Genomic DNA, 62,924 nt, shown 5'->3' with positions numbered 1-62,924 from the left:
CTATGATGCACATTGTTTACAGTACAAAATACATACAATCTGTTGCTCCTGCTCCTAGACATATTCCACGAACAGTGTTTCAGTGGCTGCAGTCTCTTCTACCTCATCTTGGATGATGTATTTTTGTCCCTTTTTTTTCCCTTTCAGAGATATCCTTTGGGCTATGGACTGCTAGTCACCTGCTTCTCTTCTGAACTATATAATTAAAATTCCTGTTTCCTTCTTTTGCAGAGCAGATGTCATCGCAAAATATAATATCACATAATATTTTGCAAAAACTTTTGTCACCATATTTGCTCTGCTTTTAATGGAAAATTAAAAGTGGGCACTTTGAGCCTTAGCCGGTTGCTCAGTGGGTAGAGCATCAACCTGTGGACTTAAGGGTCCCAGGTTCAATTCCAGTCAAAGGCACATGCTTGGGTAGCAGGCTGGATCCCCAGTAGTGGGTGTGCAGAAGGCAGCCAATCAGTGATTCTCTCTCATTGATGTTTCCATCTCTCCCTCGCCCTTCCTCTCTGAAATCAATAAAAAATATATTTAAAAAAAAAAAAAGTGGGCTCTTTGAATAAGTGAGTGAGTGTGAATTTCCATAGGCAAGATGTATGCTGATGACCCTGGGCTGTGTAACAGGCTCTGTATCACTATTAAATGCCAAATCAAAAGTGAAGGTTATCCCAACTATAATCTACACTCATGAAAAATGCCACTGTGAAAATCATATAACAACATTACGGGAAGGAAAAAAGGAATTTCCAAATTTTAGCCTGTTACTTTGTCTCCCTAAAAATGATGTTTCTGTATCACATAATTCTGATTAAAGTTTTTGTTAAAAAAAAACAAAAACCAACACTGCTCTTTAATAATCAATTTTATCCTTTGCAAAATCTTAAAGGGTCATCCCTCCAAGTTGTAGGCTGATTTTGTGTGTTTAATTATTTGGATTAGTCTCTTTAACTTACACCAATGTTCTGTTACCTCATGTATTATATACACACAGTATTGTGCTGGTGTTTTTTTGACACCTGTATGTACATGGAGATTTTCCTTTTCTGAACTAGGATACTGTATCTCCTATGACTTACTGAGCATGAATATTATACTTCAAGTGTCATTTTGCTTTCTTTGAGTAAGTGTAACTCTAATCCTCTTGTCCAGATTGATGCTAAAGGCAAGAAGGCATGAGCAGGTAAGCACTATGGTAGAAGTGAAGGCTGAGTACAGAGGGCAAATGGAAAGGAAAAGGAAGCACACGGATCTCGGGGAGCCTACTACTAGACCAGTGGTCACCAACCTTTCGGACCTCACGGACCACCAGTGGTCCGCAGACCATATCATTCTAGCTAAGTAGGTTTTCCTCCAACTTAACATTTATGTTAGAATCTAAGCCAACATGAATAAATGTACAATTGCACCCAAGAAAGGGTGGACTATATATTTATTTTTAATATATACTGTAAGGTTGATTATACATTATTACTCAGGACTTGCCCTTTCTCTTACCATTCACTGTCCGGTGGGGAGTCTCCTGATTCCCTAAAATTTGGAAGAGGTGATGCTGACCTTGCTTTTTTTTTTTTTTTCTTAAGCTCTGGCTCCAGGAATTTTGAAGTCTTTTTCCTCAAAAGATCTCTGGTTAAAGTATTAAAACAGCATCTCCTATTGCTTTTGTGTAACTCTATGTACAACATTCCACCTTTCCTTAGATCTGTTGATTTGGGGAGAGGAGAAGAAACACAGTATGGATGTCACTCATGATACTGCTGGCTTGAGTCACCCTCTGGGCTCCACAGAGGGCCCAAGTCAACTTTTGTGGCTTGGGTACCAGCAGTAGTACAGTCTTCTATTTCCTTCTTTAGTTGAATTTGAGTAGATTGTTTGCTGTTGAAAAGTCAGCTCATCATCTATAGCAGTGGTTCTCAACCTTCCTAATGCCACGACCCTTTAATACAGTTCCTCATGTTGTGGTGACCCCCAGCCATAAAATTATTTTTGCTACTTCATAACTGTAATTTTGCTACTGTTATGAATCATAATGTAAATATTTGATATGCAGGATGTATTTTCATTGTTACAAATTGAACATAATTAAGCATAGTCATTAATCACAAAAACAACATGTAATTATATATGTGTTTTCCGATGGTCTTAGGCAACCCCTGTGAAAGGGTCGTTCAACCCCCAAAGGGGTCACGACCCACAGGTTGGTGACCCACAGGTTGAGAACCGCTGATCTATACTTATAAACTTTAGAAGTGTTTCTGAACCAGTGTCATCCTATCTAATAATAGACAAACATGGTAATTAACTATACCTCCGCTACACTTCCCATTGGCTAATCAGAGCTATATGCAAATTAACTGCCAACCAAGATGGCGGCTGGCAGCCACGCAGCTGAAGCAAACATGAGGCTTGCTTGCTCCAGTGATGGAAGAAGCCAAGGTTCCCCGCCTGCCACAGCTGGGCTCTGAGCTCCAGTCTAAGCAATGTTGCAATTATAGAAGCTGAACAAATCCCAGATACCTGCTTTCAGCCAGCCGGCCTCGGAGCTGGAGCTGCAAGAAAGTTTTAATTGCAGAAGGTAAATAAATCCCAGAATAAAAAGAAAAAAAAGAGACTTGGAACTTCAGTTGCAGGTTTGGCCCGCCTGAAAAGAGCCCTCAGCCCCTCATCCAGGCTGGCCAGGCACCCCAGTGGGGACCCCCACCCTAAAGGGGGTGCAAGCAGCCTGAAAAATACCATCAGCCCCTCACCCAGGCTGGCCAGACACCCAAGCGGGACCCCCACCCTGATCCAGGACACCATTCAGGGCAAACCAGCCAGCCTCCACCCGTGCACCAGGCCTCTATCCTATATAGTAAAAGGGTAATACACAAACTGACCCTAACTGCAGAAAGACTGGGAATGACTGATCACTATGACACACACTGACCACCATGGGGCAGACGTTCAATGCAGGAGCTGCACTCTGGTGGTCAGTGTGCTCCCACATGGGGGAGCTCTGCTCAGCCACAAGCCAGGCTGAAGGCTGCCAGTACAGCGGTGGTGGTGGGAGCCTCTCCTGCCTCCTCAGCAGCGCTAAGGATGTCTGACTGCAGCTTAGGTCTGCTCCCCGCTGACAAGTGGACATCCCTCGAGGGCTGCCAGGCTGCCAGAGGGATGTCTGATTGCCAGCTTAGGCCCAATCCCCCGGGGAGCAGGCCTAAGCCAGCAGGTGGTCATCCTCCGAAGGGTCCCAGACTGCGAGAGGGCACAGGCCGGGCTGAGGGACCCCCTCCCACACCCACCCCCCTCCGAGTGCACAAATTTTTGTGCACCAGGCCTCTAGTCCTATCTAATAAAGAGGGAATATGCTAATTGGCCCTCACGCTGTTGCAAGATGGCAGCACCCACAGCCAATAAGGATGGGAATATGCTAATTGCCACACTGTAAAGGTGGTGGTGCCTAGTCCCCTCAGCCCCCCAGGGCTGGCCCGAGGTGCAGGCAAGCCTTGGATGTCAGCTGCCCAGCCACCCAGGGCCGGCCGAAGGGACAACCAAATGACTGAACAAGCAGACTGCGTGGGGTGACCAGGCCAGCAGGGGGGTGAGGGATGACCAAACAACTGAACAAGCAGGCTCCGTGAGGGATGACCAGGCTGGCGGGGGGGGGGGGGGGGGGCAGTTGGAGGCAACCAGGCCAGCAGGAGGGGCTTCTGGGGTCAACCAGGCTGGCAGGGGTGCAAACAGGCCGGGGGGGGGGGGGTCAGTTGGGGGCGGCCAGGCCTGCAGGGGGGGGAGTACAGTTAGGGGCAATTAGGCTGGCAGGGGGGGCAGTGAGGGGCGATCAGGCCGCCAGGAGGGGCGGGGGGGGTGGGGACAGGGATGACCAGGCAGGCAGGTAGGTGAGCGATTAAGAGCCAGCAGTCCAGGATTGTAAGAGGGATGTCCTGGATTGGAGAGGGTGCAGGCTGGGCTGAGGGGACCCCTCCACCCCCATGCACGAATTTCATGCACTGAGCCTCTAGTTTTAAATAAAGACTGGTGTTGACAAGATATATCCTATTGGCCAACAGGGAAAGTAGTGGACTTAATTTGATGTTTGGAGCCACATTAATGTTCACCAGTACTTTTAAATACTCCTTTTCAGAACATAGAGCCCAAATTCCCATAGTACCTGGCTTTGCATTTCCTTATCTCGGACTACACACCATACTTCTATTTCAACCAAGAAGTAGTCTAAAAATATGTACTTGATTCAGAATCCTGTTGCTCAAAACATATAGGCTTTAATATCATGTTACCTCTTTGCATCCCACTCATCCAAATTCAGACATATTTCAAGATTTCTCTTGATTTGGCCATTACTTATACTAAAAACCACTACAGTGCCCATCTGTAAAATCAGGAAGATACCACTCTGCGTGTATTATAAGCCAGTTGGGATTATAAAATCACATGGAAAAATCCATTTCTTGAGAATACAATATAGTGATTTAAAGTCCCTGTGGCCAGGAATTTTCAGATTTTAGAGAGGAAATGTATTTTTAAAAACATCCACAGCAGGGTCTAGAACCTATGGGGAAAGCACTTCATGTCCACAATGAGCTGTATTAGTACTCATACAAATTTCAAGGCAGATATTGCTTCCAGATGACTTTGGCAACAAACTCAGGAAAGAACTTGTTTTTCAGAGCACTGCGGATTTCAGAATTACAAACTTGTAGTAGCCCTCACAGTTTTGCCAGCACTTACTTGGCAGCTGATTGCATTTTCTTTTGTTTTGTTATGTATCTGGCAAGGAGGCATGTAAAAAGGAAGCCAAAAGTAAACTAGCAGGGAGCTTGAATATAGACAGTACCCTGCACGCTGGACCTTCAGGGCCCACAAGCAGCCTGGAAATGAAGCGACTGGGTGAGAGGAGCCCTCCAACACCCAAAGGTGGAGCTTCCTACTCCCCATTTTATAGAAGGGAGAACCTAAGGCACCACGTCGAAAAGTGACTGCCCAGAGTTCAACAACCTTAGACGGAGCTTCTCAGACAAGGTCTGATCCCTCTGTCCTTTTCTCTCATGGCATTTAATAGTTTATGTATTCGTGGCAAAGGCCATGGCCTCAACCCTTGGCCTATGGGTCCCCATCGCCAAGGAATCGTCCTATTGGCCGCCCTGTAGCAGATGGCTCACTGTGGCTGGCAGGTGGTTCGCATAAAGCAGCAGCTCCTTTTGTATGGGTTTGGCTAGAACAGTTGGGGAAGAGACATTCTCTGCAAGGGAGCCTGTGCCAGTCACAGGAGTCATGAGGCAGGTAAGCCCACTGCAGACAAACATGTGCCACCCCTGACCGTTGTCACATGCACGGGGCTAAGTACTCATTACAAACCAATCCTCACAACTTTCTTTCTCCCAGCTCACAGATGGGGAAACAGCCACCTGGGATGGTGAAAGGCTTACCCTTCCCAATGATCAGGGTTTTCTTCACCCATTTTCCTAAGTTAAATCTTGGCATTCAGGGATGATGTGTATTGAAGGTTGGAAGCAGCTAGCCTTTTCCCCACAGGTCTGAATTCTGGAAAGGAGAAAGCCCCCTAAATTGGGGGACGGGTAGGGGAAGTCAATAGGTTCTGGGAACAGCTGGAATGGGAATCTCCTCTAGGAAGACATCAGAGGAAAGCCTACATGGGCTGTAAGAGAGGCCAGACTCCAGGCACTGGAACTCACGGTAGTAGAAACCGTCACCCTGCCAAAGCTGATGTTTGGCTGTGACCATGAAGGGAAACACAAGAAGGTCACTCTTCTGTTTTCCAGGGAACAGGCAGTTCCCTTGAGTCTTGTGTGACTGTAGGGAAGGACAGGGATTGAATTTCCTGTGAGGTGATGGGATGGAGCACACTCTAATTTGACTTAAAAGGATAAGTAATTTGACATTATTTCCATACCCAAACATTACACAGTACTGCCCACTTTAGGCAACTCCACGAACTCAGAGCAAAAGGTAGCCCTTACAGGAAGGCAGATTTATAGTCTGTAAAGCAAACACTTCCCCACAGGTACCACTGTCCAACAATGGAGCTTTCCTGTGTGTTTCCTCCGCTCTAAAATAAGGTAATAACAGGGCTGATTGTAAAGGACTGTTTAGAGCAGCGGTCACCAAACTTTCAGACCTCACAGACCACTCGTGGTCCGCAGACCACTGGTTGGCGACCGCTGCTCCAAAGGTTTCCTTAAACCAGCGGTCACCAACCTTTTGGACCTCATGGACCACTTGTGGTCCATAGACCACAGGTTGGTGACTGCTGGTTTAGAGGGTTAATCACCTATAATAATAAAAGCGTAATATGCTAATTAGACCAGATGTCCTCCTGGACAAAGCCAGGACTGTGAGGGAGGCCCGGGTCCCAGGTGCCTGCCCGCAGCCAGAGGGAAGCCAGTGCTGGCAGCTGGGGGAAGGAAGGCCTACTTTTGCACGAATTTTGTGCATCGGGCCTCTAGTGTATCAATATGTAAGGAGCTAAGAAGTGCCTACCTAGCATGTAGCAGATGCTCAGTAAATTTACTTTTACTGTGTCAGAGCAGGTACTCTCTTCCCTTGCTACACTTCAAATACTCCCTTTCTGGAAAACACTTGGAAGCCTGGTTAAATACCTTAAAAATGTTCACGTTTGGTTTCCTGAAGTTCAAATGGTCTCCTGAAGACAGACGAGTTATAAAGAAAAATTCATCACAGCTTTCCTCATAAGTGAAAAATAGAAACAGATTTTATCACCTATTAATTTTATCTCCTTAAACAACTCATCTTGTTTCTCCTGTGCTTTCACAATTACACTTTAGGACCCCATCATTGCTCATCAGGGTGTAACCAGCCTCCTCCAGCGGATGAACTTACTTGGACAGTCCTGCCCTTTGACCCCCACCCGACAGCAATCTGAATGGCATCCTCAGTGATCTTGCTAGAGTGCAAATGTGATCTATAGTAGTTCCTGGGTTTAGGCTCACGGGAGCCAGTGGGCCAAATCTAGCTGGCAGACTTTGTTTAGTCCTAATGTTCCTTTAAGCAGGTAGGGACCACATGCCCTACCACTTACTACTGTATCTAGTGATTGCATTCATTCAGATTCACACTTTCTACCTGCCTGGCCCCTGTAAGATCTGAATCTGACCTACAGTATACAACTCAAATCAGGCAGCTGGGACGATCTAAAACGAAGACGAGGCCACGCTTTTGCCTTGCTGGGCTCAAAAAAGCTGTAGCTATTTCATTGGTGCACTTTATTCATTCAGGAACTACTTACTGTGTGCCTACAATGTGCTCAGCACTGTTCTAGATGCCAGGGACACTACAGTGAACAAAACAGACCAATGTCGCTGCCTTCATAAAGCTTACATTTGTTAGAGGAGACCAGTCCTGTGGAGATAAAGCAGAGTATGGTGGGGGCCACTTCAGACAAGTGGCTCCGGGAAGGTCCACGGAGAGGAAGGCATGTGCTATAAGATATCAAGGGGGAGGGTGGGTAGTGGGAAGAGATCAACCAAAGAACTTGCATATGCTTAACCCATGGACACAGGCAATAGAGTGGTAAAGGCCTGGGGCAAGGCAGGGCAGGGATGGGCTAGAAGAGGACAATTAAGGGTTAAAAGGGGACATATGCAATACTTTCAACAATAAAGATTTTTTTAAATGACATCAAGGGGGAATGAATTCCAGACAGAAGCCCTGGGATGCTAGAGGGCTGTCCCCTCCAATATCTTAGTTGAATCCTAGTGGTCCTTGAATCAGCTCAAATGCCATGTTTTCCAAGAAAATGTTTCCACTATCTTTCCCAGGCAGAATGATATTCTTCCTCCCGTTCTTATATATATATATATATCTCAGATAGTTTCATGAATCTGTCATCATTTATACATGTTGTCCTCAAAACTATTCATTTAAAAACATTACCTTAAGAAGAATCAGATGTGAGGAGGCACTCTTGATCATCTCCGACCTCATTCTCATAATTACAGGGGCGTGATCGGAATTCTTTGGAAAGGAAGGTTTGGGAATCAAAGTGCAGGTTTAAGTCTATTAGCTGGGGCAAGTTGGACAAACCCCTTCGCCTTGCTTAAGCCACCACTTGTGCAGTGGTGAAGTACTGCAATGGGAAAAGCATGACAAAGGCCCAGCTCCACGAAAGCACAAAGTAGGCCCTCAGTAGGCAACAGCGCTCTTCTTTCTTGGAAAGCAAGCTGCTTTCTTTCATTTACCGCCCATGGCAGCTGCTACCACAGGAGGGCACTATCTGCACGGCTGGGAAAGCACGGCTCCTTGGCTCATTCCATCAGCTACCGGCTCACACCTAAGCTTGCAATCACGGTGTGTGGACTTTGAATGCAGAATGGCCCTGGACAGGCCTATAGTGGTGATGGCCTTAAAACCACCGAGTCTGTTATGAGCAGAGCAGGAGAAACAAGGACCTGGTGTGGTGGTGAAGAGCAAAGGTCTTTTGAGTCAGACTGATGAGGGTTTGAATATAGGTTCCCCGACCACATTGGACAGCTGCCTCTTACTGAGCTTCCTCTGTGAGATGTGGTTGTGCCAGGCCTCCATCAGGCGGGGTGCTGGCCGCAGGGAGCTCAGTCTGGCTGGCAGCTGGATGAGCGAATACAGGTGATGAGAGCGCAGGGAAGAAGTCTGGGAGGTACCTGGCAGCTGCTCACCTGCTGGATGCACAAACCAGCTCTCTGCTCTGCTCCTCTCCCTGGAGCGTCTTCTGTGGAGTCCCCAGGACTCACGGCCCTGAGTGCCAAAGCCAAGCGAGACAAGAAACCAGCAAAAAGCTAAGTGAAAGAGCAGATTTATCACCCATTAGAAAGAAAGTTAAACTGTAAGAGCACTTTTAAAAGTTGTTTAAAACACATTCTTTACCCTCGCTGGTTTGGCTCAGTGGATAGAGCGTCGGCCTGAGGACTGAAGGGTCCTGGGTTCAATTCCAGTCCAGGGCCATACCTCAGTTGCAGGCTCGATCCCCAGCCCTGGTTGGGGCACATGCAGGAGGCAACCAGTCAATGTGTCTCTCACATCGATGTTTCTCTCTCTTGGTCTCTCCTCTCCCTTCCACTCTCTCTCTAAAAAATAAATAAATAAAATTAATGGAAAAATATCCTTGGGTTAGGATTAGCAAAAACAAAAACATGCTTTGACAGCCTCTTCAACAAAGTGTCAAGAAAACTGGATATATTCACATGCACATGAATGGAGGTGGACCCTTAACTTATACCAGGGGTCCTCAAACTGCGGCCCGCGGGCCACATGCGGCCCGCCGAAAACATTTATCCGGCCCGCCAGGTGTTTTTGCCGCCGCTGTGTGCATAGGAATTTGTTCATAGTTTGTTTTTAAACTATAGTCTGGCCCTCCAACGGTCTGAGGGACAGTGAACTAGCCCCCTGTTTAAAAAGTTTGAGGACCCCTGCCTTATACCATATACAAAAACTAACTAAAAATGGACCCACAACTTAAATGTAAGACCTAAAATTATAAAACTCTTCATAGAAAAAATAGGGGGAAAGCTTCATAACAATGGATTTGGCAATTAACTCTTGGATATGACACCAAAAGCATAGTCAATAAAAGTAAAACAGCACAATATCAAAATATATAATTGTATATCAAAGGACACAATCGACAAGAGTGATGAAAAGGCAACCTACAGAATAGGAGAAAATATTTGCAAATTATCTCATAAGGGGCTAGAACTCAATCTATAAAGAACTCTTACAACTCAACAAAAAAATCCAATTAAAAAAAAATGTACTCAAATAGACATTTCTCCAAAGAAAGCGTATAAATGGACAATGAGCATAAGAAAAGATGCTCAACACCACTAATCAAAAGGAAAATCAAAACCACAGTGAGATGTCACCTCACACCCACTGCGATGGCTACTATCAATAGGACGAGTGGTGGCAAGGACGTCGGGAAATTGAAACACTGTGCACTACTCGTGGGAATGTAAATAGCACAGCCACATGGAAAGCAGTGTGGCAGTTCCTCAAAATGTCGAAAATAGAATTACCATAGGACCCAGCGATTCCAAAATAACTGAAAGCGTATTTGAGTAGCCATTACTATGGATTTTGTGTCCCCTCCAAATTCTTATGCTAAAATCCCTAATCTTGTCCTGGCTGGGTAGCTCAGTTGGGTATAGTGTCATCCAGATATGCCAAGGTTGCAGGCTCAATCCCCAGTCAGGGCACATACGAGAATCAACCAATGAATGCATAAATAAGTGGAACAACAAATCTGTTTCTCTCTCTCAAAAAAAAAAAAATTAATAAAACAATTCTTTATATAAAAATAACCCTAATCCTCAAGGTGATGGTATTTGGAGATGGGGCCTTTGGGAGGTAATTAGGTAATGAGAGTGGAGCCCTCCTGATAGGATTAGTGCCCTAAGAAGAGGCAAAATACAGCTTGCTACCTCTCTCTGCTCTCCACCATGTGAGGCTATGAGAAGACGGACATCTCCAAATCCAGAAGTGGGCTCTCACCAGACCCTGGATCTGCCAGCACCTTAACCCTGCACATCTCTCTAAAACTGTGAGAAATAAATGCTTGTTGGTTAAGCTCCCAGCCTGTGGTCATTTGTTACAGCAGTCCTAACTTGTTACCGGACTGAAGGGGTTCATTCGCCTGCATGTGTCAAAGCCCAATAGACAGGAACAGGAGTTTGCAGCCAAGAAAGTAAGGATTTCTTGTGGAGATGGCGCCAGGCCTGGAGACACAGGTAGCTCATACTCAAATACTTGGCTCCCTGATAGCTGCCGGCGGGGGTGGGAGGGGGGTGCAGGTGGGGGGATTATACAGGGGAGAAGTCATTAACCATGGTGACTAAAAGAGTTAGGGTTGTGGTCTCTACTGTTTGGTTGGTGCCAGGATATGGGTAATTGATCACTGCGTTCAGTCCTCATGTCAGCCATGGAGTTGCTCTATCCAACTTCACAAGGATTTGTTCTGTGGGGTCATTCCACTTTCCTGTTCCAGAGCTATAACTGAGGCAGAGATATTAGGATTTGTTGGATTGAAAACACTGTCTCAATAGTCAGTAGACCCAGGGGCTTGTTCCTAAGATTACTGGATGCTGACCAGAACCTCACTGTCCTGAGGGCTTAATGATTAAGCAAGGGAGAAGGAGGTGCGTGAGCCAGGGCAGGGCGCTAGATGAGGCCAGTTTGAGTCAAAGGGAAAGAATCAAAATAAAAGGCCAGCTAAAAGGAAATAAGGTTTCTGCATGGTTACAAACTGACTAAGACACTCACGTTCAGCAGCAGCATTCACAACAGCCAAAAGGTAGAAGCAACCCAAGCGTCTATCAATGGGTGAATAGATAAACAAAATGTTGCAGATACATGTGTTCAGAAAAAAAGTATTTATTTGACAACTTTACAAAAATATTTAGGCACATAATTTTCATGTTTATGTCACCTGGTTTACATATCTCAATTCTCAGTACCTCTTAAAAACACTAAAATGGTCATTTGGTAAATAGAATCTACACTGAAAAAATACTATAATAGGCCAACATTTGTAGACAAAAATCAGTTGTTTCATCAGCATGAGAAAGCAACATTTATGAACAACATAATCTCTAAAAACATTTCTGTGAGACAATAAATCTAACCAGTAGATTTACTTTAAAATTATTTTCAAAAAAGAAAGCTTAAAAAAAAAAAAAACAACACACCCTACCATAGAGTATCTCCTCAAACCATGATGAAGCAGGAGCCTAACACAAGTCCTAGAAACAGGTTTAGTGACGGTGCCAGAGGTTCACAAACACCAACAACTGAGATGAACCCAGACGCAGATGCAGTCAAAGCGCGTTGTCCGGGCGTCTATTTCGGAGAAGGGAAGAAGGAATGACGGGCATGCAAACAGCCACCTTAAAGAGACAAACTGGAAACGTTTTAACTGAATCACCATTCTGAAGTGTAATTACCTTCCTCTAAGACAGCGGTTCTCAACCTGTGGGTCGCGACCCCTTTGGCGGTCGAACGACCCTTTCACAGGGGTCGGCGAAGACCATCCTGCATATCAGATATTTACATTACGATTCATAACAGTAGCAACATTACAGTTATGAAGTAGCAACGAAAATAATTTTATGGTTGGGTCACAACATGAGGAGCTGTATTTAAAGGGCCAGGAGGTTCAGAACCACTGCTCTAAGAGGTAACATAATGTTTGTTTCTTGAAATTTACTGTAAAAATATAAATAATTTCATCATTTTTAAAAAACAACATGGAATCACCTGCATCACACAATGGCCACAATTATGGTATATCCGGTAGGAATTTTAAAAGATCTTGAAAAGACACTGTTATTTAAGCATTCCGGAAGCAAACGAAGTACAGGTCACATATTTCAAGAAATACACGCATTGCCTAGGCCTCTAGCATTTAAAGAACACAACTTAAGAAACTTTTGCCTAAAGTCTCACCATAAAATGACATTAACAAAATCTGCCAAGTGCCTAATATATACTAGGCATTGTGCTGAGTAGTTTTGCATCCAATACCTCATTTCTTTTGAATATTAGTATTGGGAGGAACTAATAATACAAAGTTATGGGGAAGCAAGAATAAACGCAGTAAAGGGAAGAGGGACTCAGGGTAGTCATGGAATTCTAATAGCCTGGCACATCTCAGAGCTAAAAGACTAGTATAAATTATGAAAGTCCTCTGAGAGTTTAAAAAAAAAAAAAAGCTTCAGCTTTATGGGTGGGTCACCCCTAATCACTGATACTGATAAATCACCGACTCCTTCAACTACTTTCAGTTAGGGTCTTGCTAAAGAATACAAGCAAGAAACATGTCCTATTCATCTCATTTTCCCGAGCTTAGTATTGTATATTGGCTTGATATGATTTCAAATTTACTTGTTTATGACAAAAATAAAGTTGTTTTAAGAATAAAGCTGCTTTGCCCTAGTTGGTTTGGCTCAATGGATAGAGCGTCAGCCTGTAGACTGAAGGGTCCTGGGTTCGATTCCAGGCAAGGGCACATGCCTGGTTGCAGGCTTGAACCCTAGTAGGGGGAATGCAGGAGGCAGCCCATCAGTGATTCTCTCTCATCACTGATGTTTCTCTGTCTCTCTCCCTCTTCCTTCCTTTCTGAAATCAATAAAAATATGTATTTTTTTAAAAAAGAGTAAAGCTGTTTTGATATAAAAGTGAAGTAAGATGTGTCATGATGACATCATCTCAGCTGTTGAGGAGCGTCCCTGGGGGCCCATCAATAAAAAACATCCCAAGAGGAAGCAACTGTGGCGAGGGCCTATTTAGACTATAAATAGTCTGCATGTTTGTGAAGAGAGTTTATGAGGTCTATTTGAAATTCTCTCTGGGCAAGGAGACCCTTTGCTGATCTAAACAGCTCTCCCAAGACCTTTGGGCACCAGCTCCCCACAGTAATGGTGACTCCTACCAGCAGTGACAAGAGCCTGCAGCAGCCTCTCAGAGGACATCTTGCCGGCCAGCTAGGGCCATCATTCCCCAGCAATCTGCTCTAGCACAAGCGATCTGGTTTGTTCTGGCAGCTGGAAGGCAACTCTGTTGATTAAGCTGTCTCTCCCAAGAACCAACCTTATAGAAAAGGTACACCTCAACTAGACTTGGGCTTTATTTCATTCACCTCCCCTCGCCTGCAACAGTAGTGTAACTAATCTATCATTGCTTTGGAGTATGTTATTTTGTTATGGGCTTAGGAAATGTTTAGAATTCCCACAATGAACATGTGTTAAATAAAATACTGGCAAACCAATCTTAGTCTCTGAGCATAATTTTGCCACCCAAAACAAAACACTGAGCACAACGACTGGCATCAAATAGATGCTCAGTAAATCTGTGCTCACTGACTAAGGCCATGATAACAAAGGAAAGGCAAGCTTAAATTCCTAGGTACCAATCCCAACCAGTCAAATGTGTGAAATTCTATTACTCTTTCCATGAAGATCACATATCAGCTTTACTGACCTGAACTTTCCATGGATTTCTGATACAACAGGACTACTGAAAACTTCCCACCTACATTCAAGATGGATCCTACAAATGACTGACTCATAAAGTCGACAGCCATATGAGGTAATTAAAAATCACTGGACATGTTATGTTGGCAATGTGTAGCCCCATCAACCTGGGTGATTTGAATCAATCTGGCACTGACTGAAAGCAAACTGAACAAAAAGGACTCTACTGTCATTAACTCAAAGAGAAGCTATTAGTCAGAATTTTGCTTTAAAAGAATTCTCTCCACAGCTCATCTGTCTCACAGAGCAAATTACAGACTGAACTCGACACTGCCGCTTTTTCCTCCCAGGAGGTAGTTAACAGGTCAGAGAATGTTTGACCTTGTAAGACATCAACCTCAGGGTACACTCCAGACAGCCTGGGTGATGCTATAGCACTCGGTACATCTCTAGCGTCCTGCTGTAACCGAGCTGCACATAATGGAAGCAAACTCCAAAAACGGTTGGCCAGTGCTGTCCTTGCTCAGACAGAACTCTCAAATAGACCCCAACTCCCCCAGGCTGCTTCCTCTTATCCTGCAATGTGGATGGCAGTTGAAGGGGGCATCCAGGAATCACAGCACGTACAGGACAGGAGCTATCAGTTGTCCTATTGTGTCTGGTCAGTCAGTTCGGCATAGGGTATGGGCCCTGAGATCATGTGCATTTAGCGAAGCTGTACCTTATACATGATTTTCTCAGATAAACCTGGAGAGATGGCGAATCTTCAAGGGAACCTGACCCCAAGAGAAAATTCAACTCCTGGTGGGGTTCTAGTTCAACACCTTGAAACACATCCAAAGGCCTTTCATGAAGATAAATTCTACAACACAAACTATTTCTAATGGCCAAGTTCTTTCTTCCATGTGGCTAGTAGAAAAAGGAACAGAACTGCTGAAATTAGGTCTCACAATGCCTTTCCACTGTGCCCAGGCGAGCCCAGGCAGTGACAGGCAACAGTCACAGTCAGAAGTGCGTATCAGCTGCGGCCAGCCTGGGAGTTAGATGAGAGCGCTGGCATATAGTGTGATCCGTCATTCTCCCTGATTTGCAAAGCCTATTCCTCTCTGACTAAAATTCAATCAACTGCTTGCCACAAGCTAATCCAGCTAGCACCCCATTTCCTTACTCCTTCTTATAGGACAGTTAATTTATGGCAGCATGGTACAATGGAAAAAACACACATTTTGATTAATTAGCAAATCACCTACTTTCTTTGAGTCTTGTTTTTTCATTGGTAAAACAGGGACAGTAAGAACCATCTTACACAAGGTAATGTCCTATGCTCTCACCAGAATGTCCTCCGATCAGCTGATATGGGGGGGGGGGGGGAGTGAGCCTTAGGAACTCTTACATGGAGCTTATAACTTGGAAGTTGGCTGTGAGGCTAATTCTGGGGACCCAGCACCACTGGCCAGGCTTTTATAAAGACAAAGCAAAATAAGGGAAAAGCATAAATATGACCTCCATCAAAAATATAAACACATCAGAATCTTCCAGGTGCCATATTGAGACACCAAATTATTCATTGTTTAGATCAAAGGAGCCCAGTGGATTCCACACCCAATGAACTAATAAAAGTAGTGTGTGCACCAGGCACCCAGCCTCCTGCATACTCACTGCACAACTGGCTGAGCAAACACTCCTCCCTAAAGTCAGCAGATGTGTCTGAACCAAGTCACAGGACTGTGTTGAATTTAACAGCCTGGCCCCCCCAAAGAGGCAATTCAATGTCCATTCACAGCTGTTCTCCCAGAATGCAGCATTGGGCTTGAGAGAAGCTGGTGTCCTCAGTAAGGCAGTGAAAGGACAAAGACGCAGAATGTAGGTGGGAGTGGCCACAGGAGAGAGGTGTGCTCATGCCGTCCAGAGAAAGGTGACAGCTCTAACACCAACCAGACCCCAACAATACACAAACATCTAACCAGCCTTTCCCCTCAAGCCAATGCATTCAGGAATGTAAGACCCAGTCATGTTGGTTTAAAGAGGGGAAAAAGAGTAGCAGCTAAACCCGGAGAAGGGATGCACGGGGAAATACACGGGGTCACCTTGCCTGCCTGCCTACCATTCTCACTCAGGGAAGGGGCGGGCTGCATGGTTCACAAAATGCACCTCTTCACATGCCTCTGATCTCACACCTCAGCGTTTGGTTTCACACCGCTGTGGGTGAGGTGGGGCAGGTGCACCACATATAGATTGCAGTGTCTAAGAACTGGATAAAGTTCTAGGACTTGTTCCTAGTCACATCTGCTGAGTGGATGGATCAAGCCGAGTTCTCTGTCTTACCTCACTCAGTCACTTCGGCCGAAGTGAGCGCATTCAATGACTTCCAGAAAACCTCTCTGTATCCCCAGCACTTAGGATCAGGCCTGGCACATGTTACATACTCACTACGTTTTAGGTGAATGAATGAATCAGAGAGATAGATAAGTGCTTCCTCCAGCACTTCATTATCTCCATCCCACACAACCAAGAGGGAACAGCAAATTTCCAAGGAATGCACTCTGCTCATCCCAGGAGTTCTCAGGAAAGCCAACATGCAAAGCGATACACCTCAAAGCCCCGCCTATTTTTTTAGAGCCAAAGTTGTAGTCTTTGGCAAATGCAATGATGATATCCTTATGAAGAAAATGCAATCGTTAAGAAATGTAATTCAAAGAAGAGACACTGCCGATACTCCACTGCATTTCCAGCAGAAGGAAGGCTAGACCTGCCTCCAGACGCAGCAATGACTTGAACGAGGAGGCTCCAGTTGGAGCACTTTATAGATGCAGCTCTCAGGGACACCTGGATATCAAAGCATGGAATACAACAGTTTCCAAACACCGATGGTTCACTGTCGGCACAGAAGAAAAATAAATTAAAAAGCCTGGTGCATTTTCCAGTCTGATATAAATTAATTCAAATGGCATAATTAAAATAGAGTCAATTATAAGTTTCTCTCATAAAATGTTAAAAGGCAGCAATCAATCCTAAGATTGTATAAGTGCAAAGGAATGGTATTTTCTCCATAATCAAGACACCTCAGTATCTGTGTAAGAATTGCCAGTGCTCCACGCTGATCAAAGTCTTCGGCCTACGTCGCTGAAGCAATCCTCTGGTCATACTGCTCCTTTCCCCTTAATGTCCAGCTTGTTACTGGCCTCCGACTGTTTGCTCAGCTGCTCTTCAGAGAAAATGATGTAGGAATACACCAGGCTCCCAGCAATACTGCAAAATAGAAAACATCATCAGGGAGTAAGGAAGGGATGGCAAATGCAAGGGAGACTGGTGTGAGGGTGGAGTCACCTGTATAAATCAACGGCCCATAAAATTAAAACAGATGCAGCATTTTCATCTACCAAATGAGAGATCCTCCCCTACCCTGGTATTATCTACTGCGGTTGACGCTCTGGGAAGGTGAATGTTCGCACAGACTTGTCAACAGGACTGCCAATTTTATGGAAGGTTTTTGGAAGACAATTTGTTGAAATAAAATAAACCTTAGAATTCTGCGTATCCTTTGACCTAGCCATCTATTTCACTGATGAATTGTGCACATCTCCTTAGACTTATCAACAGTGTTTATCACATCATTTATAATAGCAGAAAATTAAAGGGTAAATGTCCCACAGTGAGGAATTACATAAATTCATACAATAGAATAACACGCATCCATTAAAATGATGTAAAATAAAAACAGGCAGTGACAGCTTAAACGAAATAAATCTCACAAATCTTTAACTATTATCTAATCCCATTTTATTTAAATAAACAAGAATATGTATACTGATATGCACCAGAATCAAGTCTGGAAGGAACACAAGAATATTAACAATGGTTACATCTGGATGGTGAGGTTATAGGTGATTTTGTTTTTATTCGTATTTTCTGCATTTCTGAAGATAACCATTCAAGGCAAATGTTATTTTTAATAAAAATAAAAATCATCGCAATGAATAAGCAAGCATGCGGATGCTGGGAGATTCAGAGCCGGTTCTTCTCTGACTAGAATCACGTCCGCAGTGGAAAACCCATTGTCTGAGCTCTCAGCTTCGGAGTGGGTTGCTGGCGCCCTTCACTTGTCCACCACCCCTACCACTGGGGGGTTCACTCTTTAGGGACAGTGATTACTCTTATCTGTTCTCTGTGGGGACCTCAACCGCACCTGCGACGCACAGCTTCCTGCCTGAATCACTGAACTGAAAGTCATTGGAGGAGCTCAGAGATGGCCCTGACCTGCTCTTCCGCTGAGCCTGCCCCCGTGGCTCCCTTGGGTCTCCAGCTGGCAGCCTGGCCTGGGCTCTGCTTTCAGATGTCCCTGCCCTAGGTTTGGCCCCAACCTTCTGCTTGACCACTTGGCTCATAAACGTGCTGCTTATTTGAAATCAGTTCCTTTTTCCTCCGGGCTTTGGTGAGAGGGTGCCTCGCTCCCGCAAGTAAGGATGCTCAGGCACTTCACAGCACTTAATAATCAAATGGTGGCCATTTATCCAACTCTATTACATGTCATGTTACCGTACATACATCTGCTGTTGCAATATTCCTGCGAGGTACACTATCTCTGCAGATGAGAAAAACTGAGCCCCAGAGGCAAAGGATAACTTGCTCAGGGTCTCAAAGCATCCGAATGATGGGCCAGAACAGAGCCCCGTCAGTCCAGTTTTCCTACTGAAATGGCTTCCTCCCTCTGGCCCCTGTTCCACTGGATGTTGCAGGTGCCTGTCCTTATCTTGTTCCCATCGGCCTATAAATTTCCCAGGGCTTTACTCTCAGCTTGACAGAGTCCCTTGCACAGGCCTGGCACTTTGTAGCAGCACAGTAAATAATTGCTGAACAAAATCCGTTACGGCCCAGGGCACAGAAAGGAACCTCATGACCCAATCCTTGTGCCAGTGTTCACAGAGCTCGTCTGCTCATCTTCTTCATCTGGTAACTTTATTCCACTTCCTTATCTTTCTTTTTTTTTAAATTTTATCTCTCTTCTGGAAGCTTTTTTAATTTTCTAGTGCACCAAGTAGATAATGTTTCCTGTCCACTGGGCTAGGACCTAAGGAGATGGTTTACTGTGTAACCTTTGGACTGAGGCTAAATATTCTTGAGGTTCACTGTTCATCTACATGGGGGTCAATTTCCACCAATCCCACTCCATGCCCCAACACAGTGGAAGGACTGCTCCTTCTTTCTGTCATCCTAGTCTCCTCCAGATTCCCACTCACATGACAACCTATTTTCCTGTCAAGTTGATCTTTGATGCTCCTGTTAGGCCAGTTTCACCTGGATAGGAATAATGGAGCAACGCAGGCCAGAAGACAAGGACCTTACTCCAGGCTTAGTCCTTATGGAGACCCGGGACCCTATGCTGTTAGTGCAGTTGGTGTAATGAAAAATCAGTGACTGTGGAGTTAGGCCTCTGTTCAACCTTGAATATACTGCTAGCTCTGTGTCCCTGGGAAAATTTGTTAATTTATCTGAGATTCTATTTTCTGTGTTAATAAAAGAAGAATAATACTACCATCCAGCCGGCATGTCTCAGTGGTTGAGCATCGACCTATGAAGCAGGAGATCAAGGTTCAATTCCTGGTCAGGGCACATGCCTGGGTTGTGGGCTCAATCCTCAGTGTGAGGCATGCAGGAGGCAGCCAACCAATGATTCTCTCTCATCATTGATGTTTCTATCTCTCTCTCCCTCTCTGAAATCAATAAAAATATATTTTTTAAAAAAGAATACTATCTATCTAGGCTTATTTGAGGATTAAGTGAGACAGCATGTATAAAGAACCAGGCCTTAATCCTGGCACACAGTTAAGCAATCAGGAAATATTTATTCCCTCCTCTGTCAGCTCTGATATTCACCAGCCAGAGGCAAAATGCAATGTTAATAAAGGGATGGTGGTATAATCAGAGTTACCCTGATGCAAGAGGGCACCTGCTGCCACATAACCGGCGCCAAACCACATACAGAGACTACTGAGCTCCGGAGAATGAAGAGCACAGACTGTTCAGTCTCACAAGTCCCAACAAGAGGCAGTACAAGATTCTTCATCTCATCTTTATTCCTGACTTGATCATTATCAGGTATATAAGTTCTCAGAAATGACCTTTCCTGAATCGCCTGAAGAGAACTGGCTATTCATCAACAAGAATACCACGTGCCAAGCAGTCATGAGTTAATGCTTTGGAAGGGAATATCATACAGTTGCCCCGTAAACAACATGGGGGCTAAGGGTGCCAAAAATCCACATATAACTTTGGATGCCCCAAAAACTTTACTAATAGCCTGCTGTTGACTGGAACCCTTACAGAAAATATAGGCAGTTGATGAACACATATTTGGTATGTTGTCAGTATTATATACGACTAGAGGCGCGGGGTCCCTCGGCCGGGTCAGCGATCAGGGCCAATTGGGGCCGGCCGGCCAGGGGAAGGGACCGTAGGAGGTTGGCCGGCCACAGGAGGTTGGCTGAAGGAGCGCACTGACCACCAGGAAGCAGCTCCTGTGTTGAGCATCTGTCCCCTGGCGGTCAGTGCATCGTCATAGCGACTGGTCGACCGGTCGTAACGGTTGCTTGGGCTTTTATATTTATAGATAATCTTACAATAAAGTAAAGCTAGAGGAGAAAGGATAGTTCTCGCACTGTACATAGTCACTGAAAAATCCATCTACCAGTGGACCCACACAGTTCAGACCTGTGCTACTCATGGGTAAACTTTAAAACTGCTTCCTGGTAACTTTGGGAATGCAGGGAAACTGGGAGGAGGGGAAGAAGATGGAAAAGAAAAAGGGAAAAGCCTAGATTTTGGGCGGAGTGGGGAGACCTATATCTGAATTTTCATACATCACCACCATGATTGTGCACCAGGATCTTCTACTACTTCAAAAAAAGAGAACAACTTCTCATTAATCTGGCTCCACAAACATTCACATGAAATTTGATAACTTCTGATACTTTGCAATTGGTGTTTATATATTCGACCATTCTAAATATTCATTTTTTAAATCTCAAGCAATGCTCCAGCTGCCTAATATTCACATCACATGGTACGACCAAATTCACTGAGACTGTGGCAGACACAGCCAGGAGATAAACAGAAGAGAAAGGCAAAGCTACCGTGCCCTGCAGACAGGGGTCTAGCTAGAATAATGCAGGAAAGACTGGAAAGTGCTGAGCTGTGCGCCCCTCCTCGGCTCTGATCCACTTCTGATCTCCCAAAGCCATGCAAACACAACCTGCCTCTCCTAGACCGAGAGCCATGCACACATTTTCCAGCCACAGAGAAGCAGACAGCCATTCACAAATGCAAACTAAAATGCTTCAGTAGAGCCACTTCGGGGCCAGGCACAGAGTGCTGACGTCCAGCTGCCCCATCTCTCCTTGTAGTCCATAATGTGCTCCTCCACCCCACCTCACTCACTCACTCCACTCCACCACACTGGCCTCCTTACTGTTTCTTGAACACACCAGGCATACTCCCACTTCGGGGCCTTTTTCTTTTTTTAATGTTTTTTTATTGATTTCAGAGAGAGGAAGGGAGGGGGAGAGAGGGATAGAAACATCAATGATGAGAGTCTCTTTGCTTGGCTATCTCTTGCCTGCCCCCTACCAGGGACTGAGCCCGCAACCTGGACATGTGCCCTGACTGGGAATCGAACCATGACCTCCTGGATCATGGGTTGATACTCAACCACTGACCCACACCGGCCAGGCCCACTTCAGGGCCTTTTCACTTGCTCTTCCCTCCAGAAATCAATGTGGCTCATTCCCTCCATTTTTTAGGTCTTTACATAACATATAACCTTTCAGCAGGTGCCCCCACCCCTGAAATACTCCCTATCCCCCCTGCACTGCTTTATTTTTCTGCAATACTATCTATCAGAGCTAACATTTATCACCAGCACATAGTTCACTCATTTATCTCTTCCTTCATTTTCTGTCTCCTCTACTATGAGGAAAACTCCATGAAGGGAAAGGGTTTTGATCAGTTTGATAGCAGCTCTATCTCCACTGCCAACAACAATGTTTGGTACCTGGTAGGTACCTATTATACATTTGTTTATAAATAAATCTTCCCAGCTAGATTACAAATTCCCTGAAAATAAAAATTAGCCTATGGCTTTGCATGCACTAAGTAGTTACTTCCTTTAATATATGTACAGAAAGGGCTCAACAATTCTGATTCTTTCCCTGTCTGCAAAGGGAAATAAGAGAATAAAAGACAAATCAGGCAGGAAGTAAGCAAGGAGACTCTGGAAATGTTCAAAACAAGAAGGGCCATTTTAACCTCTAACCCCATGTGTCCTCACATGGTTGAATTACAGGGCATCTTTTAAAAGTTGGATCAGGGTTAGAATCTCAGCTCTGATTCTTACTATGGTAATAGCTGTGTGACTTTGGGCAAATTATTTCACCTCTCCAACCTTGATTTCATTATTACGTGAGATGATTAAATGAGATGACACTATAAAGGTGACCATCATCTACAAGTACTCAACAAACATTAACTTCCTAACTGTTGCCTTCCCAGGGATCTATTTATGTCCTTGCTATACTAAGATAAGTGTTGGTCTGTGCACATACTTTAAAAATAGAAGTACCTTAGTCATACAATTCTGGCAGGATGTGAACCAATCTATCTGCCTAGGAGTTTTAGGATAACCTAAATGTTACAGACACTTTCAAAGAATAGTTTAGGAATTTCTTATAAACATACTCTTAACTACACAACCCAGAAAGTCTATTCCTAGGTATTTATCCCAAGTAAAATGGAAACGATGTTCACACACCAACTTCTAAGCAAATGTTTTAGCAGCTAATACAAAACACTTAAAAACTGGAAACTTGTCTTTCAGTTGGTGAATGGATAAACTGTGACATATCCAGTTTATTCATTCACCAATTGAAAGAATAGAATTCTACTCAGCAATAAAAAGGTACGAACTACGAATATATGCAACAACACAAAATCTCAAATGCAAGATGGACTATGTTAGATGAAAGAAGTCAGACCAAAAGCTACATAATATTATGTATCATTATATGGCATTCTGGACAGAAAACAGATTGGGGCAAAGGTTCAATGAGAAGGGACATAGGGAGATTTTTTTTAGGTGTGGGGGGTGTGATACAAATGTTTCATATCTTGAATGTGGTGCAGTTGTCAAAACTCATAAGCTGTACATTAAAAAGGTTTAATTTTACTGTAATTAAATGTATAATTTTTTTAATGGAAGCAAAAAAAAAAGTGGGGGGGGGGGGAATACAGCTAAGATGAGTTCCAGAGATTCTAAGAATTCCAGCCTGGGCAGTTATGAGGATGATGGTGTCATTACCTGGAAAGGCTACATGACTCAAGTAGAAGCCGCAGACAGAGTGCAGTCACCGGGAGAAGTGCAGCAGCACGCGCTGTCACCACCCATCTCTACTCCTTCCCACCTGCTCTGTAGCTGTCTCAGGCTTGGACCAGCACCCTCGTAACTGGCCACTGGAAAAAGGCATTTAGGGGATTTGGAGAGAGCCAGACTCGCCACAGAGCCCTATTTCTGTCAGCCTAACATGTATCAAATCCAACATCTTGAAACAGAAATTCTACTGGAAGAATTTTCCAGATGTTAGATTTCATACATGTTAGACTGACATAAGTTGTAACATTCCAATACTCGGGAGCTTAGTTATTTTAAGTGGCTTCCAATGTGAAAAAAAGATATCTAACCTTTCTTATAAGATTATTTTATAAGAGAGTTGAACTATAGAGATCTAAACATGCAAATAGAAGCTTCTACTTCATTGTGGCTCTCGGGTTAATTATTTTAAGGGGACAAAAAGAAAATTAAGGCATCTCTGACTCAGGTCTATACATTGTCATAATGACTTTTAATCCAGACTTTTAGAAATGAGTGAAAATCAGGCCACGTCCAAGGTCAGAACTGGTTCACCATTTTGCTCCTTATATCCTGGCCCTTCCACACAAATTTTATCGAAAGAGACATTTACTAAGCACAGATGTCAAGCAGTGAGTTAGGTACTCTACACTCATTAGATTACTTCATTCTAACAACTCTAAAATGATAGGTATTTTCATCCTTAGCACATTAAAAACACTGAAGCTCAGGAAAGATAAGCAACTAACTCAGTCACACAGATGGCTAATTTCGGAATGGCAACTCCAACCAGGTCTGAGACCCGACTACTCATCTTCCCTTTATAATGTGCAATTCTCATGTCGACATGTATACCCACCGACCCCCCAACTCCGAATCCCACAAATCACAAACGGTTTTTCCTCTGAAAGGCCAACGACAATAGTGGCAAACGATGTCAGGGAAGGGGCAACGATGAATTATGAACCTATTAATGTTTGTGTTAGAGTCTCACATTGATCCATACGAGGTAGAATAGGTATTATCATTTGTTTACATGTGAAGAGATTAAAGCTCAGAGAGGTTACGTAATTTGCTGCGAAGGAGAAAGTCGATACTACCATATTCTAGGCGAGAGCTTCATAGCTCTCAAAGTGCTTTTTCACCAATCCAGATAGAATTCAAAGAGCAAATACTTACTAAGCAACAACCAGGATTCATTCCAGGAGCCTGAGAAACTTGAGTGAAAAATATAGGCAGAGAGCCCTACCCTCATGGAAGTTACATTCTAGCAGGGAAGACAGAATACAGGCAATAAATATAAGTAAGCCAATTATACGGTATATCAGAAAGTGATTAAGTGCTCTGAAAAAAGTAATCAAAAAAGCAGAATAAGATGATTCGGAAGAATCAAAAGGGGAAGAGTAGACTGCAATTTTTAAAATTAATTAATTAATTATATATTTTTTGTTTTTATTGAATGTATTGGGGTGGCACTGTTTTAATAAAATTATATAGGTTTCAGGCTTACAATTCTGTAACACATCACCTGTATATTGTATTGTGTGCTCACCACCCCGAGTCAAGTCTCCTTCCATCACCATTTATCCACCCTATAGCCTCTTCTCCCTCTTCCCATACCCCCATAGGTTACAGTGTTAAATAAGGTGGTCAGGGTAGACTTCCTTGAGAAGGTAACCTCTGAGAAAACTTTATAGGTGTAAAGAAGTTAGCCATGCAAGTATCTGGCAGTACAATGTTCCGGGCAGAGGAAATAGCTTGTACTAAGGCCCTAAAGTGGGAGCATGTCCAGTGTTCTAAAGCAGTGGTCGCCAACCGGTGGTCCGCAGACCACTAGTGGTCCATGAGGTCGGAAAGGTTGGCAGCCACTGTTCTAAAGGAACAGGAAGGACCCCAATGTGGATGAAGTGGAGTGACGGAGAAGAAGAGAAGCAGGAGCTGACACTGGAGAGGTAAAGAGGAGGTAGGTCCTGTAGGGCCTTGTCAGCACTTTGGAACATGAAGAGCCTGGGGCGGGGGTAAAATAAGGAGTGACATGTTTGACTTACTTGTTACAAGGAATACACTATCTATTCTGTGAAGGAATGCAGGGTGGGATTGAGGGATAGCGTGGACAAGAAAGGAGTCAAACCAGGGACAAATGTAGAAACTAGGTAGTAATTTAGACCAGGATATTGGTGGCTTAGAAGATGAACAATGCAGATAGTGAGAAGTAGTCCTTTTCCGAATATATTCTGAAGGTAGAGCCAACAGAATTTGCTAACACAGTAGATACTGGGTATAAGATGGAAGAGTCAAACATGACTTCAAGGTTTTAAAACTGAAAGCCTAGAAGGATGGAGTCTCCATCAGCTGAGATGCAGAGGCTTTGGGTGGAAGAGACTTTGGAAAAACCAAGAGGAGGTCAGTACTGGACATGTCAGCTGGAGATGTCAAGTGGGCTGTTAAATACAGAGCATGAGTTCAGGACAGGGGTCTGGCCCAAATACAAATGTAAGAATTTTTAAGCATATAAATAGATTAAAAACCATGAGATTCAAAATTCTTGAGCTGAAAAAGATCTTTCATACAAGTCACGCTCATCATTAATGAAGATAAATAAAGTCTAAAGAAATGCAGTGATATGGCCAAAGTCTGACACATATAATGCATTTCTAACGGAGCTGGTATTCTTTAGCCCTGCATTTTCTTGAGAATAGTGTACTGCCATCTGGCATACTAAGTAAAGGTCTGTTCTTCGAAGAGCTAAGGAAAAGGAATTCAACTTCCAGAAAGATTCCCCAACTATTATGCATAAAGTATGGAACCACTTTCTCTCCCTTTCTTAAAAAGCACTACCTAAAGATGTTAAATATATAATACACTGGAAGCACTCCATATAGGTTTAATAAATGAACAAATTTGACATTAAATAGCCCAATCTTATTGTGACACTATTTGTCAAAATGGTTATATTTAAATATTTTACTTACCTGATATTTAAGCCAATGAAGTTTGTCCACGTGAAAATATAATCTCCACCAAAGACCATTCCAATATAAGTTATTAATATATTCTAAAAAAAAAAGCAATGCACTGTTACATAGGTTTAAATGAACTTTTAAAATATTCATATAAACTCCTCCATGCTATGACCCAAATACCCATTCTTAAAATACAAAAAACAAATAAATGGGTAATAACAAAATTCTACCAAGCCTAAAATGAGTGTAGTATGAGCAAGAACACTAACAAGGAAACAATGACATTAGCCTCTGCCCAATTTTTTCTCTACAGACGCTAACTGCTTTCACCAATACTAAAAAATACTAACAAGGTTATCAAACTTTCTCTGCTCTGTGGTATGGGCTGACATTACAAATCTAAATAGAGAAAGACTGCTGTTTGTAAGGATAGAAAACACTAATGCATACTCAGCAATCAGAAAAGTACGCTCTTCCTCTCACTGAGATAACTGTTGACTTGTGAGGGGACAGTGAAGAAGAAAAGCCTGGTGACATCAAGAATCTTCCCCTCTTTTTTGAAAAGGATAAAGGGGATGGTGGGAGTTTACCAACATGAAGAAAGTTTTTAGAGGAGCCTTCTTACTATTTTCAAAACACACCTGGGAAGTCATCTCAAAGTAGCAATACCTAAAATCACGTCTCCTGACTCACTCAAACTCCCAGGCATAAACATCTTCTGCTTATCTGTAGTCCCCTTTAATTAAACTCGGACCACAAAGGTGAAATAAAATTTTCCAAATTTATTCAGTTCTTCCCTAACCTCCATTCTTTCACATTCCTAAGTCACTTACCTCCCCCCCCCCCCTCTGCCTTTACAACTGCCATAAACGGTAAATGTCACAAAACATTTTTAGTAGCTGGGTTCTCCTAGATTAGGACTCTGAAGCACAAAGTGCTATACTTTAAAACAAACTTCAAAATTATTTTTATAATGGAGTGCCCTTTGAGCATTCAAAATTATGTCTACCTCTTCTAAGTCTAAGGATAGAGAGAGCAAGTTACCTTAAAGCAGATCTTTTTAATTATTTCAGGGGGGTGTGAAATGCCGCGTAACAGTAGGCAACTGGGGAAAATGTGTAACAGGACCTCTCTTCCAATACAGAGATCCAGAGACCCAGGGAGAAGGTAGGTTAATCTGTATAATTGCTCAAGGAACTTTAGAAAGGAAAAGACAGAGAACCCAATCCTTACTGCGCAAGACCAATCAGCAGAAGGTAGAAAAACTGTACGTACACACTAGGGCAGCCTAACAAAGGTTTGCTATCAGGAAAAGACCCCAATGCCCACAAAGCAGAACTAACCAGGAAGCACAGACGAGTCTAGTAGTTCAAAACTAATTCTCAAGTTTTAGTAATACCTGAGAATCATCTGGAAACTGTTAAAGATGATAATTTCCAGGCTCTACTTCAGAGATTCTGACTCAGTACAGCCGAGGTGGGCCTTGGAACTTCCATGTTTAACTAGCTATCCTAAGTAATTTTCCCACCACACTTAAAAGAAACAAGGGATGCTGACCCAAGGGTTTATGGGGCTGGGACCCTCAAGCACAGAGGACAGCTTAAAGCCGCTGGGGAACAATGACTGCGCTAAAGGGTATGAACTGAGAGACCAATGAAAGAAGCTCCACTGTCCTCATGAGCGTGACACAGCAAGGGCTTCAGGGGACTCTCATCTGCCAGAAGGTTCAGACATCCTTCAACAGCGATACCACGCGGCAGACAGAAGCAACAGCAATTGCACACGACCAGTGCACAGACAATCCAATTCTCTCCCTCCCTCTGGAGTTTGGAAGTAAAACTGATCCCTTTGGACTAAGTTCATAGGGTTCTATGCAGAGAAGGAACTAGCAAAAGTAACGTACTGGACTTCATGTTCACGAGAGCATGACTATATCTGTGCCCCATGCTGATAATGATAAAGTGCACTAAGAAATTCTAAGCAAATAGGTTTAGTTATTAAAATTAAATATAGGCTCTCCTGTACCATCCTTCTTCTTGGCCAAAAACATGTTTACCAGCTGCCCTGCTCTTGCTGTTCTTATTCTGAAGATGCAAGCCATCCACTTTGCTTTTAAAGCATTTACTTTACAAAACGGAAACAGAGCTGAGAGCTCATTTGGGCCGGGGGGCGGGGGGGAGGGGGGGGGGAGGGGGGCGCTAAAGCCATGTCAGCCAGTTAGACCTTTGAGAGTAGATTAACTGTCTAGATTTCAATGGAATTCAAAGAACTGATTATTATAGTTCAATCTACAATTCTATTCACACCGAACACTCCAATTCCATGAAGTTTTGACCTAAATCTAATTTCTAAAATAAGGTCATGCGGACACCACTCCACTGGGGGTGCAAAGGGTAACACAGAGCAGTAAAAACTTTTCTCTGCAGCCACTTCCCTCACTTTTTGACAAAAGGGGCATCATAAGGGAAGTCCCAAAGGCAACTAACGTCAGCTCAATATTTAAGTCAATCTGGCTCTCCTGGCTGAAGACAAATGAGCCTGACTCAAATAAAATGGTCAGGAGGAAATGACATCACTGGAAAAGCAGACGCAGCTTTTAAAAGTGGGCCATTAGGTTTGGCTGACACACAGGAAACCTCCCTTGATTAGTTCTGGCAGGCACCCTTTCCCCACAAAACAGCCAGCACTCGGCGGTGGGGCAGAGAACAGAGCAGCTCTCATCAGGGGTTAACGACAGGCCTCTCCCTACTGAGCTCGGCAGCCCATCAGAAACAGGCCCAATTCTTCTTCCTCTTCTCTAAGATAAAGGGCTCTCCTTTTCTCACGCTCCTCGGAGCTAAACTGCCTGAAAGTAGAGATGATGTCCTCCCTGAGTTCTTAAACACTGTTTCAGAGACCAGCATCACAATTTGTCAGACTATTAAAAAAAAAAAAATGTGAAGAAATAAGGAAAAAATATGACTTAAGGCAACTTATCTGAGAGGAGTAATTTTCAAATAAAGCAGGTCCCCAAAAGATAACAGTATTTTTTCAACTCACCTTAATACAGCCAACTATTGTAGTTGTAAGAGCAGAATTATACTGAGTGCAGAGTACTGTGGCGTACATCAAGATAAATCTGGAATAAAGAAGGAAGAGGTATCTTAAGAATAAGATCCAGGTGCTTACTTTACAACAAGCATGTCAAATTCGCAGCCCGCAGGCCACATGCGGCCCACAACGAATATTTTTGTGGCCTAGCCAATATAATGGTAAGTAAGAAACGTTTTAATAAAAATTTCATAACTTAATTTTTACAATATGCTGTTATACATAATTATTAATAATGAACTACAATGTTTGCTAGTGACTGATTACTATAATCGTATTGCGTTCATTTCCCTTAATGCCTTACACGTAAGCGCACCATTTCTCTCCACTAATACTAGCAGTGACTATTTTAGCAGCCGATTGCCACGTCATTAGTCTTGGACTGACTTGTTTGGTGTGCACAAGAAATATTTTGCTTTCGGAGAACAAGAAAAATAGGTTTATTTGTATTACGCTTATTAATTTGTGCAGTAATTCAGTGTCTGATAAATTAATGTTCAAGAAAAAATATTAATTTTTATTTAAATGTTCTATTATTTTATGTTAACAATTACTCATTTATTTCAGCCCTTTGTATTCAGCATGTCTCTATCGAAATAAACCTACGCTTCTATGAAAATTGAAGCTTTTGGTTTTTTTTGCAGCCCACGTAAACTTAAAACTTGCTTATTTGGCCTTTGAGTTTGACATGCTTGCTTTACAACGATCACTAATTGTGCAAATTCAGGCAACCTACCTGAGTTCTGAGCCTGCTTTCTCATGGTTAAAGGGACAACAACATCTCCCAAATGGTCAATTTAGAAAAAATATTAAGGAACTATATGGTGAAAAATAATGTTGAGAAATAATGGTGCTTATTACCCACTATGTAATTGGGTAAATATTAGTTGTTCTCCAGTCTCCTAAGCATGACTTTGGGATCAGTTTAGCTGCCCTGAGGGCACATTCCCAAGGGCTGTGAAACCACCTGAATGCGGAAGCTTAATTATCGGAGGCGGATATATAATCAAGGGACAGAACAGGATACTGAGGAATGAGGCAAAGGGACCCTCCAACACATTTCTCCAGGAAAACTACTTGATAACAAGACAGCAAAAGCTTACCCCATCACACAAGAGAGGGTGAACTGCAGAAGAAAGAGGGTGTCAGCCCAGCCTTCAAAATCCATTGCCTGTAATATATGGCAAAGCATTCAGTTTTAGAACAAAATTAGCTGTCCCATTTGTTAATCTAAATCCTGTACTTGCTCCCCCCACACACTTCCTTGCATCCCTCCAAGGATAGATGATGTTTAAGAATTTCATATAGATGGAGTTGAACCAATAAGCAGTTTCAAAAGGTTTTCTCCTTTTCAAAATGCAATGCGAGGGAGATTTTGTACTTCTCCCAATTGGTACAAAGAAACTGGCATTTGCTTGAAGGCACAAGCCACATGGGGCAAATCTCAGTAGTTCTCCCAGATGGCGAGTAAGAAAGGCTTTCTCAAACATTGAAACATGCTTCCTCCTTGTAACATGTGAAGCTCAAGTACAGCTTTAGCTACACAAATTCGGCTGAGGTCTGTTCACAGAGAACTACTATTTAAAAATAGTTATAGTTCAAGCGAGGTTTTTGTTGTTTTGTTTTTAAGCCAAAAGCAATGAAACAGAGAGACATGAATGGGCGCATTGATCATCTCATCTCTCATCCAAGAGGGAGGGTTTCTCTCTCAAGTACATAATTTCTCTTGCAATATGAATTTGATAAGCAAATTTGAGAAACATTTCATCTTTTTTTTAATATATTTTATTGATTTTTTTACAGAGAAGAAGGGAGAGGGACAGAGAGTTAGAAACATCGATAAGAGAGATCGATCAGCTGCCTCCTGCAACACCCCCCACTGGGGACGTGCCTGCAACCAAGGTACATGCCCTTGACCGGAATCGAACCTGGGACCCTTGAGTCCGCAGGCCGACGCTCTATCCACTGAGCCAAACCGGTTCGGCAAACATTTCATCTTTTACCTCTCTGCCAACCTGCCCAGCTTCTACTCTTGCCACTGACATAAATCTCACAGCTCCAGCAATTCGGGCTCCTTGTGGTTTATAAAACGTCACCGTGCAGTTTCACACTCACAGGCCTTTGCCTGGAATGCCCTTTCCCTCAACACTCACCTGGCTTCTGCCCACCCACCACACTAAAGGTCAAGCGCCTCCTTGGTGGGACTTTCCCTAGTCAAGAATGCCTTCTGTTGTGCCTCAGCAGATGTACTCCGCCATCGGGCTCTTCTCTCTCTGACCTGTGAGTTTCTACACCAGCTCTACAGGCTGTGAGCTGCCTGGAGAGAGGACCCACATCGCATCTATGTAATCATATTCCTAACACAGCACTTGACAGACGGTAGACATTCAGTTTGTTTCTCGTTCTTCCTTTGTTGGGGCATAACATACCAGAAATAAAATTAACCAATTATAAGTGTATAATTCAATGAGTCTTGACAAATATAGTCATGTAATCACCATGACAATCATGATAAAGAACTCCACGAAGAAAATATAAGAAAAAAAGGTCCATGACACTGGTCTTGATAACAATTTTTTGGATATGACACCGAAAGCACAAACAAAAGCAAAAAATAAAAAATATATCAAACTAAACAGCTGCTGCACAGTAAAAGAAACCATCCACAAAATGAGAAGGCAACCTACTTAGTGGGGAAAAATAGTTTGAAGTCACATATCTGTTAAGAGTTTAATATCCAAAATCTGTAAGGAACTCATACACTTGACAGCAAAATAACTAACTAAATAAATAAATAACCCAATTAGAAAATGGACAGAGGAACTAAATAGACATTTTTTCCAAGGAGGACAGATAAAAAGGTAAACATCACTAATCATCAGGGAAATGCAAATCAAAAATACAATGAGATATCACCTCACACCTGTTAGGATGGCCATTCCTACACTGTTGGTAGGAATGTAAATTGTTACAGCCTCAATGGAAAACAGTATGGAGGTTCCTCAATAAATTAAAACCAGAACTACCATATGACCCAGCAATTCCACTTCTATATTTATATAAGGAAATGAAATCAGGATCTCAAAGAGATAAAATATGGAAAAACCTAAGTGTCCATCTATGGGTGAATGGATAAATCAGATGTTATAAACACACAAACATACACACACACACACACACACACACACACGCACGACAATGAAATATTATTTAACCATGAGAAATAAAGGAAATCCTGCCATTTGCAATAACAAGACTGGAACCTGAGGACATTATGCAAAGTGAGATAAGTTAGACAGAGAAAGACAAGTACTGTTATGATCTCATTTATATGTGGAATCTAAAAAGCCAAACTCAGAGAAACAGAGAGAATTACCAGGGACTGGGGGGTAGGGAGATGTTGGTCATAGGGCACAAACTTCCAGTTATAAGTTCTGAGGATCTAATGTACAGCATGGTATTACAGTTTACAACACTGTATCATGTACTTGAAAATTAATTAATTAAATAGGGGGTGTTCTAATTCTAACTCTGCCATTAACTTTCTGCAAGGCCACCATAAAATCACTGTAACCTCTTTAAGTCTCTACCTATATTACAAATATAGAAAGCAGTCTGCTCCAGCTGCTCTTACGAGAATGAAATCAGAGAATGAAATGCAGACATTTCAAATGCATACAAGTTTACATACAGAAGATATTATTGACTTAAACTTCCACCACTATTAGCTCTCAGTAGTAGATCTGCAAGTGAATTTTTCTTCTCCCTAAGACAGAAGTCACAGTAAACCTGTACATTATTAATGAGGGAGGAAAAAAAAACATTTAAAACAAAACTTCTGCCTCTAGAGAAGACAGAAGAAATGGCCCGCTTGTTCATGCTGTGTGACACAGAACTAGATGGGCTCCCTGCCACAAGGCCTGCAATCTTCAACACTGGCTGAGAGGTGGCTGTGATTACAGACTGGATATAAAAGATGCTTTCCTAGGCTTCGCTTCTGTTTTGGATGAACTCTCCGGTTCTAGGTGCTGGTGGTGTAACCTAATACCACAGGCCAATTCTCACCACAGGCGTGAAAAGAATGTAGTGTAACCAATGGGCAAATGATCTGTATAAAGGACTCCCTAAAACTAGGCATCTGTGTGAATGGGACTTTTATTTAAATAAAAATATTTAGAAAACACATGTAATGAAAAAAAAACAACACCTTTTTGAGTTGCTTCGATTAAGCAAATTAAGAGAGAAAGGGAGTATCTAATATGATTAGGCACTAAATACTACATAATCAATAATACAATAAATAAAATCAAGTCCAGGGAAACAATCAGATTTGTCTGATATATCAGCTCTAATAGACGGATTCTGGCTGTCTGGACCACTGTCTGGTAAACAGTAGGAGGCTGTCCAGACTTAGCAAAAAGCGCTATGACTACGCGGCAATATCTGCAAGGAGGATAGGATAACAGCACCAATTCACCACCCCTAACCTAGTGAAAAGCATGAAATAATCTCAACGTGCACTTCAGTCTAAGATGCAATCATCCTCACTCCCAGAAAAATTTGCTAAGAAAAGGGTCGCCAAATTACTTGAGATGTGAAATTCCAAATCATGACTGGGACATTTTCTTAAGTGTTTTGATACCTCCCTACTTAGTATAAAGTCTAAAAATAATACACCATTTAGTCTTTGGACTTCATGGTAAAGAAAAAAGGTTGACGTATGATACGATTCTATTTTGAAAATTCTTTTCCCCAAAAAAAGTGTAGAAAAAACTTGAAACCTTATCCTAGAAAGTAAATCGCTAGGAACCTTACTAAGACAGAAGGTAATGTCCATGGTGCAAATGACCGCATGGCTCCTTCCCGACCTTGGGAAAGTCGTCCTGGGTACCTGCATGGTTCTCTGTACTACTCTGACGGTTTGCCACAATTTCTCCTGCTCTCCCTCACGCTCGTAGCTCAGACAAGGAATTGGAATCCAGGTATCTTTCACCCCCCTCTGCTCACCAGGCTCTGCCACCTATGGAAAACCTATGTACCCTGGCAGAAGTAACTACAGACTCCAGCTCACCAACGAGTCACTTTTATTGGAAAAAGAAAGATCCTCAAAGGTGAGAATGGCTGAAAACATTAGTTTGTCAATCAAACAATAATCCGACAAAGAGAAAGACGTGGTCATTCGTAACTAAACTATAACGGATCCAACCCTCTTGTTTTATGTCTGGGGATACCAAGGTTCACAAAGCAGAAGGGACCTGTTGCCACGTGGAAAGAAGAGTTCGGGGTTGAGACTCAGTCTCTGTGATCTACAGAGTGACCCAGAAATGATGAACAACTCTGGAGAGGCGAAACCAACCTCAACACCCTTCTTATTTAGTCAGCCACGCTTAGGAAGAGCCCCCGCCAGGGAGATGATTTGTGCAGCCATTTTTCCTGCAAAACCCATCTGAGCCATGTAACGTAACCCGTGATATAATGCAGACATTATACAATGTACCCGCGCCTACAGTGCTGGCCTTGTGAGATCTACAGCAAGGGGTCTGTTCTCCACCCTGACTGAGAACACCTCGCAGGCTGTGCTGTCAGCAGGCCAGGTTCCCATCCCTGGGACTCCGTGAATCACCGGCTTTGTGTGGCAGACATTCCCTTTGGAGGCAGCACCCAACCAGTTTAAACACAGTCTGTCCCAGCTGACGCTTTGGAAATCATTAGTTAAGTGATGCTTGCTCTGCCTTTAGCTAGTGAACCAGATATCTTATACGGGCAATAAACTGGCTTTTGCATGATACACAGTTTTGGGTGTCTCTCTGTGTGTGCATGCATGCGTGCGTGTGTGCGTGCGTGTGTGCATGTGTGTGTTTTAAGGAGGATCCTTTGAAGTTAGAAAACGTTTTTAAAAACTAAATGTTGAAATAGTATTTGGTTCCTTGGTTTCTGGTAAACCCGGCACTTTGAGAACCATGAACAAATTTGTTTTAAAAAATTACACACACATTTGGTTTGATTTCTCAGAAGGCTTTGCCAGGGACCTGTATTATGTCCTCAGGGGGATGGATGAGTTGTTCAGTTGAATCTTCCCTTTCAGTTCTTATGGTAATTTAGGTTTTTTCTCTTCCTTGTCCTTCAATTCTTGCTTAAAGGCTGTGGCAGCCCCATAACTGCTCTGCAGAACTCCTGCCTCCCTGTGATTCCTGTCCTAACAGAGGAATTTTTCCCTCCTCTACCTACTAAGATTAGCAGTGGGATTTGAAGAAAAATAATTGCATCTGATTCTAATTCAATTTATATCCTAGGTCCAGAGTCTGCAACTCTGAATAATGAGAAAAGCTAATTTGTCCCACCTCACCCAGTTATTTTAAAACTTAAGATTCATCACTGGAGAGTCATTATTTCTTTTTTTTTAACTTTATCATTTTCTTATCATTACTTTTATAAAATATAACTTAAAGTACATGCACATGGTTCTACAATCAAAGATGAATAATCAAGTCTCCCTCCCATTCCTGTTTCCTTTGTAGGGATTCAGAATGAGTCACCCAGAGAAGTGCCTCCGAGGTATGCGGTTTATTTTATACTGAAGGCACTGACACCCTGCAGGCTCAAGAGAAACTTTTGCTCCCTCCCCCCTCCCCCAACTACTTAGAACAGAGATTCCCAACCTGTGGGTCGCGACCCCTTTGGGGGTCAAACAATCCTTTCACAGGGGTCGCCTAAGACCATCGGAAAACACATATATAATTACATATTGTTTTTGTGATTAATCACTATGCTTTAATTATGTTCAATTTGTAACAATGAAAATACATCCTGCATATCAGATATTTACATTACGATTCATAACAGTAGCAAAATTAGTTAAGAAGTAGCAATGAAAATAATTTTATGGTTGGGGGTCACCACAACATGAGGAACTGTATTAAAGGGTCTCGGCATTAGGAAGGTTGAGAACCACCGCCTTAGAAGAACTTAAATTAAGGGCTTTCCCCATAAGAAGAGATTATCAGAGATAACCTTTCCGACCTATCTATCTATATGGTAGGGCAAACTAATTACTAGACATCTGTTCTTCTTACCATCCTGCAATAACCTTCCCCCGGAGCCCCAGAACACCTTTCCTCCTCCTTGGGTCAGAATGTCATATATACACCATATTAACTTCCTGTCCTGAACCTCGACTGTGGGGTTCCCATATGTACACATGTAATTTAATCTGGTTATTTTCTTGTTAATCTGTCTCATGCAGATTTAGTTATTGGACCAGCTAAAGAAGCTTGCAGGACAGAGGAACGTTTCATGCCCCCCCCCCCCAACCCTGTGTTCTATGTGTGTTTGTGTCTCTCTCTCTCTCTCTTTCTCTCGCTCTCATTCTCATACACACACACACACACACACACACACACACACACACACAGGTGGTTGCTTTATTAGTTTCATGTATATTCGTCTAGTTGGTGTTTTTTTTTTTACTTAAATAGTGAATAAAATGTATGCGTATATATGTTCTTACTGTTCCCTTTTTATTTTACTTAAAAGGCAGCATATCACACACACTGTTTTATACTGTGCATTTCATTTAACAATTTATCTTGGAGATCTTTTCATTTAATTACATAACAGACCTGGGTCAGGAAAGCCAGGGGCCCGGCAGATAAGAGTTTATCAGCACTGGTCACCAGGAGTCAGGGAGCGGCTGGGCTCCTGCCAGCTGTCAGAACAGCAGCCTTGTCTCCACACTGGAATGCCTTCTACTTCTCAGAAACTCTGCCTCAGCCCTGGAAAGGGCCCGGCCTAGAGAAGCGGCCAACTGGGTTGATCCAACCTACTCAGTGTACACATGACAAAGCAGGACAGGAGAGCAGGGGTCTTGTCCAAAGTCAGACCGTGGTCAGGGAGAGAATCAGAGATTGCTGGTCGTCTGCCTTCTGGCCCCAAATTCTCTCCCTTGTACCACTTATTTTTAGGGACTTGGGACTATCTGCAGAGTAAACTTCAAAGTCCTGTATTGAACAGTGGTCCCAACTGGGAAGGAAGCAGGGTATGGTGTGGTGGGAGGAGTGAGAGCACTAGTCACAGAGTCAGGATGTCTGGGTTCCAGTCCTGAGCCCTCTTTGGGCTCCAGTTTCCTCATCTGTGAGGAAGAGGCCTGAACCATGCTCTCTAAGGTCTCTTCTCAAGTCTCCGGAGTCTTGGATTTCCTCCTTCTAAGCATCCTGAAGAGTCTAGTTCTTGTGGTTGAGCCTGTGCTCATGCCAGGAGTCACACCTGGGATGTACCCTTTGTTTTTCTTCCTCCACATCTTTCAAGGCCCACCTTGACTTTGCCTGATATTTTCTTGATCAGAAAATGTCCCTTGTGAACAAGCGAGGCACTCCCACCTCAGCTCTTAGAACCCGCTCTTCCTTTGACCTAGATTATCCTTCCGAAGAGCCACAACCATGGGGCTCGCAGTCCTATTGAGTGTCTGCTCAAGGGAACCTGACTTTTCCTAACCATCTGATGCAAATGGGACTTCTCCGATCACTCTCTTCATTCTGTCTCTTCGTAGCTCTTATTGTACAATTATGTGTAGTCCATCTCATGCCACTGGAATTCAAGCTCCTTTAAAGCAGCAACATGTCTTTTTTTTTTTTTTTTTTTTTTTTACTTAGAACAGCATCAAACACATAAGCATTCAATAAATATTCAGTGAATGAAAGAAATATGATTATTTGTAAACAATTAAGTAACAACAAGACCCAGTTTCAGAGACTCTACCTCTAATACTGCCCTGGAGTGTTTTTCACGTTCAGTAGCTTGTTCTGGAGGAAAGCCCTAGTCAGGGAGGGAGCAAAGATGTAGTCAAGCAAATAGCAAGGGATCTACCAATATGTGGAGTCAGACAGGCAGGCTCTAAGCTCTGACACTGTGCAACCTTAAGCATGTCCTTAACCTTTGCAAATCAGAGAATTTGTATACCTCACAGGCATACAATGAGGATGAGGGAAAATAACTTATGCGGGAGCATCTTATCAGGTACAAGGCATCATACCCTATAAGGTATTACTAAAGGCCAGGAGGAGGCCCAGATTGTTCACTGGGGAACCGCTTTATTTAAAGATACACTGTCACATGAAAAAGCACCTATTCTTTAAAAAATACATGCACATATATGAATGTCTGTCCACTTATAGGTATACCAGTACGTATTTCGGAGAAAAAGCACGGTTCCAAAAGACACACGCTGAAAATGAACCTGACTTACTGGTACTGGAAAACTCTTACCTGAAATCCTGCCACATCTCGCACGCTGACATGTGAACTCATTGCCAGCCTTCAAACAGCCTACTGACTACTCTGAGACTGAATTTTCCAGTGGAAGAAATAAGCTGCAATTCCTGTAGACTACTATGAACCTCTTGGACACATTAGGCTGTCTATGGCTTCCACCCATTGTTTCTGTGCTGGTTAATAAAAGTAAACCACTCAGCCACCTCTCTAAGTTATATCTCAACAACGACCCCTAGAACAGGTGAGCATTACTTGCTGCATTTGGTAGATAAGAAAACTAAACCCTATCTCCTTTAGTTAAATGCTCTTGTGTGTTTCACAGTATTAGGCTCAGGCGATAAGAAAAAAAGATGAGTTCTGTGGTATTCTTGCTTTTGAGGACCATACAGTCACCTTGTGGAGCAGACCTGTCACCATCAGAGCAATAAACTATGATAGGTTTTGTGGAAGAAATGTTTTGGGTGCATTGTGGGGTGTAAAATGGAAGAGGGTTAAAAAGCTAATCCTGATATTCAGCCTACATACATTTCTTCCTAACCTGTACTTATAGCAGACTGATGGCCAAAACCCTCCCCTGTGCCCACTGCAGCCCACAATTCCTTTCAAGGTGCACGAATTCATGCACTGGGCCCCTAGTACTCCAATAATAAGAGTGAGAATGAACAAACATGTGAGATCAAAATACTGGTGGGGTTTGATTACAAAGCAATGAGTTCAGCTCCCATAATTAGTTTATCATCCCAATTTCAAAGTATTTAGATGAACCATTATTCTTCCAAAATAAACCTTTCTTGACCTTTGCCTGGCATTTTCATTGGGGAAAAACAAACATTACTCAGATTTCACTACTCTGCTTGAAAAAAAAAAAGAAAATAAGGAGAAAATCTAAATCTCATTCTCATGCAGGTGGCAAAGTAATTTTTCCACAATGAGTAAACATTCTTACTTATATTGAAGCATTTCATATTAAATGTGTGTTACTAAAATAGGCATGAATTATGCATATAACTTCTAGTTAAATTATAATCACTCTGGAATGAAGTTATTTCTCCTTTGGTTCAATTTTTTCAAGTAGCTACTAGTCAGAATTTCAAGTTAATGAAAATTCCACCTTTGCCAAGTGTGTAGAATAGCCTAGCCAACCACATGACTCCGTCAAACTTTCTCATGTACAGATTGGCCTCAAGATTTGCAATCATCTGTGTTGCCAAGGAGGGCCTAGTTATTTTGCATCACATTCTTGCCCCAAAGCTAAAGAGCGAGGGCTGCTCCTGCCAGAGTCTGCTGGAGAAAGGCAGCACCCTGCGGAAAGACCAGGGCCTCTGAGTCAAGCTTGGGTTTAAATCCTGACTCTACTCCCCACAGACAGTGACACTGCGCTAGTTACTAATCTCTCTGAACTTCATCTCCACATGGGCAAAAGAGCTGTTATGGGAGCCACATCGTATCACATACATAAAGTGACTGGCACCTAACAGGGGCTCAATAAATGTTAGTTTCTCTTCCCACTTTTTTTGCGGCCACAAACTATTTATTCAACGCTCTTGAGCAGTTAAAGCAATAGCTCCGTTTTCTACTTTGGTGTCATTTATAGGCCTGCTAGCAGCCCGGTTACACAGTTCATTAAACCTTTACACATGTTCAAGATGATCTGTGCCAGTTTTTGTTTTTAAGAAAGTTCTTGATGGGGAAAAAAAAAACAAAACCATACACACAACAACTTTAAAAACAGTCAGTCTTCTCCTACCTTTAATTCAAGAGCAATTTTTTAATAGTCTAACTACTTTCCACTACTTTGTGAAAATTGTCACTGCTACTGGAGTACATAACCAACACACTTTATTCCGAAAAACTACCTGCCAGAGGAATCATTAGAAGGAATCTTGGTACAGAAACCCTCGGCAGAATTCTAGATGTCCGTTTACGTAGTTTGAAAAATTTTTGTGAATTCTAACAAAACGGTATCAACTTTTTTGCCTATGGATATGGGCTTGTTTTAGAGAAAAATTCTTGTCTGGATTTATTTTGTTCCTCTATTCTGGATTTATTTAGCTAAACATTTGCTGGAAATGAGTAAACTATTATATTATTTGCTATTTATACGGTTAAGTCACCACACAGTGCTAAGTATCTCCTGGGGGAAAAAAAACCGCTTGGGATTTAAGAGAGGATGACAAATTTTACACCAGAACAGAAGCTTCTAGAGAGATCTAGAATTTCAAGTCTGAAGAATTCTACTATTTCAAGATTTTTGTTTCCTGTTTTTCAAGGATAGCTTGCTACTATTATTTTGTAGGTTAGTAGAAATGTAAAAATTCCCTTCCTCCATCCTTCTGGCCCATAAGAAGAAAACACGGGTTGCATGCACTATTTTTATGTTGACAGCCAGAGCTATTTTGAGCCATTTTAGTACTATCCAACACTTATGCCAAGAAAAAGGGTTAGCATGACATTAGCAAGCTAAACCGTACATTCTGATTTTGGTCCCTTAGTAAGTACATTACTTAACAACTTCACAGTTTATCTTTTGTTCATAAACAACAATACAATTAAAAAACATAAGGCATTAAATCAGTGTTAGAAACTCCTACCTTTTGTGCATCTCCTGTAAGATACGCAATGGCCAGGGTGGGCAGAATCATGAACAGTGCATTGTAATAGAGCAGACCATATTTTCCCAGCTCCTAGGATAGTAAATAATTAGGTGTTTCATTTGGTTCTAGCAGATAAGATACACAAAACCCTACATAAAGTCCCACCCCCACTATACCCACATACCTCCCCCACAATATGCACAACAACTTAGGCCAAGTCAGAAGTTTTCAAACATCAAGAAGTAGCCTAAGCTTTAAAAAACAAAAGAAAAACCAAACAACTTATGTTCTAAAATAAAGAAATAAAAATGACATCAACTGTTGCCTCAAAACAGCCAGTAAGGAAGAGGCTATATTGAACACATACACACCTCTCTACAAAAGTCCATCTCTGAAGCCCTTTGCCTTCCGGAATTTAATCAAAAGTCATCAAGCTGGCCTTGGGCTGTTTAGAACCGTAACAGGAGTGCCTGCCATTCAGAGATGGCTGGACAGAGCCAGACACACAGACTCACACCTAACCCACACAGGCAGGTGTAACTTCCCAGGGAAGTACTTCTGAAAATGTGTACGTGAAGTATATTAAAAAATTTAGCTTACTCTATCTACAATTCCCAAAACAGAGTATGTCTAGTTGTATCCTCAGATTCCGGGGAGCAATGAAGGACCCCGCACATCTTCAAACACAGGGAGCCTAAGAGAACTCTGGGTCTACCTCTGACTCTCACACTTCTGGGACATTCATTGGGAAGCAGAGTCACCTGAAAAAGTGGGCCAGAGTTTCGGGGGTCAGGGGGTGAAGAAGTAGTGAGGAGAAGGACATGATATTTGGCTAATTTCTGTAGCTGAAAGATCCCTGAATTGTGTAAAAAGTCAAACCACCTTCTCAAAAGAAGCTTTGAAAAACGGGAGACAAATATCCAACAACAGAAAACTAGTTGATTAAACTATGATACAACCATACAATGAAACATTATACAGCTACTAAAAATGTTTAATACTGAAAGGTGTTCATGAAACAGTACCAGATGAAAAATATAGGTTAGAAAACATTATATATCATCCCTCCTTAAAAATTTTACACAGTTAGGTGTGTACATGCACACACACACACACTCTAAAGCAGCCGTGGGCAAACTACGGACCGCGGGCCGGATCCAGCCCATTCGGCTGTTTTATCCGGCCCGCGGAGCCAAAAGAGAGGAGGGTTCTCTTGCTCTCCCCTCTGCTCCTCCACCAGCAGCAGTGTTAACATGGCAACGTCGGGAAACACTGCCGCAGCTCCTTCTTCTGAGTCCAGTTTAAGAACCCATTGTGGCCCTCGAGTCAAAAAGTTTGCCCACCCCTGCTCTAAAGGATATCCACTAAAACAGTGCTTCTCACTAGAGGGTAGAATTAAGGAATAAGTATGTTTTCTTCCTCTTGCTTATCTATGTTTTCTACTACTTTTATTATAAATATGTACTATTGCCCTGGCCAGGTAGCTCAGTTGGTTAGAGCATCATCCCTGTATGTCCAGGATGCGGGTTCAATCCTCTGTCGGGGCACATACAAGAATCAACTAATGAATGTTCTTAAATAAGTAGAACAACAAGATTAATGTTTCTCTTCCTCTCTCCCTTCTCTTCTCCTCTCTTTCTAAAAGCAATAAATAAAACATTTAAAAAAGAATATTTCTATAAATAGTATTTTTTGTGATTTCTTTAAAGTTAAAAATATTTTAAATTCAGTAGCTGCATACATGTCTGAAATGCAGCCCTAAATTTTTATGCCACACGACTCATGCTCAAAGGACCATGATTATAAGCAGTCCTTTTTATTAAAAGCTTCTCAGTGTGGCCACACTGCCTCTTGGATAAACCAAAAAACTGAATGCTTATGGCCACCACAAGCATCAGGGAAAAGAGCACCTCATCTCTAAGGCAGCAAGAAAAAAGCCATAGGACAAAACAACTTGAAACAGCAGGCACCCAGTCAGCCAGAGACTAAAGTATTATCCATCCCTTAAAGAGGGTGCCTACACACCACACACAAAACACCCATCCAGACAACTGACAATTGCCCAAAACTAAATACCACTGTTTTGTTTTTCTTTTTACATTTTAACTGTTTTGAGTATCTTTTTCTCTGCCTTCTGAAAGGGCGCACACAGGCTAAAATTTCATTTAGGGCATTATAAACATTACTAAAGTCAGGGCACTGTGTTTTTAATTGACCTCAGAGAGGGGAACTGAGGAAGGGGAGAGAGAAATACCAAGGTGAGAAGGAAACATCGATGGGTTGCCTCCAGCACGCGTCCCTAACAGGGATCGAGACTGCAATCTGGAAGTGTGCCCTGACTGGGAATCAAGCCCTCCACCTTTCAGTGTACGGGACAACGCTCCAACCAACTGAGCCACACCAGCCAGGGCTGTATTTTGTTCTTATGTGATGTTGCCCTTAAGGGTGTTTAATAGCCCCTAAATCATTTCTGAGTACATCCGTCTGATTTTTTTGCTATTGTTAATCCTCACCTGAGGATAATTTTTCCATTCATGTTGAAAGAGAGTGGAGTGGGGGGGAAGAGATAGAAACATCGATGTAAGAGAGACGCATCATTTGCTGCCCCCCGCACGTGCCCCAGTCAGGACTGGGGATTGAGACTGCAAGCGAGGTATGTGCCCTTGGCTGGGATCGTACCTGGGACCCTTCAGGCCGACGCTCTATCCCCTGACCCAAACCAGCCAGGGCTTCCATCTGATTTTTATAGTTTTCCTGCTTGTCTTTCTTATTGTTAGCTGACCTTTCATACTGCTGGTAAGCCTCTCTGCCTCTAAATAGAATTCCATCTTGTAGTTTGTTGCTTCTAATCCATTAACTATGAAAAACAGATCAATATGCTTAAAAGGTCTCATAAAATAAGTCACAAGTCATTTCTGAGTAAGGAACTAAAGGGCTCTCCTGGGAATAAAATACTCAGAAACCCTCTTTATTTTTTTCTAGGTTCTAGGATATACTCTAGACCAGGGGTGGGGAATGTCTGGCCCACAGGCTGTATAAGGCCCAAGAAATCATTTGGTCTGGCCCTGCCAAAGCACTATGGGTGACTTCATTAAATATTTAACCAAATAGAGCAGGCTAATTTTTAAGTTGATAATTTTGTATGGCCCACAAATGATGTTACAAATATCCAAATGGCCTTCACAGAAAAAAGGTTCCCCATCCCAACTCTAGACTGTGCTGTACTATATGGTAGCCACTAGCCACATGCAGCTATTTCAATTTAATTAAAATTACATTAAACTACTAATTCAGTTTCTTAGTTTTACTAGTCACATACCAAGTGTTCAACAGCCACATGTGGCTAGTGCAGGGGGTAGGCAAACTTTTTGACTCGAGGGCCACAATGGGTTCTTAAACTGGACCGGAGGGCCAGAACAAAAGCATGGATGGAGTGTTTGTGTGAACTAATATAAATTCAAAGTAAACATCATTACATAAAAGGGCACTTTTATTTTTTTTTAGTTTTATTCATTTAACGGCTGGTAGTGCCTACCATTACTGGACAGCAGAAATATAGAAGATTTCCATTATCACAGAAAAACTTTACTAGACAGTACTGTCTGAAAGAGCTGAGGCTGCTGGACAAATGAAATGTTATTATTCATACCTATTTTCCAAAGCAGCAAATGGGCTAAAGGAAAAAAAACAAACAAACAAAAAAACCCAGAATAAAATTAAATCTCTAACTGGTCCCTTTTCTTTAACTATTTCAGAAAGACAAAAGTTTTAACAGTCGCTTCCAGTAAAATGCAATGATCATACAAAGTTGTCAAGGCAAGTACATGGAGAACAAGACATAAAAGGTATGTTTAGAGAAATTTCTTGGAAACATCTACACTGTCCCCAGTTCTTCAAGGATATTAAAAACCAACATTCTCTGAAAATGAGAACAAGTGGGATGGCCATGGGTTTTAGGGTTCTTTCTGGAGAAGGTAAAGCCTCTCACCAAGATGATACGAACTCAATACTAATACCACTGCAGAGAAGGGCATTGGTATATATGATCTGAACTCCAAAAAAGGACGTGAAAGTCATTTCAGAAGCACAGTACAAACTAAGCGGATAAGGCTATCTGACTGAAGAGAAAACTCGGGTAGGAAAATCAGATAAAGCCATGGTCAGTTACAATGAGATAAAATACACCAGCTACTCAGGAAGAGCCATGGTGACATCTATGATAAATATCTCATGTGGGTCCCCATACAGGATACATTATGACAGAAAAAAACAACTCCTTCAATAGCAACCCTATGATATGTAAAGCTCAGTTCCACACAGCGTCTTCGTATAATAATGTAACCTTACACCATAATGGAGTAAACTAATGTAGCTCAAATACTCAGCTTCCTGATGATCCGACTTCATCCAAAAAATAAAATTTAGTGTGTCTATATAGACAAACTAATAACAAATATATTTAAAGCCTTTGTGTGCATGTTGCAAACTGAGAGAAAAGAGATGGGTAAATAAAGTTCATGTGCATGAAATCTGAGCCAGGGAACTCGGTGTTGCCCCAGAGAGAGAAAGATACCAATTCTCCCGAAAGTTTCCCATGATCTGTAATGCGCAAAGTCCATTCTTTTTCTGCAGCCCCTATCAACACGCACTTCTCCTCAAATCTGCTCAAGGGCTTTCAGATATTTCTTTCTTGCTCAGGTCCTCCAGAATACAGCCATAATCATTTATGACAGATTTCTCTACCCTCAGAGACCCCCTATTTCTTTCTCACTCCTCCTAAATATTTTTCTTTACTCCCCACTTCTTCCCTGATGAATTGACATTATCATCCCCAAGATCAGTAAACACCTCTGAAAGAAACTTTAGATTGCTACCTACCTTTGAATCTAATTTTTGTTTTACGTATGCGCCATTTGCTGCTGTCAGGACATCGTTTATCAGAATAAAAACATATCCTTCCAGATCAAATGCCAAGTCAGAGCTGCAAAACATAAGCACTTTAACAACTTACATTTAAGGAACACGCCCTTAATTTTAAGTAGGTTTGAATAGAGTATTTGCAACAACGTATTTTTATCTAGGTAAATGAACATTAGGCATTTTATCAACTACTAGTATTTCTTGATTTCTAGTTACAAATTGCAATGTTATATTAAGTAGACTCTTCAGAAATGAGAAACACTAACACTTAAAATCATTAGCAACAAACAATCATGTCAGTTAAATAGCACACCGTTCTGAATTCCAAGTCAGACAACAACAACAAGCAACCAAATTCACGGTTACAGCTGAAGCAGGCAGAAGGCATCAGAGCTGAATTTCACAGGTAAGGAGACCAAACGGATGAGTTGTTAACATGTCTTTTTCCAAAAGTTCATGCAAAAGGTAGGACTATCTTGCGCAGGTGGCTGGACCCTGAGGTGGAATTTCTGAAGTGTGGATCATGGTTAGCTCTGAGATCAAGCTACAACAGTGTCCAAAAGCACACAGTAGGAATTCAAATACTGCAATAATTGCTTCATGCACCTACGTGGTATAACTAGTGGCATTAGGAAAACGAAAGTTTTCTAGTATTTAGTAGAGATAAAAAATTATTAAATTTAATTGCCGAAACCGGTTTGGCTCAGTGGATAGAGCGTCGGCTTGCGGACTGAAAGGTCCCAGGTTCGATTCCGGTCAAGGGCATGTACCTGGGTTGCGGGCACATCCCCAGTAGGAGATGTGCAGGAGGCAGCTGATCGATGTCTCTCTCATTGATGTTTCTAGATCTCTATCTCTCTCCCCTCCTCTCTGTAAAAAATCAATAAAATATATTTTTAAAAAAATTATTAAATTTAACAAATAAATGAAAATCTAAGAAAAGTATGCCTTCATATTTTAGCACCTAGCTACACAGTGGTCCCACATTCCATGATTTTGCAAAGATACTACATATTTATATGTAAACTACTACTACTGCTACATGGATCAAGATTTCCGAGGAGCTCTACACCACTGCAATTTGAGACAGAACTAGCCCCCTCTTTCAAGCAGCCTGGACAAACCCCAAACTTCAGACTCCCTTCCTCCCAATCTCTTTCCCAAGTAAAATGTCCTAATTAGACAAGGCTGGTCCAGATAGCAATCCTCCTCAGAAGCTTTGCAGGCCCGATGTTAGCCCTGAGAAATCCCTATCGTTTGGCTCAATTTTGTATCCAAGGAAATGCTTCAAAAAGAAAGGTAGGATGCTCATACAGAATTTTTCTCCAAGGAGGCAATAATATCTAGAGAGAAAAGCAGTTAGCTACATAATGAAATTCTAGTAACCAATTACTCTACCCCTCCCCCCCCTTTTTTTTACAATGAAATTTCACTTGGAGATTTAGGGTGGAATAAAATTTGACCTATATTCCTACCCCCTCCCTATCTATATCACAGGGATATGATGAAGGTAAATAAGCCAATCCAAGAGGTACATTATAACTCCCAAATGAAAAATGCATGTCAGGCAGAATTTGTGACATTAGCAAACCCATACATGCATGCCCTGGGCTGAGTAAAATGTTATAGAAGGCTTCTAGCCATCATTTTAATTTTCTGAGTCTTTGGATATACATTTTCTCCATCCATCGGAAAACTAACACTTAAGAACAATGGAAAAAGCTTTAATAATTTAGTAGAATAAGTTATGCCATTTGTGATACATCCTAAGTGAGGCCAAATAAAGCAATTCTATTACTCATTATTCGACAAGGCAAATAATTCATTATCACTCGCCTTTTCTGAGACACTGTTTTCTTCAGCAGCACACAAAGTAAAAAAAATGCCACATGGTTTATAAAAGCACATAGACTCTAGAGTCAGGCACAGATTCAAATTCCAGCACCTTCTGCTGCTTACGAGCTGTAGGACTTTGAGCAAGTTATTGAATTTACATTTTAGTTTCCTCAACTATAAAATAGAAAAATTATATCCATACCTTTCAGAGTTGGAATACAGAACTATTATGTCTAAAATGTCAAACATATTGTGCGGCACATGGTATGTGCTCCATCAGTAGAAGACTGTATAATAAATCCTAAATTACGTGAATTTAGCTTTTAAGAATCTGATTTTACCAGCCTTGATCTTAACAAACTCAAAAAGATTTAACTTTTGAAGGGTTTTTGGATGCTTTTCAAAGATATGGTTCTTATTTAGCCTATAAAAAAATTGTCTTTATTGGTAATTGATCATTATTAATAACTACTGATAATTTCTAATGAGCTCATAGGCTTATATAGGCCCACATCTTACCTGGCAGCTACAAAGGCTCCAATAATCATTGCAAATACAGTCATCTTAATACTCCAAGAAAAAGTCTTCCTACAAAAAAAAAAAAAAATTTTATGTATACTGTGGCTTTATTCACAAAGATTCATAACACAGGCACGCCCACACACAAAAGATATATTTGAAAAAAGCTACAGTCAAATTTTTTATGTTTCCAAGGAATTCGATATTTAAAAGAACCCCTTTGAACCCTAACCGGTTTAGCTCAGTGGATAGAGCGTCGGCCTGCAGACTCAAGGGTCCCAGGTTCGATTCCAGTCAAGAGCATGTACCTTGGTTGCGGGCACATCCCCAGTGGGGAGTGTGCAGGAGGCAGCTGATCAATGTTTCTCTCTCATCGATGTTTCTAACTCTTTATCCCTCTCCCTTCCTCTCTGTAAAAAAATCAATAAAATATATTTTTAAAAATAAATAAAATAAAAGAAGCCCTTTGATAAAGCAAAAACTTATTTTGTTATATAAATAAATATACTCATTTTTTCCTTACTCTTATCATTTGTTATTATTGAGCTTGTATTTCAGCAAATTGGAATGTCTTTAAGTAGAAAAAGGTCACACACATTTGTAGTGAAAGGAGCCGAGACAAGGAACACTATTTAAAATCTATTCTACCCTGGCCAGGTGGCTGTTGGTTGGAACATAGTCTGGTACTCCAAAAGGTTGTTGGTTCAATTCCCGGTCAGGCCACATATCTAGGTTGCAGGTCTGATCCCCGGTTGGGTGCATAACGGGGACAACTGATGAATGTTTCTCTCTCTTCCCCTTCCTCTCTCTCTCTAAAAATCAATAAAAACATATCCTTGAGTGGGGATTTAAATAAAGCACAAAACTATACTGATGTTTCTGACTCCTCTACACCCAGTGGCAGCAGTAAGTATAGGAATTCATCAAAGTATATCTCATGTTTAGACAGGTTTCTAACTCCTATTCATAATCTTCCCAACTACTGTTCCCATAAACTATCAATTCCCAGAGCAAAGGGATTAAGTTGCTTAAACTTTCCAAAAGATAAAGTAGAAGCAAGACAAATAATTTTAATATTTTTATTAAACAATTATTATGCTGGGTACCTTTTCAAAGTGACTAAAGTTTGTTAAAGACTAGATGTATTAGAAATTTAGCTCACTTGAGTAACACTCCTTCAGCAAACATTGTAAACAGGATGGAGAACCTTCTCAGAACTGTAAACATTGGCAAGCTGAAAAAAAAATATATAATTAGGTAAAATAAAGTTTAAGAATTTATTTATTTTTTTCTCCTTTCTTTACTGACCTCCCTCCCCACTCCAATCTCCAAATAACATCTACCATAATTTTACTCCATTAGACATTCCTTAATTGTCCTTTTGTGGAAGTAATTTTGTCTTCCTCTAAATTCCCAGAGTATTTTGCTTGCACTGATCAAACATATAGCCTCTTGTAATACAGTTATTTATGAATATATCTCATCTCACTGCACAGTGCTTTATATTTAGCTGGCAATCAAAGACAGGGTGTGACTGAATGGATGGATGGCAAGGATGAAAAAGAGCAAACTCTATTCAGCAGCCTTTCCAGCAGGCCTGCATTTCTTTCCACGTGGGTAGTGAGATGGAAAAGGATGCCCGCCTATGATAAATTTGACTTCCATAAAACACTCTCCAGAGATATCATCATGGTCCTTCTGTCAAATTTCTTGGGTCTAAAGAAGAAATGAAAAACACTTTGTCTCTGATCTTCAGAGATCTCCCCATTCTGGTTTACACTCATCCAGTAAGTGCGCCAGGGTTCAGCTCACGTGTAAGTGGTGAAGCCATGGATTTCTGTTAAATGGTTTCTTGTGTGTGTAATTTTAACATCACATACACTCAATACATACTATGCTCCTTAAGTATGGAAGCCAAGAATGGGGAAGTTAACGGATAATAAGACAGTATTGTCAAAGAGTAGAGAGCTATCACTTCTTTCTAAAAGTGAGTATGCTGCCTCTACAGGTATATAGCCATGAGTAAAATATCAATCATGCTTAAATCAGGGTTCCATCTGGTGTTATTTTAACATGTTAAAAGAAACAACACTACAGAAGTTCTCGTATCCACCCTCTGATTTTGCTTGTAGAATTTGTCAAAAATATAGTATCCATAAATTGCATTAAATAATTGAAATCCCAAAAGCAAAGCATATATCCTTCACTATTATACATCTGGAAAAATAATGAAAATCTTCTATCACAGCATGTTATGACACTTTAAGACTTCTATCATCAAACTGAGGGATCAAAACCCCAAACAAACAAAAACCCTCTTTCTCTTTAAACTTAAAGAGCTCAAACTGAAACCTTTAGTGTAATCTTTATTATGCAGAAGCACAAGCTTTCTGGTCCTTTCATTTATTTCAGCATCAATAACAATGTGTTAAATATTTGACATTCAAATACAATTTTAAGAACACATTATATAACCTCACTAGTAAAATAAAGTATCCATACTTCAGTTTCTTTGTGCTGAACAGTCCCGTGATTTGGTTCCCAAAATATAGTAGAGGTAGTGGAAACGTCTAGAAAATTTAAAAGGGATAACAAAACTCAATAATAAAACTAGCTAACACAGGGCCTTTCAAACAGAAACAGTTTTGTTTACATGATTAAATTCTTTCCCTTTAAAAACACAAAATTAGTCCTCATACACAATTTTTGCCCCCACATAGTGCTCAAACAACATTATTCCTGAATAAACAGCACTACTATGGCAGAAAGAGAGAGAAAGGCATGGGGGGGGGGGGGGGAGGAGACAAATATGAGTACGATCACACATGTGGGATAAATCCATCGTTTACTTTAAAATATGATCATGTATTAGCCCACAGCTCTAATGTCAGCAGGAAAAAGGAAATGCACTTCATCTTCATGTGGAGCCAAGCAGATGCAGACAGAAGAAAAAGAAAATAAACCTGAAGAATAATGAATAAAGAATACACTGGCTAGATTAGATGTAGAAAATGCAAAACAGCTGTATTCCCAAAAGAAGTGTTCATTACTAGTAAGTAAAACAGAATACATGATTTCTAGGGTCTTTTTTTCTTAATTTTAAAGAGATTATGGAACTTCTTAAAAAATACCTATTACGCCCTAGCGGCCAGTGGTCGGCAAACTGCGGCTCAGCAAACTGCGGCTCCCGAGCCACATGCGGCTCTTTGGCCCCTTGAGTGTGGCTCTCCCACAAAATACCGACTTCTGCGCATGGGCACAAAGTTTCAATTGCACTGTATGTGCGCGCCCGCACGTGGTATTTTGTGGAAGAGCCACACTCAAAGAGGCCAAAGAGCCGCATGTGGCTCGCGAGCCGCAGTTTGCCGACCACGGCCCTAGCCGGTTTGGCTCAGTGGACAGTGCCTCAGCCTCCGGACTAAAGGGTCCCCGGGTTCGATTCTGGTCAATGGCACCTACGGTGGGTCAGGGGCATGTGGGAGGCAACCAATCGTGTCTCTCTCATACTGGTGTTTCTCTCTGTCTCTCCCTCTCCCTTCCACTCTCTAAAAATCAATGGAAAAAATATCCTCGGATGAGGATAAAAAATAAAAATAAATAAACAAAAAGTACATATTATAACATTTATTCTTTACTTTCATTATACCCACTCTGGATTGGGTGACAATTTTTAAATACACAAGGCAACTGATTTATATACATATTAATATATGTAATATATATAATATATATAGTGACTTCTTTTCAGAAAATAATTATTTATTTCTTTTTTTACCTTTCGAGGTACATTACTGTCAAAGTCAGGAAACTTGACTACTCTGAGCGCCTTTCCCACCCAGAGAACTGCCACTGTAGCCACCATCTGTAAACAGAGAACACAGACTCACTGTTCTACACATAAAGGCACACAGAGAAGTTCTAACGACATAAACCGCGTAATGCTGAAGAGTCCAACTAACCTGGCCAAGTCCAACACATAGTGAGGAGGGAAATCTACAAAATGGTAGAGAGAGAAAAACAAAACAGGGTCAGAAAAACCCAAACGCAGCTCTGTGAATGCAGTTTGCATGTAGCCAACCTTAAAATGCATCTGGATACCCAAACACACCCATGTCCGCCTCTAATCCAAGTGAAAACCGGTGAGAAAAACCAGGCAACACCGCTGATTTCGTACCCTCAGGCGGCCACTTGCCTCATCTTGTTCGATTCTACAATTTCAGTCGGCGGCTTGCAACGGATTTTTTGAAGGAAATGAAGACAGGGGTCTCTGCAACGGTTTCACACCTCGAAAGCAGAAATGCTGCTGCCTCGGGGTCCAGTGACAGCACCGGGCTCCTTATAAATGGGCTGGAGGATGCGCGCGTCCCCAGAGGCTGTCAGCGAATTCGGGGAACCCTGACGCCCCAGCCCCCCGCCCGGGCTGCGCTGCAGGGAGGGCATCCCTCGCTCTGCTCCCAGCCTGGCACGCACAGGGACCAACAGGTCACGAAACAACTTCTCTCCGGCGCTCGCTCGGAGGGGCAGGGTTTGCAGGGCGCAGCTCGCGGGCGCGGCAGGCGGGCGCTCCCCAAACGCGCGCCCGGCCGTCCGGAGCTGTGAGCCCGGAGCGGGACCCCAGCCCAGGCCGGCGCGCGCAGCCGGCTCCGCCGCCCGCCCGCCCGCCCTCCCCAGCGCCCGGCCAACTTTGTTCAGCCTGAACTTTGGAGCCGGAGTCCAGGGAGCCGGCGCCCGCCGCCGCCCGCTGCGCCCGGGCCTGGGCGCCCTGGCCCTACCTGTAGTTGGTGAGCACGCTCTTGTTGACCACCACGATGAGGAAGGAGCTCACGCCGTAAAAGCCGGCGGCCAGCAGCTTCAGGAACACGGTCAGCGTTTCGGCCGCCGCCATCCCCACCTCCTCCGCATGTCTGTGCGCGGAGGCTGGCGCGGGGGCTTCTCCTTTAACCCGGGCATGCTGACGTTTATGAACTTCCGCCATGGCTGCGGCGGCGGCCGGGAGGGAGCGCGGGCGGGCCCGGCGGCGGGCGAGCGGCGCGGGGGCGAGCGGCGGCGGCTCCCGGGGGACGCGCGGGCCGGAGCTGCGGGCTGGACTGCGCGCTCTCCGCCTGGGCTCTCCGCCTGGGCTCCCCGCACGGCCGCCGTCCCCGCCCAGAGGCAGGCATGCTGGGGTTCACACCCTCCGGACTTTGCCCGGGCGGGGTTAGAGGGGAGGGGCCGTGCGGGTCAGGCCAGACCAGGGCGAGGGATGGAGGGGCCCGGAGGAGGGGCAGCGGCGACCCCAAGTGCGGGGAGAGCGGGAGGGGAAGCGCAGGGGAACCACGCGGGGACCCCGGAACGCCGGCTGCGGAGCACAGCGCGGAGCAGCGCCGCCACTTCGCGCCTGCGCGCCTCTCCCCGCGGCCGGGCCCCTGGGAAGGGGAGGCTGGCGGCTGCGGGGCGGGAGGCTTGTTCTCCGGGGATCAGCCTCCTCAGAAATGCAGACCCTCCTCCGTCCAGTAACAGGTGGACGGCCCCCTAGTTCTCAGGCTGTGTGTTTCTAGTCTAGACTCACATTAAAGGCTCTTGATCTCTCTTGCAGAGAGGATCGAAGACACGCAAAAGCAGTGGTTCTCAACCTTCTGGCCCTTTAAATACAGTTCCTCCTGTTGTGACCCAACCATAACATTATTTTCATTGCTACTTCATAACTGTAATGTTGCTACTGTTATAAATCGTAATGTAAATATCTGATATGCAGGATGGCCTTAGGCGACCCCTGTGAAAGGGTCGTTTGACCGCCAAAGGTTGAGAACCGCTGCTCCAAAGTAAATATTCTGGGGTGACAAGGACACATATGTAATACCTCAATCAATCAATCAATAAAGTAAACACTCAACTTTTCACTCTGCATAGTCTCAGGCTTTTTACATGTTCCCAACCCAGAAAACATCAAACCTACACTTGTGGCAGATCATGGGAGAATTTTTAAAGAAAAATATTGACATGTCCAAAAATGTAGCAAGATAATCAAGCACCCTGTGGGCTGGTGCAAGAGCAGGGTGTTGGGAGCTGAGTTCCAATCCCAGGTTTCCTAGAAATGCCCCCTCACTAGCTGTGTGCTCTTGGGCCAGTTCGTTGAGCTCTCTGAGCCTGCATCTCTCCGTCTCTATGAAGGTAAAGCTAGCACAGAGCTAGTTTCCAGTAAACGATAGCCATTATTATATAACAGAAACAAATCATTATTATCAGCTTAAGCAAATAAATGCCATGCCTGCCCTAGCCGGTTTGGCACAATGGATAGAGCATAGACCTGCGGACTGAAGAGTCCGGGGTTTGATTCCCGTCAAGAGCACGTGCCCAGGTTGTGGGCTCCATCTCTGATGAGGGGCAGAGGCTGCGGGAGAAGCCCACCAATGATTCTTTCATCATTGATGTTTCCATCACTCTTTCCTTCTTCTTTCCTCTCTAAAATCAATAAAAGATGTTTTTGTTTGTTTTTAAATGGCATACCTAATTTTAATGTCAGGAAAGAAAAAGAATTATTTCCCTAAATATTTTTGTCTATATCTTTATCTCTTTTTCCTATATATCTCAATTGTAAAAATATGCATAACATAAATTTACCATTTTAACCTGTTTTTTAATTGTAAAATACGCATCATATAAAATGTATTATTTTAAGACTTTTTGAGTGTACAGTTCGGTAGCATTACGTACACTGACATTATTGTGCAACTCACACCATTACCCGTCTCCAGCCCATCTCCAGCACATTTTCATCATCTCAAATTGAAATTATGTAACCACTAAACAGTAACTGCCCCCATCCTCTAGGAACCACTATTCTACTCTCAGTCTCTAAGAAGTTGACTATTCTAGGTACCTCATATAAATAGAATCATAACAATATTTGTCCTTTGGTATCTAACCTTTCTTTTAGCATGTTTTCGAGTTCATCTACATGTAGCATGTGTCAGAATGTCCTTCCATTGTATGCATCTTTTGATCCATATCTTTGACTTATTCTGGGAACATCTGATTCTTCTAATGTTCCTTATGAACATCTGGTACATGGAATGAAGTTCATGACATGGCTCACAGGGCTTAGGTAATGTGGCTCCTGCCCACAACTCCGGAGGCAGACGCCGCGCATATTTCTCTTGCTAAGCTGCAGCTAAGTCAAACTACCACCGTTCCCCTAAAGAACAAGGTGGGTTCCAGTGTCTTTACTTCTGTGTTTACTCTCATTATTCCCTCCATTTGGGATGCTTTTTCTCTCTCCCCGACCCCTGTCTCCTGAGAACTCTTACTTTTCATTCAGTATTTAGGCAAAACATTACCTCCTCTCTGGGTGCCTTCCTTCACACTGCTCTCCACAGAATTGACATCTTTCTTTGTGCCCCTCCCACCCCATCTTTGTGCGTCCCCTTTATAGAGACTCTGGAATTACATGTTTATATGTCAATCTGTTCCACTAGACAGTGAACTTCTTGAGAACTGGGAAAGGCAGGGACACCTAGGACAATTTACTTGTTTTTATTAAGTGAACCAATGAATGATAGAACTTTTTAACAGTGAGAAAAATGGCCAAATTTCTTTAACTGCTAGCAACAGAAGGAAAATAACTAGAGTTACATTTTGAGAAACATCCCTTGTGAAAAAATTATTATAAAATACTAGAGGCCCGGTGCACGAGATTCGTGCTCTTGGCGGGGGAATCCCTCAGCCCAGCCTATGCCCCCTCGCAGTCCGGGAGCCCTCAGGGGGTGTCTTGACTGATGGCTATGGCTGCCACGGCTTCTGGCTCAGCAGCACTCCCCCTGTGGGAGGGCACTGACAACTAGGGGGCAACTCCTGTGTTGAGCATCTGATCCTGGTGGTCAGTGCACATCATAGCAACCGGTCATTCTGCCGCTCAATTTGCATATTAGCCTTTTATTATATAGGACTGGAGGCCCAGTGCACAAAATTCATGCATGGGGGGGGGTCCCTCAGCCCGGCCTGCACCCTCTCCAATCCAGGACCCCTTGGGGGATGTCTAACTGCCGGTTTAGGGAGTCGGACATCCCTCTCGCAATCTGGGATGGCTGGCTCCTAACCGCTCACCTGCCTACCTGCCTGCCTGATTGCCCCTAACCACTCTGCCTTCCTGACTGATCGGCCCTAACCACTCTGCCTGCCTGCCTGATTGCCCCTAACCACCGCTGCCAGCCTGCCTGATTGCCCCTAACCCCTCTGCCTGCTGGCCTGATCGCCCCTAACTGCTCTCCCCTGCTGGCCTGATCGCCCCTAATCACCTCTACCTCAGCCCCTGCCACTGTGGCTTTGTCTGGAAGGACATCCAGAAGACATCCGGTCTAATTAGCATATTACCTTTTTATTAGTATAGATTAATGTCCCTCATAACAAAAGCAAACAAGCAAAAAAACACATCACGTAAGTATCTTCTCCTCTTCCTCTCCCACCCCAAACCCCTCTCAGAGGAAGCAGTTGCTAGCAGTTAAGAGGCTATGCTTAGAGCCATTTTCTGTGAATATATGAACACATATACATACACATCCCTACACAAAAATACTTACATGTATTTTCATTTCTTAACATTCATGGAAAGAACTAGGTAAGAACACTGATTCTCAAACCAGACACTGCCTCTGACACTTAATTTTGCGACCTTGGGCAAGTCACTTGATATTACTGTGCTTCAGTTTCCTCATCTGTAAAATGGGATAACAATAGTATGCACCTCAAGGTAGTGATGAGCATTAAATGTGTTACTAATGGTAAAGTACTTAAAACATAGTACACACTTTATAAGTGTTTATAATAATTATTATTATTTTAATTATTATTGTCATTCAACTTTTCTCTTTTCACTTAATATTCCTTGAAGGCCTTTCTGTTGCAATATAGAAATTTTACATTATTCTTTTTTAAAAAATGGCTGCAGAGAATTCCATCAGCTAGATGCATCATAATTCATGTAACCCTCCCTATGAACATTTAGGTTATTGCCAGCTTTTCAGTTCATACACAATATAGCTGGGACTATCCTTGTCCACTCAGCTTTGTCTATTCAACTTTTGCAGGTATAAGTTTCTAGAAGTGGAGTTGCTTAATTAAAGGCCATATTTTGTTTTATTAATAGACTTAACAAATTGGTCTCTAAAGAGGTTATACTACTTTTATATTCCCACTGACACTATGAAAATAAAACCTTTTATAGTCATATGGCAACAATGGACATCACTAAAAGAGGCCAGTTCAAGTGCTGCCCTGTGGAGTATGAAATGGTAACTGTGATAAATTAATTGCAGTTACACAAAATGAAATAAAAATAAATCTCCTAGAAGTACTGATCCAAGCAACTACTGTTTTCTCAGCATGATTACATTATTGGTTAACAAATATTTAAGATCTACCATAGACAGGCCAAGAACTGTGTTGCATTTTCTCAACACCAGTAATGATTTGTGGACCTTCAGTAAAATGCTGTTACGTCTGAGGGAGTCAAGCATTTTTAATAGGTACCCATAAAGACAAGATAGGTGCTCATACCCTAATAGAGTGTTGATTGTAGGTATTTTGATTTTAGGGTACTTTGAGGTATTTTAGGTACTTGGAACTGTTTTTTAACCTCAGTAATATTAATCACAAAATTATATGTGGGGAGTTTACGCATCCTATATAATAAAAGGCTAATGTGCAAATCGACAGAATGGCGGAACAGCCAGTTGATATGACACTCAATGGCCACCAGGGGACAGACACTCAACACAGGAGCTGCTCCCGGGTGGTCAGTGCGCTCCCACAGGGGGAGTGCCGCTCAGCCAGAAGCCCGGCTCACAGCTGGCAAGTGCAGGGGCAGTGGCGGGAGCCTCTTCTCCCTCCACGACAGTGCTAAAGATGTCCCACTAAGCCATCAGTTAGACATCTCCTGAGGGCTCCTGGACTGTGAGAGGGAGCAGGCCAGACTGAGGGCCCCCCTCCCCCGCCCCAGTGCATGAATTTCATGCACTGGGCCTCTGGTAATTTGATAAAATTGAATAAAGGTTGAACCATATCTTTAAAAGTTGTATAAAATGGTAAAGACTGGATTTTAAATGTTCTCATTGATACACAATCTATTTGGGAATGTCAATATATATTATACAACTTGCCAGGCGGAATTACTAGCAGAAAAATCATCTTTGTAATTAAATCATGTCTTTTTATCAAAACCTTGCTTTAGCCATCATGCTTCTCCACGAGGGAAATTGATTCTGTTCACCATTTGTTTACATGAATCGTATTATTTCTTTTCCCTCTACTTCTCACCTTCCCGTGGCTCACTTGCTCTTCTTATACTGGAATTAATGTAGGCCTTTTTTGTGTTCACCTCAACTCACCAGTTTCTGTTTCACTGCCAGGTCCCAGGTCATACCCAGTGCCCTGCTGTGTTTCACCACTGATTACGTTTTAGCCAGGGAACAAAGATCATCTGTGTTTTCTACTTGAACAATGCTTTTAAAATTCTGGAAAGCAGAAAACATGAAAGGAGCATGGAGTTTCTCTGCAGGGCCTCATACTTCTCTGTGTTGGGCTGGAAGGAATGAACTTATTGACCACGGACGGTGAATCTGGCAATGTGCTACAACCCAAATTCATCTCCTTTCTTCCTTACCTATAAAAGGAAGTAGGTGTGGTGAAACAGGAAAACAAGCGCCAAGAGGGAGTATTCGGCATAACCTGAGTCCCAGCGCTCTAAGTGACTTTATAGCTTTAGCCCGGGTCTGTGTTCCTCTCCTGACAATCCTGCCTCATTTGGGGAAGGTGGACATGCTTTCTTCTAAAAGATGTTCTTGCAATGTCATTACCTCCTTCAATTACCAACTGTAGCATTTATCAACCCTGTGAAGAAGAATAACCAGGATATAGAAGCAGCAATCTATGGAAGTCAGTCAACCCTGACTCCTTCACAAAACTACCGTACCAGACATCAAATTCGGCATTTTGAAAATAGAAAGACATTTCACATACAATTGAACTGCATCCTAAGTCAGATGCTTTGAATATTCTATCGCGGTGAACTGACCTTACCATCCACCTATTCACCATGGCTCTTCCCTCTTGGTAACCATCTCTCAATCACTTTTCATCCCACACTGAACTAGTTTTATCCCCTTCACTGCACTGAAGCTGCTCAGGCCTAAGTCAGCAATGACCTCCATGGAAATAAACCTTCCCTTGCTTGACCACGCTACAACATTTGCACTGCCGATCCTCTCCCTTCCTTTAGCTGCACTCTCTTCCCCTGAGTCCTGGGAGGTTACACTCTCTCGAACCTCTCCTGGTTCTCTGGATGCCCCTTCTCATTCTGCTTTGCTGATAACTCCTCTTCTATATTAGCTCCATGAGCAAGAGTGGATCCAAGTTTTATGAAACTTTAGTGAACTCTCTTTAAAAAATGCAAAATTCAGAATGGAAAATGAGGCACAAAAATTGATATGTACTTAATGTAAGAAAATAAATCAGAACTAACAAAAATGTTAAGTCTGACAAATAGAAAATTAATATATTTTTATCACATGTCTACCACAGTTCTATAATTGTTCTATATTTTTAGCTGCATATTTTTACTGCTTCTGTATGTGACACTAATTTTACATATATGTCTCTGTGTTTGGGATTTTTTTTTAGGTATCCCAGGCATGAAACAGTTCTGGCCACCAACATAGGCATCAAGCTATGATGAACTAAGGACTGTACTTCTGCTATGCCCCTGATGATATAAGAGCACCACCGGTCAGGTGACTCCTTGCCCATTGCCACGTGGTTTATAATATATTTTTGATAGAGATAATAGAAAAATAGCTCAGTCTTTCTTTTAGCATGGTTTAACCAGTTTGATTTTATTACTAATAAGTGGGATTTGTGAAACATGCATCCTCACACCCAAAAAACTCACTGTAGTACTGCTACAAATGTGCCCTACAAACACATAAATTCTGTTAAGTTCTATTTTGCATGTTTATCTAAACAGCAAAATGCATAGTTCATATATAACAGTATACATTACATTATTATTTGCAAATGAGAGACAATTTTTATTGAATTTGTTGGGGTGACATTGGTTGAGAGACTAAGTATTGGTGAGACCCAGTTCTCTGCTAATAACTGTATTTGTCTGATGACTGGAGAAAGGTTTCAGATACAGCTTCAGACTCTGTTTCAGATCTTCTTCCATCTAGCCACAAACTTTTGGAACTGACCAATATAGGACACACCTGTAACTTTGTGTCACATGATAAAGTAGCACAGTAGACAGTTGGAGTATTCTTGTGTGCCATGCATACATTATAGCAACTAAATAACTTTATGTAGAAGTGACTGCATACCATCTATATACATCCTACTAAACCCAGGCTAGATATATCCAGGACTCAATTTCTCTTAGAAGGAGTTCCAAAATACCTTCTGCACCTCAAATGTTATCTGATATGAGGGGAAGTATGATGGTGGAAAAATTAGAGTGGAAAGAGACGGCATTCTTAACCAACAGCAGCTAAAATATCTCACATCTGCAAATTTTATAAAATGTATAAAATACCTAAAGTAGGTAAACATTTTCTCGGGCCCTTCTTGAGGCCTTACAAAAACTTCATATGAGTGAGGGTCATGAAACTTAAATGTGATTAGCTTTATGGTTCATGTCCCTAAGAGTGGAGGACTTTTATTTTTTTTTCACAATTATATTCTTGGTACCAAGAACAGTGCCATACAATACACATATGTTAAAAAGAGAGAATGAAAGTAAGAAAGAGAAAGTAGGGTGGTTTTTTCCCCCGTAATTTGGATTATAAAAGCATAATATGTCTTCCTCGCACTTGGAAGAAAATAAGCATTATTAAGAGTTATTTCCAAGGAAGGACAATGCATTGGGCCAAATGAGGTAGTCTAGGATCCTAAACATTCCACACATTAAGATAACATTTCAATATAAGGAGGCGATGGGCCTATTTAGACTCTGAGGTTGGCAGAACTAGGAGATGGCCCAGGAGAGGGGGGTTCTGGATGGGAACTTTGGTAGAATCAAAAGAGGAAAATCAAGTTAAGATGGAGGGTTTGTGTACATGTACACATCCACGCGGGCATTTTTAAAATGTTGGGATACTGCAGGCTTCACTTGATGACTCTGGAAAGACCAGCATGTTGATAAATTGACTTAGCTGTATGTCCATATTGCCTCATCCATTCTACCTACGGTTGATATTCAGTAGCAACACACTGGTAAGGCCACTCTATAGTTAGAATATAAGAATATTTCTACAAATGTTAGTAAAAAGTAATATCCCTAGATCCTCTGAGACTCAACCTACTACCATGGTCCCTAGCCCCTCCTCTGGAATCCCCACAAACCAGCAACCAAAAGAGTAAGTCCTGGAGTGACGTCCTGCTTCAGTTGTAAGTTTGGTTGGCCAATGCCTGTACGGTGCTCATTATTAAATATTTTTCATATAATCCCTGGTTCTACTAAGCAGTCAACATAGCTACACGTGAGAAATCATAAACTGGGAGGAGGCTCACCCACTTGGTACCCTGTGGGTTAGCCTAAGAATAGAGTAATACAACCCTACTGCTTAGGTGGATTGTTCTCCCTAAAGCTGAGCTTTCCCAGGATGGAGCATTGGACAGGTAGTCAGCTTCTTCATCAAAATAAATGAGGGCATACACCAAGTCTCTTCTAGTCACTGTTACATTACCAGCATCTAGCGCAGTGATGGTGAACCTTTTGAGTTCGGCATGTCAGCATTTTGAAAAACCCTAGCCAAAACCGGTTTGGCTCAGTGGATGGAGCGTCGGCCTGCGGACTCAAGGGTCCCGGGTTCGGTTCCGGTCAGGGGCATGTGCCTGGGTTGCGGGCACATCCCCAGTGGGAGATGTGCGGGAGGCAGCTGATCGATGTTTCTCTCTCATCGATGTTTCTAGCTCTCTATCTCTCTCCCTTCCTCTCTGTGAAAAATCAATAAAATATATTAAAAAAAAAAAAAAAAGAAAAGAAAAAGAAAAACCCTAACTTAACTCTGGTGCTGTGTCACATATAGAAATTTTTTTTTTATATTTGCAACCATAGTAAAACAAAGATTTATATTTTTGATATTTATTTTACATATTTAAATGCCATTTAACAAAGAAAAATCAGCCAAAAAAATGAGTTCGCGTGTCACCTCTGACACGTGTGTCATAGGTTCGCCATCACTGATCTAGCACAATGATGGCATACAGCTGGTACTCAAACATTGTTTTGCTTAAAAGTTGAACAGTAAAGAAGAAGAACATAGAACCTTAAAGATCTACACCTCGAAAGATCATCTAAAATCTTGAGAAAAAAATCATTAGAAATTTT

General features: G+C 42.4%; 1 protein-coding gene across 1 annotated transcript; it reads right to left on the bottom strand.

The window, feature by feature from the left end:
* Positions 1-11,368: 11,368 nt before the first annotated feature.
* On the bottom strand, positions 11,369-53,543 carry SLC35D1 (solute carrier family 35 member D1). The gene is made up of 13 exons (XM_081087635.1): positions 53,338-53,543; positions 52,525-52,558; positions 52,341-52,427; positions 51,068-51,135; positions 49,728-49,799; positions 48,566-48,634; positions 46,169-46,271; positions 41,288-41,380; positions 30,533-30,600; positions 29,379-29,457; positions 26,349-26,431; positions 17,042-17,228; positions 11,369-11,908 (listed from the first exon to the last, which is right to left on the bottom strand). The coding sequence occupies exons 1-12, from the start codon at positions 53,538-53,540 to the stop codon at positions 17,120-17,122; spliced, it is 1,068 nt and encodes a 355-aa protein (XP_080943761.1). The 5' UTR covers positions 53,541-53,543; the 3' UTR covers positions 11,369-11,908; positions 17,042-17,119.
* Positions 53,544-62,924: the final 9,381 nt, after the last annotated feature.

The sequence above is a fragment of the Myotis nattereri genome, assembly GCF_964212035.1.
Source record: "Myotis nattereri genome assembly, chromosome: 3".
Lineage (NCBI taxonomy): Eukaryota > Metazoa > Chordata > Mammalia > Chiroptera > Vespertilionidae > Myotis > Myotis nattereri.
This window is presented reverse-complemented; position numbering and strand designations above follow the sequence as displayed.

Excerpts from the sequence above, each read along its gene's own strand:
- SLC35D1 (XM_081087635.1), bottom strand. The coding sequence starts at position 53,540 with ATGGCGGAAGTTCATAAACGTCAGCATGCCCGGGTTAAAGGAGAAGCC. Across the intron at positions 41,381-46,168 it reads AACAAAAATTAGATTCAAAG|GAGCTGGGAAAATATGGTCT; the intron begins GTAGGTAGCAAT and ends TTACTATCCTAG. Across the intron at positions 30,601-41,287 it reads TTACAGGAGATGCACAAAAG|GCAATGGATTTTGAAGGCTG; the intron begins GTAGGAGTTTCT and ends CATATATTACAG.